The sequence below is a fragment of the Osmerus mordax genome, chromosome 18 (genome assembly GCF_038355195.1).
Source record: "Osmerus mordax isolate fOsmMor3 chromosome 18, fOsmMor3.pri, whole genome shotgun sequence".
Taxonomy (NCBI): domain Eukaryota; kingdom Metazoa; phylum Chordata; class Actinopteri; order Osmeriformes; family Osmeridae; genus Osmerus; species Osmerus mordax.
The window spans coordinates 9,223,560-9,294,744 of NC_090067.1; the positions used below are offsets into that span (position 1 = coordinate 9,223,560).

The 71,185-nt window shown below is 46.4% G+C and overlaps 4 protein-coding genes across 6 annotated transcripts in view; 1 reads left to right on the forward strand and 3 right to left on the reverse strand.

Annotated features, from left to right (window-relative positions):
* Window positions 1-4,983: 4,983 nt before the first annotated feature.
* Window positions 4,984-22,618, reverse strand: trim71 (tripartite motif containing 71, E3 ubiquitin protein ligase). Its single transcript, XM_067256427.1, has 7 exons — window positions 21,899-22,618; window positions 12,007-12,174; window positions 9,357-9,491; window positions 6,966-7,208; window positions 6,215-6,712; window positions 5,771-5,911; window positions 4,984-5,556 (listed from the first exon to the last, which is right to left on the reverse strand). The coding sequence occupies exons 1-7, from the start codon at window positions 22,616-22,618 to the stop codon at window positions 4,984-4,986; spliced, it is 2,478 nt and encodes an 825-aa protein (XP_067112528.1).
* A 28,090-nt stretch (window positions 22,619-50,708) lies between these two features.
* Window positions 50,709-53,331, forward strand: LOC136962093 (1-acylglycerol-3-phosphate O-acyltransferase ABHD5-like). Its single transcript, XM_067255726.1, has 7 exons — window positions 50,709-50,749; window positions 51,237-51,322; window positions 51,476-51,890; window positions 52,004-52,158; window positions 52,251-52,362; window positions 52,639-52,819; window positions 53,042-53,331. Exons 1-7 carry the CDS (start codon window positions 50,709-50,711, stop codon window positions 53,129-53,131), a joined length of 1,080 nt encoding a protein of 359 aa, XP_067111827.1. The 3' UTR covers window positions 53,132-53,331.
* A 4,446-nt stretch (window positions 53,332-57,777) lies between these two features.
* On the reverse strand, window positions 57,778-68,867 carry LOC136962666 (SNF-related serine/threonine-protein kinase-like). 3 transcript variants are annotated; one of them, XM_067256524.1, is made up of 9 exons: window positions 68,761-68,864; window positions 68,294-68,387; window positions 66,625-66,965; window positions 66,303-66,521; window positions 65,939-66,185; window positions 62,198-62,339; window positions 61,434-61,646; window positions 60,815-60,949; window positions 57,778-60,535 (listed from the first exon to the last, which is right to left on the reverse strand). In XM_067256524.1, exons 3-9 carry the CDS (start codon window positions 66,745-66,747, stop codon window positions 59,107-59,109), a joined length of 2,508 nt encoding a protein of 835 aa, XP_067112625.1. In that variant the 5' UTR covers window positions 66,748-66,965; window positions 68,294-68,387; window positions 68,761-68,864; the 3' UTR covers window positions 57,778-59,106. The 3 variants fall into 3 exon arrangements, with proteins under 3 accessions (XP_067112625.1, XP_067112624.1, XP_067112626.1); XM_067256523.1 differs by having other exon boundaries at window positions 68,290-68,387; XM_067256525.1 differs by lacking the exon at window positions 68,294-68,387 and having other exon boundaries at window positions 68,761-68,867.
* A 1,279-nt stretch (window positions 68,868-70,146) lies between these two features.
* The window catches only part of rpl14 (ribosomal protein L14), a 2,011-nt gene continuing 972 nt past the window's right edge, over window positions 70,147-71,185 (reverse strand). The window contains exons 3-6 of the mRNA XM_067256526.1: window positions 70,988-71,082; window positions 70,748-70,847; window positions 70,411-70,464; window positions 70,147-70,243 (exon numbers count right to left, since the gene is read on the reverse strand). Of these exons, the coding sequence (XP_067112627.1) occupies window positions 70,181-70,243; window positions 70,411-70,464; window positions 70,748-70,847; window positions 70,988-71,082 (312 nt within the window). The 3' untranslated portion in view covers window positions 70,147-70,180. The remainder of the gene's footprint in view (window positions 70,244-70,410; window positions 70,465-70,747; window positions 70,848-70,987; window positions 71,083-71,185) is intronic.

Genomic DNA, 71,185 nt, shown 5'->3' on the forward strand with positions numbered 1-71,185 from the left:
CGCTTTCGCCTTATCTAGACTGAAGACCTGACATGTGCACCTCCAGTCATCCCTGTGTGTGTGGGGAGAGGGGGGGGGGGGGCTGGGAGGGGGGGCTGGGAGGGGGGCTCGGGGCTGGGAGGGGGGGGGTAGCTGGGAGGGGGTAGCTGGGAGGGGGGGGGGGGGGGTGTAATGAGGATCAGGAGGTGGGGGATGGGGGACAATCATACTTTCATACACACAACTTTCTTGTCAAACATGAGCGCATGGCAACACACACTCTTTCTTTTGAGCGCATGTACACAAGTGCATGTATACACACACACACACACACACACACACACACACACAGGCATGGAAGCACTAGCAGCACCCATCTAAACTCAGCTGGCCACCCTGCTGCCCCCTGCCTCTTGGACTGTGAGGAGTATACATTCAGTGGATTTCTGTTCGATAACAATAAAGATGCTGTGCACAAACACCCACACACACACACACAGCCGCCCACCCACAGGACACAGGACAGAACATGACTGAGTAGAAGAGGTAAAAGAACTGCTTATAACAACTTTAACATGGTAGCCATAGTGACATCCATGTTCCAAGACCGTTCGACAGAATATCAAAATTAAACTGTTGTATTAGTGTTGTTTGTGTTTAGTGTGTTTGTATTTAGTAAGGAGAATTGGCTGTACTGGTCCTTGGTAGGAATATGGGGTCTCTGTCCTGTCCCATGTTGTGGGGGTTATCGGTCACTGAGTGAGAATCAACACGAAACCTGACAACCCTTTTCTTCAAAAAAATACATTCCAAAAGGATTTACAAGAATCATGTGGTCGGGAGTATTTGAACTTTTGTGTTCATCAAATAATTATTTCAAGAAAAAAAAGGAAAGAGTAAGAATCAGAATCAGAAGAAATGTAAAGAAAATTATCCAAAAGCAACATTATCGTTTTGTTTTTCCAGATTGAGAAATAACGTATTTTTTTTATAATACGGGCATGGACACACACAGAGAAAAGACAGAGGTCAAAACAGAAAGAATACAACACCATTACTATGGGACACGTTTCATTGAGGGCACCCGCAAGGCAGACCCACAATAACTACCTGAGTTTTTTTTAAAGTTTTTTTTTATCTTTTTTGTTTGTTTAAAGATTATACAATCATTAAAAGAGGTCTAAAACCTTGCACACATCACGTGACACTGTTTCACATTTTCTCTTTTTGATAGGCCAAAAAACAATATGTTGAAAACCCACCCAATAGTACAGAAAACCAGTCACATGCTCGGCAGCCACAACTGTACTTCCTGGATGTTTTAAAGAGCGGGAAAAGATGCCAGCCACTCTGCATAACACTGCAGGCTGCTTGATCATATGTATTTGCTTGCTATGGTTTAACCATCTATAAGGCCATATTTTCAGCTCTAATCAACATATCAAGATTCCCAGGCATGGCTGGCCGAGCACAGATCGGGCTCTGCAGAATCTCTCCAGAACAGGAAATACAATCGCAAAGGTCAAAGGTTCAAATGTTCAATCCAACGCAATTCTAAACACACACACATCTTTGGGTAAATAATTGTGATAAAAACCATCCCAAAATTCCAATAAACTTTCCGTCTGAGTTTTCAACACCTGTCTGGGAGACGTTGGTACATTACAAGGACTTTTTAAAGCATGCAACTAAAGAAAAGGGGGGAAAATAATCTTAAAATACATGTTTTTTCTCTTTAAGAGCAAAGATCAAAAACAAGATTGATGCAGACTTGAATTAGCCATTTTTATAATAATACTGAGACAAAGACAGATCATATTGGTGAAGAAGCGAGGTGTTGGGTTTCCAAGAAGCAGTGGACTCAAACTCACTTGCCCTTTCATGTGCTAGCGTCTCTGCTTAATACCGGATCCTGAGCAGCTTGCTGGACACTTGACGGACAATATAATCACTAAGTGTTCCTATAAACCACAGATTGCATTGTCATAGAATTTGAGTTTAGACTCATCACAATAAGTTACATTACACCTCAACTAACACCTTACTTGCTCTACATCCACACTGCTAGGAGTCTAACTGAGAAGATCATGGTAAACTGTGCTGAACAAAATGAGGTCATCATTTTGTGCCCCAAACAGTCAACTGTCTCGAACTCTTGAAGACTAAAGCGTGACAGAGAAATGTTGGGTCTATGTGGTCATGTGCCTCTGACATCACTAAGACTCTTAGCCAACAGTGACATTGCAATCTCTCTCACTGTTGGCCAATCAGGTTACAGCCCTGCTTATCTGCATTATGAGGTAATGAAACAGGGGGCCAGCCCTCCTAAATGCATCCAATAGAGCACAGGGATTTATCTCTGGCTAAAGATTTGGATAACACTTATGCATATGTATTTGTATATATATTATATTATGGTCCAAATAACATTTTTCTTCTGTGACAATATGGTCCAAATGCCAACCCTGTTTGGCACAGAACCCTCACCGACCATTTTTGGCACAATGCTCAGATCTGCGGTATTTGGTTTCTCCATACATCAAAAAGGCATTGTTTTCCAAACAATTAACAGTAAGCTGAAAAGTGACCACTGCACCTAGTGGTCAAGAAGGCTGCATGCAATTGCAGTTTCAGCTGAAATAGAGCCACTATGATTGGAATCTTTGGTCCACCAGGTAAGGTACATATAACACAAAAGGTGTATTAAAAGCATGAGGTATATGTTAAATGAGGTATGTAAAAAGAAATCTATATATAATGTGTCAGACTTTGAGCTGCACAGTACATGTGTTGAGGTGTCTGAGAGTTCCTACTAGAGGTATTTAAAAATTCCATGAGATAAGTAGGTATCTGTCAGCTGAGGTAAATTAAGAGATATGAGGTATGCAACAGTCGAGGTACATGAAGAGATATGAGGTATGCAACAGTCGAGGTACATGAAGAGATATGAGGTATGCAACAGTTGAGGTACATGAGAAGTCCAGAGGATTTCAATCCTGATGATGAGCTGCCTAACTCCTTTCTTTGAGGTAAGATTCACAGTCAACACATGCCAAGGAGCTATAATAGTTGTTTGCTATGCTAAGGAAGTGGCTAATGAACCGTAATTATTCAGGACTCTGTTTTACTCTTAGTAACTAAATTAGCGGTTAACAGTAATTGGGTTGGGATGCTAATGAAAATTTGAGATGCAATTTCTGAGTCTCAAGGCAGTGTAACTGTCGTTAGCGCAAGGGAGGTAAATGTCATAATGTACTAGGCCAACATATTTCCCTAGACCACATACTGAAAGCTCTTCTTTCAAACCAAACTCAAGAGCTTCACATGGTTGGTGTTCTCGTCTTAAGTTGAGACACTGATATTGTCCCATGGAACCCCAATAGGTTTGTATTATATTCTCCTGGAAGTTACAGTGCTTTGAAGGTATGGTTCGGTTACATGCAAGTGTTTTTGACCTCCCAACACCAATGATTAATCAACAAAGTGTCGGTGTTCAATAGTCGCCAAACAAACGCTTAGCTGTTGTGCAGAAATTCTACCTTTGGTTGACTTCACTAGCTGGTCTACTAGACCTCCATCTTATGAGGACTGGTCTGCATGTACATATTTTGGAATTCCTTTCTGAACTCCGATCACACAACAATAAATAGGGCGGGGCTTTGTAGTGACATCACACCCGTTGCAAGGGACTGGATTAAATCCTGGGCCCCAAAAGTCAATCAGAGTGGCTTTCAATCACAATCCAAAACCAAAGGATTGGTACATCCTATTGACGAGATGGATGTCTGCTTTGAGGCTTTGTTTACGTTTTTCCTTGCTCCCAAAGACGTGTCTGTCAAACATGATTAAATCTCTGACGAAAACATCAATAATAGGCCAACTCACTCAACTCATCTGAAATCCTTTGGTGGGTCCCTGTATCCAAGAGGACCAATGCTTTTCCTTGCATATTAATATAAATCTTTAGATTGGGCTGGACTGTGAAGAACAAGCTCCTTTTACTTAATCAAGTTGCAAATCTGATTCTCAATTAATGAAGCCCAACATGGGAGGGTTGATAATTCAGGAATCAGATACTTTGGGTAAAGGAGGGCTTTCTACCCTACAATGCTTACCCCATGATTCCACTCCATCATCACATTTCTTTTGACCGTGGTCAAGCCACTTTAATCACAGGTCCAGTAAAGCTAAGACGATATCTTGGGTACGACTGATCAGGTTCATCTACATCAGTATCAAGTCTCTTCCTTCCTGGTCTGAGCAAACTCTGATTCAGTCTCATGTTTGGCATCACATAAAGCACTCAGTCTGTCCGAACACTCAACAGTCCAGTCCCAGAGTCTTAGAGAGACAGGGTCGCTGCACAAACAAAGAAGAGGTTGACTAACTAGCCTGCAAACATCAAATGACACCACTGAAGAGGGGTAAGCCTTCTGGTCAGAACTAATCACACAAGAGTCTACAGCGCTCTGAGTATTGTCTCAGCAACAACATTCAGGAGGTTCTCTTAACTCATACTCCGACTGCACAGCAAGAATTCAATTAATCCTGTGCAAATATGAAAACAAAAACTCTTAAATAAAATAAAAAAAGGATTGAGGTAGACTTTCTTTTCTTCTTAGTAAAACTTCACGGACTAAATCTCTGCTCAGAGAGTATGAGTACATTCAAAGGGAGCTAAATGAGGTAGGTATGGAGCAGAGGTTTTCAAGACAAGTGAGAAATTCCCTGAGATGGCGACTTGAGGAGAGTTGATGGAGAGAGTTCAGAGCAGCCGAGACAAAAGAAAACAATGGCTCTTAGTCGTAATCTATTGATATCAATCTTCTTAGTGGTCCCCATAGTCATACACCACATGATTCAAATAATAATCCAAAAAATTGAAAGGAAACTGAAAAAGTACATTTGGCAAAACGGTTTTCCTTTCATCATGTTCCTCTGCTCTGAATCCTCCCTTCCATCTCTCCTCCTGTTTGTGTCTGTTGATTCACTGATTGAGACTTTTCAGAACTTAAGGATGCGGTTGTTCCCAAAGTCGACAACCACAATGACTCCGTCGGGTGCCACGCCAACGCCAGATGGACGGTCCATCTGTCCAAAGCCACTGCCTTGCGTGCCGAATTTGCATAAGAAGTTCCCATTGGGCTCGAACACCTGGACGCGGTGGTTGCGGGAGTCGGCCACGATGATGCGATTCTCCTGGTCCACTACCACACCCTGGGGGCGGAGGAACTGCCCATTCCCCGTGCCCTCGGAGCCCAGGAAACGGGCGGACTGGCAGTCAGGGCGGATAACCAGGAGACGATGGTTGTTGAAGTCCGTCACCACCAGGTGGTCCTCATGGTTGAAGGCCACGCCCCTGGGGGAATCAAAGTGTTTCCAGAGGGCTCCCTCAAAGCCGTATTTGTTGAGGAAGGAGCCGTCAGGGCCGAAGAGCTGCACGCGGTGGTTCCTTGTGTCCGACACCAGGATCTTTCCCTCGGAATTGACTGCGACATCCCAGGGGTAATTAAATTGGCCATTTTTGGTGCCCTTCTCCCCAAACTTGAGCAGGTACTGACCCTCAAATGTGAACACCTGTCGTGGAAAACACATTGTTGACTGGTAAGAAACCTTACACACACCTATACTGACTTAGTATTAAATGTCCAGAACTTTGATTTACTACTAATAAGCAGTTTGTAATGCTCCCGTTATTTAATAATGAATGATATTTCTTTACAAAACCGCTATGGAGGTTTGGATAACATCTGGTATGTTCCAAACCGTTCCTTGGCTGGTGCCAATGTACCTGCACACGGTGATTGTCCTTGTCAGCTACGATGATGCGTCGCTGGCTGTCACATGCCACGCCAGCTGGCCGGTCAAACTGACCAGGCCTAGAACCTAGAGAGCCAAACTTGTGATGGTAGGCACCGCAGGGTTTGAAGATCTGGCCAAGAAAGGAGGAGATGACCGGGTAAATAAACACAACTATCCAGTCTTTGGCCATAATTAGCTTGGCTTGTAGTTAAGAGAAAAGAGTTTGGGGTGGCAGACGTCAGAGCGAAGATGACACAGAAAGGATGTAGACAAAAAGGAAAAAGAGAGAAGATGGATAGATGGAGCAGAAAGAGAGAGAGATATAGAATATACAGTACCAGTCAAAAGTTTGGACACATTTTCGGGAAAATGTGTCCAAACTTTTAAGGGGGGGGAACAAACCTAAATAGGTTGACTTGGTCGAGGTTCTTACCTGAATGCGGTTGTTGCTGCGGTCAGCCACGACCACGTAGCCCTCCTTGTCTACGCTGATGCCCCAGGGTCGGCACAGCTGCCCGTCTCCTTCCCCCTCGCCCCCAAACGCAGACACCATTGCCCCCAGGGCACCGTAGCTTCTGCCAGACTTAACCATCACCTTGAAGGGGCTGCCCTGGATGTGTTGGTTGCATACCAGCACCGACACCAGGTGTTCACCCTCGCTCTTGGGCAGGTAGCTGATGGTGTACGAACCGTTCTGGTGGTCAGTCACCTCGGCCGCCGACAGGGTCCCGCCGGACGTCGCCATGACGACCGCCGACACGGCGTCTCCTCCCGACAGGCGCGGCTCACCGTCGTGGTCGTAGCCGTTCACGGTGAAGGAGGCGGGCTTGCTGCGCAGGGCGCTTTTGAGGCCCTCGCCGTGTGCTTTTGTGACGGGAGCGAACGCACCACTGCTGATCAGGCCCATGGACTGGATGGCTATGTACAGAGCCTGAGAGGGGGGGGGAATTCACATAGAGAACGTCAATAGAGCACTCAGACAAACATGAAATCTTATGTACTCTTCATAGATTAGATTGAATCTAATCTAATCATAGGGTCTTACCAATACACAGTCTACATGTAATAAATGAATTCAAAGTATACATTTTCCATGCCTCCTCTATGCATTATGTAGTCTACTGTGCTCTTTGGGTAGCCCGACATACTCTCTAAGAAGCCTGCAAAGCTGCAGGAGGTCCTACCTGGTCCGGGGGCGTGAACATGAAGCGGTCGTCCTCCTGCGGCTGCAGAAGGCCCCGGAGCGACTTGAGCTCCTGGATCTGGGTGAGCATGCGCTCGCGGGCCAGCAGCACGTCCAGCTGCCGGCCCTCGTCCAGCACCTGGCCCACGGCTGCGATGGTGCTGTCCAGCTTGGTCAGGTTCTGGTGCAGCTTCTCCACCTGCAGGTACAGGGACTTGGCCTTCAACTGGCGGATCTTCTCCACCTGGGAAAGAGACAGGTGTGTATGGGTGAAGGGGGAGGGGGGAGGGATGAGGGAGGGGGAGAGAAAGGTGAGCCAACTATAAAAGGCCGGAAACCTCTGTTTGTCTGTCCGTGGTATTTTCCAGAGAACCGTACACTGAATGAAGTTTCCCAGGTGCGTTGCTACGGACCCATGGATGTGCTGTGTCAAACTAGTGTGAAGTCGTTTGGATGAGCGGTTCACCACAAATAAATATACCAGCATTTGCCGCCATGTAGAGGTGCACCACATGATGGAGCCCTGGATCTTTAGAGGAATACATTTAAACGCGTTAGCTGCACTAAGCAATGGAGCCCTGAATAAATACACATACGTTCACCGCCAACTGGCTTTGAACTAGCGTGCCCGCTGAAGGCCACTGCACTAGTGTAAGTCAAATGACATACTGACAGCAGGAGCCCAGTTATAAACGGATCTGACATGATCCAAGGGAGGCCACAATGTGCTCCTCAATCTCAATTAGACTTATCAACAACAAATGTAAATACACACGCTTGATTGATTGGAATGCCTATCATGGGCACTGAATGGAAATCCAGTGGATCTCCAGTCCAGTTTAATGTGAGACGGCAGACAGACAGCTGCAGCAGCCGAAGAGGCGGGATCATTCACCCAGAGACAGGAAATGAGGAGAGGGAGTCAGCCTTACCAAACAAACAAGACAATAGCTCTCCCTCTCTATGTTACAGAAAGACCTTTTATGATGGGTAAAACGCCTAGTAAGAAACAATGGAAGCCCTTAAAAGAAGGGCTTTGTGTGCCCTGGGCACAAGGAGGACTGTAATTTGCATCTGTGGTAGTTGTGATACTCTTTATGGGCCACTGAGGACAAAGACAAGGAGATGCATTTCAAAGACAGGGTTGAGGGACGCAGAGCAGTGTGTGTGTGTGTCTGTTTGAGGGGGGTTGGGGTTTCTTGTAATGACTTTATCAGGCGAGTCAAGTCAAGCTGGGGATAAAGTGTGTTCTATACGAGGGCATTAGAGAGAAAACACGAGTAAGGGAAAACCTCCTGTGTGCCACCTTGACCTCTCCTTAATCTCTCTCTCTCTCTTACACACACCATTTTAACCTGTCAGGGGGGAAACCCATTAATTAAACCTGATCTTGGCCAGTCTACCATTAAGGAGAGGCCTTATTCCTAACTTTCCGCTCAGAACGGTCTCTGTAACATCGTAAAAACTGTGCCATGTCTACCTGCTTTCAGATCTGACAGCTGCAGGGTTGTGTGTGGGTGTGTGTGTTTAATGCCTATGTACACTCAAGCTTTGACTTGAGTCCCTGTAGAAGTCAAACATGGTAAAAGCACAATCTACCTCAACCTAACTCCAGGGTCTAGTGTCTTAGAAGCGTGGGTTCAGGTAAGTTCCACAGAGAGTTGTTGATATCCGGGGGGCCACAACAGGGGAGGTAAAAGCTCCTTCTCTGCCCCAAGAAAGGCTCTCTTTCTCTGGGTAACCCTAGACCCAGGGGGGGACTGGGAGTTAGTCTGATAGCGACACACTGCTTTCCCAATCTGGCTTTATTGGATTACTCCACTACAGGTTTGTATGGTGCTTTACGTTATGGGACACTTGCTCATTGTTGAATGCTTTTTCAGTTTGTTTTCACAGTGGGTGTAGTTTGTCACTCAACAAGCCTAGCTGGAGACACCAGTCTTGTGCTCAGAGTGTGTCCCTGCTCCTGTTCTTCCTGTGTGTGACTTGGTAAACACATACTAGTGTCGAGTGTGTGTCACTCAGTATGAAAAGACACACAGACAATGGCATGTACATGCATACACATGTTTATAGTAAACACGGGAGAGTAAACCGTCATAAAAAAGGAGGAGGCAACCAGGTCCTGGTTGGCCACACCTCTGACACACACACACACACACACTTTGAAACTGAGAACCTGAGTCATGCACACAGGACTGTGTGTGTGAATATGAGCATGTACTGTACATGTTAACAGAAGTCTCCTAGTAGGGGTTAGGGGGCAAAACAGACATGTTTTGCCCCCTAACCCCCTGTCTGTCATCACAACACTTCAGTTTGAGAGAGAGAGAGAGAGAGAGAGAGAGAGAGAGAGAGAGAGAGAGACAGTCAAGAGTCAGAGGAATCTCACCTTCCACAGTAGTTCACATTCTCTCTCCTCCAGGGCTTTCTTGTGCCTCAGTACGATTGCCTTCACTTCCGTCTGAACCACTTTGGCTTTGATCTCCACCTGCTCGGCCATGGCCTGGGCCTTCTCCATACTCAGCTAGAGGAGCGGAAGAAACCAGAGGTCACGAGACACCCGACACACCCAGAACATTCTCAGAAGAGCAAAGAAAACCAGCGGAGCATGTATACAGAGGGATCTGGAAGGGATGCAACATTTTCTTGACGTTCTCCACACTCAGTTACCATGACACATCAAACAGGAAACCCTTATGGAAGACAGGAAATGCAACCTACGGGTATTTCACATCACATCTCCTTTGTAAGATGACCGGACACCTGCACTTTAATGGCCTGCTTTTGTCCCAAGTCACAAATTAGCCAGGGGAGAGGAAACAGGAACTTCTGGATGAGTTCCATTGGATTACCTCACAAACCATCAAACGCTAGGGGCGAAGCGCAGTGGTGTCAGTTCTCTTTCTAACAAACCAATACTGGTGGTAACTTGAGAATTAGATTTTTTTCTGTCCTTTGTTTTTCCTCCAACCAGTGTTTTTTCCTCTCTCTTTCATCAGCCCTTTCCTCTCTGACGTCTCTGGAAGGTTGGGTGGGGGGAGTTGGACCTCACAGGCACATGGGCAAGATGGAAAGGGTCTCCTTTGTGACATCAACCACAGGGGACAGAGATCAGCCACACCCCCAAAGGTCATGCCCCCTGAACCCTGGCTAAAGACCCACCCCCCGATGGGAATAAAGTCAGGCAGCTTTTCTCTTTCCCACTGCCATTTGGTGCAGGCAGCTAAAGGGTCAGCTAAAACAAGCCCCCCAAATGGGAAGGAGCAGGGGTGAGGGGAAAGATGTTATGTATACAGTAATGTAATATGTAATGTAATACTGAGAGAGTAAGAGAGACATGGGGGAGTGGGGGGGGGGGGGGGGGGGGGGTATAAAATAATTGGTGGTGGAGAGAAAGAGCTGTCCCTTCTAGTAATTCACTTTCTTACTCCCCCCCCCCCATGTTCTCTCCATCTCTTCCCCTCTCTGCATGGTAAGGCCTTGCAGCATGCAGCAGCAGCTTGAAACACAAAGGAGGTCAAACAGTCCAACCGGGCTGCCGAGCAGGGCGACTCCTGCTAAGCAGCAGGTCACAAGTTCAGGGTCAGGGGTCGCCGAAGATAATGGGTGCGGGGTGGGCGGAAATTTCCTACCCCGGGGGATAGGAGAGTGTGTTTGTGTGTTACGTGCAAACTGGTGTCAGCAAGTTCTACTGAACTGACCTGGGATAGAATAGGTGGACACACATACACATGGAGATGCTGGGAAGACTACTGTAACACCTAAACATGCTCTCTACTCATTTCCTGACCTACTAGCACCACCAGTAGCTACTGCTTTGTATGTTAGTGCTCCACAGATGAACAACATTTTCTCTAACTTAATATTCCATTAATAATCTAAATTGGATGGTTTTAAAACACACACACACACACTACAGTCACACCACACAAATGTCAAGGGAGGAGGATGATAAAGAGAGTCAAGGTTGAGTCAAAGAGTGACTACGTGTGATGACGTAACCCTACCGTGGTTGGCTGGATTGTGTTACAAGGTTGTGTTGCGTCTTGACCAAGGTCACCACATTGCTCAACCTCCCAGAAAAGGTTACGCAACACGCCCTACCCTGCTAGCTCTGGTTAAACCTGGTTAAAGCACAAGCCATGTCATTCAGCAACACTTCAAACCAGTCCAAAACCTTTCGAGGTTTATGAACGTAACTCTGTCACTACCACATTAGTGGAGCTTAGACAGAGCAGATCTTGAGAGGAGGCTCCATGCTATTTTTGGTTCAAAGTTTAGTCAACAATGTTGGTAGGGTAGTAAAATAGCATGACTACATGTTTTATGTATTATTATTTTTGACATAGTTTACTTATTTGTTCCTGATTTTTCCCCTAAGAGAAGTGGACGTCAGTGCATCTGACCTGATCTGCGTCTACAAACAACACCCACGTGTCTCCACAGGAGAGGTGTCTCCACCCATCTGCCTTTGTAATTCAGACCCCCCCCCTCCCCCTTGTCTGTCTTCTGACTCTCTTTCTCTCTCCTCGTCTCTTCACATGCCTAGCTTCCTCCCCCAGGACACAGCTGGAGATGTGAGTGTGTCTTGTGTGCTGGTGTGGGGGCTTGGTCCCATCAACCAATTCTACAATCACATGAACAGAGGGATCTTACGGGTTTGTGTGGTGTTGGGGGAGGGGGAAAGGGAGGTCTTTTCCTTGGCCTGCAATCCTTAAATACCTTCTCAACCTTCCCCGATCCTCCGATCTGACCCCCAGCCCTGCCCCCTCACTCCAGCTTGCCAGCTGGCCACCTTTAACCCCGGTCCTCTGTAAAGCCCAATCACAGTGAATCAAGCTTCTGCCCCACCCCCACTGGTCACGTAGACACCTGAGATGGGAGACAGGGAGGGGAAGCAGTGTGTGTGTGTGTGTGTGTGTGTGTGTGTGTGCGTGTGAATGTGTTCAGGGAAAGAGGGTCTGTTGTAAGAATTTGTTCATTTCTGAAGAAGTAACGCCTCCAGATCCCCCCCCCTGCCACGCCCCTTCTCCCCACACCTGTACAGCCTGGCGCCCCTGCTGTGCGTCAGCCAGCAGTTGGATGGTGATGGTCCTGGAGTCCTGGACGGCGTCCTGGAGGTACACAAAGCTGTGGCCGATGTGGCGGCCCACGCTGCACTCTCTACAGATGGGCACCGAGCAGGTCTCACAGAAGAACAGGAACACCTGGGGGAGAGAGAGACGGGGAGGGTTGGATCTTATTGAGTCACCCTAATACTTAAGATGGGCGCATATGACTTTGATGAGTAAGCAACAATAATATTAATCAGGTGGCTTTGTGTCCTCTCACACACACACACACACACAAGCGTGTGCGCCTCATATATCTGCATAAAGGGTAGTGCAAATATTATTCGCTTCCGGAACACTATGGCAACAGAAAGATAACTGAGCCATCATCCAAAACAGATTGTCCTGTAAACCTCAATCCCTTCTAAGTGGTGATTGGTTGTAATGAAAGACTGTCCAAATGTGGGTTAACTTACCCCACTGAGACGTGAGATCAATTTCCTCCAATGGGAGGAAAGCTGAACAGAGGGGGAAGGGCCAGAAATCAATCTATCAATAAAGGCTGTTCCCCTGAGGGAAAAGAATGATCTAATGACACGGTCGCGCTCACACACACACACAAGCAATCTATGAATTCCCTTTTCTGGTCTTTTCTAGGCCCTTCTGTTTCCCCACAATCGTCTCCACTCCATATCTCCTGTTGCTCTTTCTCCATCATTCACCTCCTCCTCCTTCTCCCCCCCCTTCCCTTTCACATCTCCCAAATTCCAAGGACAGGGAAGAACAAATAGGCGGAATGAGGAAAGGATGAGGTGGAGGCTGGAGGGATGGACAGAGGAGGTGGAGGGAGAGGGACAGAGGGGGTGGATGAAGGTATAGATGGATGGATGAAAAAGCAAATCCATCCAACCTTCTTCTTGCACCCTTCTACCATGTTGTCAACATTGATTCTGACTCTAATTAAGGAACACGACAGGAAGGGTTATCAATATTGGTCAACATGGCAATCACTACTGAAAGACTTCTCTCCTCCTCTCGGGTATCAACAATCACCGTGTCAGTTCTTGGTCACACACACACACACACACACACACACTGGGTTGGGGGTTCTCCATGATTACGTAACACTCCGGCCTCCTGGAATAGTCAATATTATTGACTCACACAGGATGCTGTTCCTTTTCCTCTGAGAGGTCCCCATTCACAACCTCCAAGAATAGACTACACACACACACACACACACACATTCAGACTCAGGAAGATTGACTCCCCCTACAGAGCAACGTTCTCCATATATGCACGTACAGCACGGAGACCCACAACCCCCAACCTCCCTCACACACACACACACACACACACACGCTTTGAAGAATACACTCAGCATTCCATGACCCAGACCCGTCCAACACATGACGGTGAGAGTTCAAAGCAAGACACAGCACAGACAGAGTAGGTGTGCGTTCACGACAAAGTCATAAATTCTCCGCAGTACATTCTAGAACTACACCTAGACCTGCAGGGAAAATACTTTGCTCACATACACACCCAGCCATAGAAACTGCATAAACCAAGGCCAGCTCCCCTTCAATGCAAATATGCATGACCTAGGCTAGCACACACCGACAAACCCGCACGCAAACACACACACACACACAGTATTAGTAGTTGGTGGGGAGGGGGTGTGTCAGTGGCACCCATTAGCAGGCCTCTTTCACAGCCGAGGCAGGCTGGGGGATGTGACTTATTGTATTTCATTAGTGCACCGGATGTTACCACTCCCCCCAGCACCCGCTCACGCACACATAAGCCTCGTTCATATGGTTTTCACCACACAAACAGAACCCACGGAACGACCCAGAAGGACTGCACAACATCAAAATCATGATCTATATATCTTTTGGTGGGACAAGAGAAATGTTTAAATGACAGTCACACTGCGTGTGAAGGTTGGGGTGGGGGTGGGTAGGCAGGAGCTGTTTAATGCTCACACCCACCCCCATGCTGGGGGAGGGGTTCTGACCTGCAAGTAACATCACACCACGGTGCTAGAACCTTCTCTGTGAACTGCAAACAAGCAAACATGAATCGCAGACAGCTGGCATAGCTTTGTGTGGAAGGGTTTCTTTGAAGGCCACAGCCACATAGAAAGGTTCTGCAGGTTTTTTCCATGTATCCAGTATTCATTGCTGTTCCTAGGCTTGGAAAAGGTTCTACCGAATAATAGACTTTCTTTCTTTTACATATTTTTATTTATTTATGTTTTACGTAAAAATTAAAGCACAGCTTCTGCGGTGGAGTCTAATTTCACTGTTGCTGTTAAAAAACAGCAACAGTGAAATTATTATTTTGTCTGCAGATGTGGGAAATGTCAGTTGTGTAGTGTGTACACACACACTCTTGTGGACTGATGTCACTTTGTGAGGTTAGACGTCACAAGCAATAGTATTGTAAAAGTACAAATTTATGTATTATTATTTTGAGACATGAGACTTGTCTCTCCCCTTCAAGAAGACAAGACAAAAAAAAATTGTCTTCTTGAAGATTTTTTTTTTTTTAATTAAGTAACTGACTCTTTTAGTTTTTTTTTTTTTACTTGTCTCATTCTGTGTTCTTCTGTCTGTAACTATGTGTTCTCATGTTGCTGCCGGTCTTGGCCAGGTCTCCCTTGAAAAATAGATTTTTAATCTCAATGGAACCCCTCGGTTAAATAAAAAATAAAAGGAATCGGAGAGACCGGACAGAGAGGAGGGAGTAGAGATAAACACAGAAAAGGAGACAAGGATTACAGAAGAATATGGGAAGGACAGAACGCTTTTCTTCTGTCCATTCAGCACAGGCAGGCTAAACCCAGTCAGTTCCCTGTGTCAAAGTGGATCATCTATAGGATCCTCCAACCAAAAACACCCCAGCTCCGAAGCCAATCCCGGCTATACCATCTGCCCATCTAAGCTTCTTTTACAGAAGACATGGGTGTTTTTAACACTTCTAATCTCTTTCCTTCTCTGTCCGTCTCTGTCTCTCTCTTTATAATCCATTCTTGGTTTCCTACTCTCGTTTCTTTATGTACATTTTCACCCTTTGCTCGTTGCTTCTGGTTCTTTGACCGTCTTTATCGTCCATTCCCTCCTCTATCCTTCCTTTCCTTCCTTCCCCCACTGCCCCGCCCACGATTCCTAGCAACCCTGTTTGGCTTGTTGCCACGGGGACACACACAGACGGACGCGCCTGCTGATGTTTTGAAACACGGCCAGATACTACTGAAGGGGGGCGGTGGCCGCCAGCCAGCGATCTCATTGGCCAATCCTCTAGCGAGGGGAAGGCAAACAAAACAGAGTCAGCTGGCCTCCACAGGCAGGGAGCACGTGAGGGACTGTTACCATGTGTGGACACAGAACCCTCTGTCTGTGTCTGTGTGCGTGTCCGTGCGTGCAAGCGTGTGGGTTTTGCGGGAGGTTATTTGGAGTGCATGCAGCAGTGTTTGAAAAAGAGAGGTTGAGAAATGGGGAGAAGAGGGGGAAATTTGAGAAGGTATAGAGTGAAAGAAGATATAGGATAAAATAAAGTGCAAGGCAGCGATTACATAGAAAAGAAGGGATCAGAGGGAGGGGGAGAGAGAGAGAGAGAGAGAGAGAGAGAGAGAGAGAGAGAGAGAGAGAGAGAGAGGAAGAAAGAAAGAAGTCAAGAAGTTAAGAAAGAAAGAAAGAAAGAAAAGAAAATAAGAGAGTAGCATGGCATTTGAATGAGCAATGAGACGTATGATGTAACAAAGTGTGAGTGTGCGTTTGTGTAAGGTTAAGGTTCAGTTATCTTTGGTAACTGATGCCATCAGTTCTGCTGGAAGAGAAGCACATGCCCAGAGCTCTACAGTTACACTGGGCCACGACACGGCCAAGCCCTGCCATACCGTCACCCACATCCATTTTGTGGCTTCATGTATATGTCACCATGTCTATCAAGGACATTTAACTCCAGACACGTTTCAAATGTCAGGCCAGACCTTGCCATTTACAATCTACTACATTTAGCAAACATTATAAATAGGCTAAACAAGCAAAGAAAAGCATAACACATTGTCATCTGACAGACATTTTGTGTGGCAATGACAAAACGGAAAACATTTACATTTTACATTTAGTCATTTAGCAGACGCTCTTATCCAGAGCGACTTATAGTAAGTACAGGGACATTCCCCCGAGGCAAGTAGGGTGAAGTGCCTTGCCCAAGGACACAACGTCAGTTGGCATGACCGGGAATCGAACTGGCAACCTTCGGATTACTAGCCCGATTCCCTCACCGCTCAGCCACCTGAGTCCCAAGTATAAAAGTGTCTCCGTTTTTTTGGGCTCACCATCGGGCTTCTATGCATTTCCAAGCACAGCAGCTGCCGTGACGCTGACTACAGCCCTTAGTGGAGGAAGAATGTCCATGCCTTCCAGCTCCGGTTCCAGTAGTGACCCACACAATTCACTCCCCACTTGCCATCCCACACACACCACACCCACAACCCAAAGGACTAACATGCCAGTGTGGCATCCTAAACACGTTGACCCTTACAAGGCAATATCCCGCTTACACAAGCAAACTGAGACCTCAGCAGAAATGCACACCCGTGTTGTGGACGGTATCACACTGCATGTATGCACGCACAGACACACACAGACATACACACAGACATACACACACACACACACACGTGTCCAGGTGTTGCTTTTAGGAGTCACCCTATGATAGATAAGCGCTGTGGACCAGGGACAACATAACCAATGCCTTCCCCCTCCATCCATAAACCAAAGTTTACCTAAAAGATACTTACATCAAAGCAATATTAACTTCCTCTGAGCCACTCTCCCTCTCTCTTGCTTACACACACACACACACACACACACACACACACACACACACAAACACACTTCCCTTTCTTTAGAGGGGGGTGCACACACACAAGGCACAGGAAACATTGGGGCACTCTAATTATTGGGCACATGGTGTGCATTAAAACTTTGGAAGTCCAAATTCACATAATCTAACTCTGCTGGCTCCACGGAAACACACAAACACTCTCTCTGTCTCTCACACACCCTTAGAAGATAAGTACCTACAGATGGAAGATGCTCAACAAGAGTTGAATTCAGAAACGTCTATGCCTTCTGCACACACACACACACACACACACACAAAAAGAACAAAAATCGCATGTGTGTGGATGAATGAACAACCTAGAACAGTCTGAGAATTCTGCACAATATGAGTGTTGAAATGTAATAATTCAAGGCAACAGCTGCTTAATCCTGATCAGCTCTAGACAGTCCAACAGCCATTGTCTGGGATGGAGTGAGAGCAGAGAACGGATAAGGATGGAAACGACTGGGGAAATCCCAGATGTGTGTGTGCGTGAGAGTGTTTGAGGGAACCCGAGGAGGTATAAACTCAAGTTATGGGCATTCCTCTGAGCTTGTATCAGTCTCAGCTCTGGGTCGGGTTTCCTACGTGTGTGAGTGTAACAGTCTGTCCATCTGTGTCCAGCACATTATAATGGGATGACCTATCCGATCGATGTGTGTGTGGTTCTCTTAAGATTAAGAATGGGTTTGAAACAGGAAGTGCATCTCCAGTCGGTTACAATGGTAGGCTGATCTTAGTGCAGCCCCCTACTACACCAACACACACACACTGCTTTCTTCTTAGTAAAACAAAAGGTCCGTGTGTAAAATGTGTCCCCTGGGGGAGGTGTGTGTGGGGGGGAGGGGGGGAGGGGGGGAGTTGTGAAACCGATTAGTTCAGCTGGGCCTTTGGCCTCATCGTTACAGTGCTGTGTGTGTGTGTGTGTGTGTGTGTGCATGCTCAAAAATATTCTGCAACCTTTTCCCTAAACCTAAGCCTAAACCAATCTCCCCCTCACCTTTGCCCCCAGAAAAAAGCTGGAGTGTGTGTGTGAAGGGGAGGGGGGCGAGGGTTGTGCCTCTTCCCCCAAAAAGTTGTCATGGAGACATCAAGAGCTTAATCTGAGGCGACGAGTCAGATTCAAGGAGATTACCATATCATTAGCAAGGACCTCCCAACCCACAAGGCGTGCAACAAGAAGTGTGTGTGTGTGAGAGTGAGTGAGAGAGAACAAATGAGTGTGTGTGCACAGTGGAGGGTGACATCACAGTAAATGGAGGGCAATGTTTGATGTAATCCAATTTTCCATTTCCTATCTCCTGCCATCAGCGCATGGCAAGAGAGAACCTGAGAGAGACATCGGACATGGAGGACACACACGCTCTTATCACACTGGCTACTGATGTTTTCACCCCCAAAAGTGTCTTATCTTACAACTGAACCGTTCAGTCAGCAGCCATCTATCCAGAAGGAGAACTTTCCTCCCCAACCTCTCTCTGTCCTTATGGTCACCCATCAATTGCCTAATCTGATGCTTTAAAAAATTAGTACCTGTGAATTTTTTTGGTATTGTAATTTACAAAAGTGACACAAATGAAGTGTGATGTAGCGGTCAATTGGCAGAATGTTGTCAGATTAGGCACACTTAGTTTAAAAGGGAATTCATGCAAAACCAAAATACATGAAAATATAATCCCAATCCACCTTTTTCTTGCAAAACAATATGACCTCACCACATAGCTTTCACCAACACCAGTAGGAATAAACTGGAATCTGAGAACACCCCCCTCTCTTTGTTTCCTTCACCCCCCCCCCCCCCCCTCCTCCTGTCTGTGCTGCTGAGTGGTGGGTTGTACCTCGAGGGGTGTGTGTCTCATGGCTCCACAAGGAATGTGTCTGAGAGGAACTGGATCCAGTCGCTGAAATCACGAACACACACCCCCTCCCCCAAACACACACACCAGCCACTTCCCTCGCTACCATGTGTGTGCGCGCTGTGTGAGTCCCAGGCGCAACATCACCTCATTTAGTATGTGTAGTCTAGTTTTAGCTAGTCCACGTGCAGTGGGATACGGTTTAGAACCTTTTAGCGAGTGTCCGTTTGTCTCTGTGGATGTCATTCTGCCTTTCACTCCCACCGCTGAGAGCTGTCCCTTTGCAAACATTCCCACATTCCTTTTTAACAAGACCACCACCCCCACAAGCTTTCCTCCAGTACCCCTCCACAGACACATGCACGCACAAACTACCACCACAAGCTTCCCTCCAAGTTACCGTAATCTTTCCTCCAACACCCCCAAACAACACACAACAAACCTCCTCCAGCCTCCCTCCAGTCCCAGCCCCTCCCCTTCATATACTTTATATGGTCGAATAAACAGACAGGGAAAACTAAGATGGTCATCCAAATAGTCAAATGCCTTTTAAAGCACGTCAATATCCTTAAATGTACAACTATCTTCAGCAGAAGTAATGGAGAACCAATATTTATGGTTCATACAGCTGGCAGTTGGCAGGAGGCTGTCTCAAACTCCCAGGGCAGGAACAAGGCAGAGTTCCTCGAAAGAATTACATAACAGGTCGGAACCAATAGAAACTTTTGCCCCGGAAAGTCTACCTCTTAAACTTTGTGTGCGTGCGTCTACGTGTGCTCCCTCGGGTTGAATTGCAGACTATATAATTCAAGGTCCCTGCTTTATTTGGACTCTCCTTAAAGTGGATGAGCTGTTTTGTGTTATTTATGGTAGGGTGTGGCGGGTTTAGAGGAGGGGGGGGTCTGTCACGGTCACACAAGCTAAAACCCTACTAAGTGTTGCGTTTTCCCCCTCAAAAGGACCACCTTTTGTTTCCCCATGAGCTCTGGGTGGATCAAGCTCCATGAGGCCAGATCCTGATGCCGCCTAAACGCCCACCCCCCACCCCTCCCCCGCTGTATGGAGGGGGAGGGGTGGGGGGGACAGGGCCATCTGGGGAGGGCCTAGTGCTGGCCCTTAGTCTTTACAAATCTCCCACTCACATTTCCACATTATAATAGCCTGGGTCATTAGCATAGAGAAGACGTGACAACACACACACACACTCTTCACACACCCTGCCTCTTTGGGACAAAGGTGAGGGATCTGGGTCACACTGGAACCCCCCACCCCTGCCCCCCTTCAGGAAAGGGGGAGGTGCTATCCAATGCCTCACAATCATTCCCCACAGTGAAAGAGACATGGTTAAGGGTGGGGGGAGAGAGGGATGTGTGGGGTCTTTTACAGAGTGAGTCTTCAGGGCTGATGGATTTACAGGGCTCCTCTCACACCATCACAGAATCAGAATCAGAATCAGAAAAGGATTTATTCGCCATGAAAGTTTGCACAGACAAGGAATTTGCTTTGGCAGGAAGGTGCATACAATAAACATATACCTAAAATTTAAATATGTGGACTAACTATACTAAGGGTACATAAACTAGCAGTACTAAGTGGGATAAATATAAGTTGCCGTAAATTACAATATAAGTTGCCGTAAATTACAATGAGAGAGACTCTGCTGGCATCCAGGTGGAGATCGCCTGCCGTCTCCAGTGTCACTCCCTTCCCCCCAGGGTTACGTGGTGGTGGGGGGGGGGGGCTTACTGGAAAACAGCCCTTACTGGAAAAGTGAACCCTAGTTTTACTGGCATTGACCAAAGGAGGAGGTGGGGGGAGGGGGATGTGGAGGAGGACCACAGAGCTGCCATGGCAGTTCATATAATTAACCTTTCAGACCACTGTAATGACAAGTTGGTTCTTTGTAACAACCTTTAATAGGTTACCATGTAATTAGATTAAGATTAACTTTATTCAAGTTTAGTTCAGGGAACAAAGTATAGCTCTAGGTCTGCTGTCTTGAATCAGCCAGGCTGGGCAAAAAGCAGTGAGTCACTCCTTCCCACAGCAGCGGGGGCCATTTTGTCAGGTGACCCAGCAAAGCTATGCACACACTTCCGCTTGACCTAAATCTCAAACCCAAACAACCCATCAAAATGATATTGTATTGACACACATTCTCTCCTTATTCCAATTGGTCAACGGTTTAGTGGTTTTTCTGGTCAAGCCTCTGGCCGACAGCTCTTGTTGGTGAAACTATACCAGACCAGTACTGCGAGTTCCCCCTCTCTGCATGCTGCTGTAACAGACACAGAAACATGTGTGCAGTCAAACTGGAGGGGCCTCCCTCTCTCTGGAGCTGGAAGGGTACAGATTAACTAGACTCTCTGGGACTGTGTGTGTGTGTGTGTGTGTATGCGTGGAGCTAGTCCAACACACATGCCTAGAAGTCTCCAGGGAACTAGGTGAAGAGCCAATAGGCTCACTTTGAACTTCTGGCCATATGGCCTCCTGTAAGGTCCTGTACACACAATGCTATTACACGACAGAGTGTGTGTATGTTGCTACACACATAAGGCTATTATAAAGTCACCAAGGCGATAGGCAGGTATGGTTTGTCGCCACCGCCTAACGAGTCAGCATTACAGAGCACCACAAAAGCACTGCAGAACCCTGTGACAGTGGTGCCACATAAATGGTTTGGTTTGCATGATATTTTTATGTATGCACTTTGAGGTCCATACACAGGTGAAACATCACGTGCCACTGTGAACTTGTGCTTTTTCACATGTGCACGGTTTTATGTGTGCATATCTCATGTATACTTATATGGTACATCAGTACTTCGTCTCTGTGTGTGTGTGTGTGTGTTCACAGCGTGCTAACGTGAGAGAGCCCAAAACCCATGTTGTGCACACCAAGAATCATGTGAAGACCAGCTGTAGAGGTTCCACATGTTGACCAGAACGACAGTGGGTGTTTGCAGGGTGACAGTGCATTGGAACTCTGTATTTATCATCATGTGGTGAACTCTGTGTCCGTTGGCAAATAAAAAACATCTGCATTATGTGTGCATCCGCGGAAGACATAGATACTCGAATAACAGTTCTCCAGATCGAAAAAGAACATTCAAAAAGGAAGCTCACCTCGTTGTCATGGTGCTGGCAGAAGCTCATGCGGTCCTGGAAGAGGGAAAGCAGGGCGAAGTTGGACTGGAGGGACTGTGCCAGGGACACTCCCTGGTTGGGGCTGGCGTTGGTCGGGGGCCCGAGGTGGAGGCCGTCTCCCAGGAGCTCGATGAAGTGGTCCTTGGTCAGCCGGACCCTCTGGTGGGCCCTCACGCAGTTGTCGCACAGGTACTCTTGGCAGTCCAGGCAGTGGGAGCTGGCGGGGTTCTCCTCGTCACAGGAGCTGCACTGGGGGTTCCCCAGGCAGTGGGGCCTCAGCAGGCTCCCGTGGGAGTGGTGGAAGCCCGGGACGCCACTTCCGATCACTCCCCTGTGGTGGCCGTTCTTGTTGTGGAGCTGCTCCTCGGAGCTCACCACCACGTCCAGCAAGTTGCTGAACAAGAAGTTGGAGGAGGGCAGAGAGTCCATGCCGGCCTCAGAGATGGACACTTTCTGGTTGCAGGTGGGGCATCGGAGCTTCAGGGGGTCTCCAGGGCTTCTTTGGCCCTCCAGACACTGTCTGCAGAAGGCGTGGAGGCAGGGGAGGACTAGCAACCGCCTGGAGGTGATGGAGGAAGAGGAAGAGGTGTGGGAGGAAGAGGAGGAGGTGGAGGAGTTGGAGGAAATTGGAGCGTTGGAGCCGCAGAGCTCTTTACAGAGCGGGCACGTCTGCAGGTCCGAGTCGGGAAAGGAAGCCATCTGCAGCGCTACAGAAAACGGGCTCAACTTAAAACATGTGCTGCATTGAGACTGAGGTATTCATTTGGGAAGCGTCCGTTTCCCCGTTCTATGCTGTGTAAAATAAGCTGGTGTTTTGAGGTAGATAAGTGAAAAGTCTGTTCGATTCCGAAGAAATTCTACATGTCTTGAGGCAGAGGCAGACGCCTTCTCCAAGAAAAAAAGAGTTGACAGTAAATACAAAATGTAGTGAAGACAAACTAGTTACTCTTCAGTTTGCAGTTTCTCAGTCATTTTAGTTGGTTAAGGCTTGTGTCAAGAGGTAATGTCGGTCACTCTTTCAAATTAGACAAATTAGAGAAAATATTTATCACATTTGGGGCAGGGGGGGGGGGGGTATTAAAAAAATTGTATACCCAGTCGTGCCCCTGGAATAATGTTTGTTGGCGTTAGGATCATCAAGGTTTAAAAAATAATCCAGGAACTAGTGAGATACTGGATCCGTGGCGATTTGGAAGCTCCATCTTCCCTCCCTCATCGACTCAACATGGTTACGGGCCGGGCCACAGCGCATCCAATTCGGACAATACCAAGGAAATACCGAGTGTGCTATATTCTATCCGTGTTGCCGTTATTCTTTAGTCCACCATCGGGCCCCGTTCCGTGGCGTCAGGCGCAGCCAGTGGAAATTAGTAGCAGTTCTACACTCGGCCCAAAATACCTTAAATTATTCATCAAAGCATTTGCTCATAAGCGACGCGATCTCCTCGCGTATCGTTGGGTCAGTTTTCCGCAAACTAACCACGTCACCTTTGGCTCAAACTAATGCTCAATACACAGTCGATACACATCTACTGACAAGTATGCATTTCTGAGTGTGTATGTAGCCGATACCACTCCCCTGGCCACTTTCCTTCTCTCTCTCCCTCCCTCCCTCCCTCTCTGCGCGGAGGAATGCACTGGGCTGTTCCACGCGTCTCTGGAAGCCCCGGAGAAGGTACAAGCCTTCGAGCCCTCCAATCGCGTGAGAATGGCACCCTTGCACCGGAAACCCCGTAGTTGAACGATTGTATCGGTCTGCAAATCTTAGTGTATATCGTCTTTTTCTCTGCGTCAAAATGAAGGTATGCGCCGGTCCCGTTGTGCGCGTGTTGATCGTGCAGATCGTGCAGATCCTCCAGCCGCTCTAAGCCAACTGAGAAAAACTGACACACACTTCCGCTGGAGAGAACGGGGAGGGGAGAGCTTGGGGACAGTGTCCGGGTGAGAGGGGGAGGGATGGCCGAGCGCGTATAGACCGCCCTCAGTCCCGTAGGCTCCTTTTCACTCATTCACGGATGAGGTTAATTTAGGCATGATGACATTCAGCAGACCATCCATGGCGTTTCTCCACGAGTCAGTATGCTATGAGAAAACCATTGCTATTCTATGGTTGAATCAGTCTAGTGCCAACTCCAAATAAGCAGCAACCAAGCTCACTTGAGTCAAGAAGCTCAAAGATGAACCGACTGCTACATCCTTAACCCAGGCCAGGCCTAAGGGAAAGAACAGTTCATCAGATCATATGATAACTGATGAATTGTGGCTGTCCTTTTATCATAAAGACAGCTGAACAGACAAGAAAAGGATGATGAACCTTCACATTAACAAATGAAAGAAGGGATGAGAGAAGGGTGTGAGAACAGGGGAGGGTTAGTCTTTGACTGAACGCAGACATGAGTAGAACTTGTAAGCGTGGACCCAGTCAGACCAAGAACTCATAAGACCAGGTCACACATCTCGGTTTAAAAGAACCTTCCAGGCCCCTTAAAAAAAAAAGGGGGGGGGGGGGGGGAAGGGGTCTGTCCAGGATTAGCCAGTGAGATTCTCCCTAGAGAAGTCAACATAATTCATTTGATGTGACTGCAGTGAATTTTCTGCCAACATCTGACGTCCCTGATGTTCAGCCACACCATCAGTCCTCCCACCTCCGTCTCACTTCTACGGCCCGGTCCTGAGGCAAACCCGGTCTTGGGGCAAACCTCCACGCTCCGCCTGGTCCTGTCAGACCTGCCCAGATACATTTGCAGGATGATGACTACTGAGATACCCCCACCCTCTAGTGGATCCAGGGCAACATTGACTCTTTCCCCACATAGCAACATCCACCCTGAAGAGCTCAAAGATGACAAACAGGCCACAAGTTGTAGTTTTTTTTTACTTTTGTAAAGGAATACAAAACAGATTTAACTCTTGTTCAGGTAGAACAACGGTTTTACAGTAACGTTGTACACTTGTAAATGAAAATACGTAATTTTGTTGTTGTTGACAAACACACAAGCATAATAATACCATGTTCATGAGGATAAACATGTGGTCACTGAAAGAAAATACCTTTCAAAGCCTGTAATTCTGCACAGAATTTGTCATTTGAAAAATATGATCTGAAACTAATGTTGCAAATCAAGTTTGACGGGGGTGATCCAAAATAACTTTGCTTTTCAAAACACTAGAATCCAATTTCAAATCCAACTTCCTTAGATATAAACAAAGTGCTTTTAAAGATAAGCTGAAATTACAGAACTAACAACTCAAAACAAGAAAAGTAAATGCTTTTTTGGATCTTTTAACACCCCAACAACACACAGTTCTGGACATAAAAACACAAACAATTGTATACAAGTTCTGATGTCAGTCTTTCCATGGCATCGATCTCGATTCGAGTTCAACCGCTATTAGCTTCAGGCTACAATTAAGAGTAACTTGATTTTGGCTAGTGTCACATAAGAACACTCACATAAGTGCACACATACACACTTAGACCCCATTTTCCCCCTGATTTGAAACATTCCTGGTATTCCTGGAACACACTGGGGGGGGGGTCTGGAATCAGGTGTGCCCAGGACAGTAATCCAGCTGTTTGGATGGCCCTGGCTGTTCTGTAGCTGTTAGGTGGTTTGTGTCCACACTTCACTGGCCCAGGAGTGGTTTTGTTGGAGCCAGCGGCGGGCTGAGGGCGTGTCCAGCAGGAACATCTGCTCATTGGCAGAGTTGACCGCCCGGTAGCGGACCGTGAGCTTGGGGTTGGGGATGATGGCGGCAGAGAGGAGACGGCTACCCGCAGACAGATACCCGCTCTCACAGTCGAGTGTCCTTCAGAGAATCACACACACACACACACACACACACACATCAGAGAGTGCATATCTGACACCACACACACACCTCCAAGTATTCAGTGCCAACCTCCTACACACACACACTTGTCCGAAAGACAGGCACTCACGCACCCAAGCATGCAGTACCACACCCAAAGAAAAAATTCTCACCTTGTGAGACTTATGCTGAGACAGGCGGGAGTGTCTGGGGTGCTGAATATAGCGGCAGCGTTAAGGGTGATGAACATCTCGAAGGCCAGGGCCATCTCGATTTCTCCCAGAGAACAGGGGACAGTCAGGGCTAGGGAACCAGGCGGGGCTGACACGCCTGGGTAGTAACCTCCACACAGCGAACCTAAAAACACAGACACACAACCGTTAGGCAAATACATATACACATAGCATCTGAGGTCATGGAGAAAAACCTTGACCTCAAAAGGCCTGCCTAACTTGACCATTCATCTCAACCATCCAGTCTGGTGCATCAGCTGGTGATGACACCAGACCAGAGATGGGACAAGGGGGGGGGGGGGGGGGGGTCAGGGGTGGGACGCACATTTGAAGAGGCCCCGCGCCCGCAGCCAGACGTTCTGCTTGCCCAGCTTGTGCAGCAGCGTGTGCAGGAGAGGGGGCTCCACCGCCAGCCTCTTGGACAGCATGAAGTCCAGGGTGTCGGCCGCCACGGGCAGGGTCTGTCTCTCCACACACACGCTCAGGTGGGAGTTGAACAGGCTTTCGTACTGGGACATGCTCCCCATGTCTGAGAGCACAGAAGAGGGAGGGAGAGGGTCATACACACACACCTTACATGGGATTTTGTGTGGGAATCAGACAAGTGTGTGTGTGTCTGACCAGTGGGCTCCTTTAGGCCAGGCAGGTTGGTGAGGACCTCCAGGGTGTCTCTGTGGGAGGTCTTCTTGGCCAGACAGACTAAGACATTGGTCCTCTCGATGACATCAGTGGGCTCACAGGGCCACAGGCTGGAGCCCAGGAACCACTTGTTATCTACCACACACACGCACGCAGTGAACACCACTTATCCTGGTAAAAAAAAAAAAAAACGTAAATCGTTGACGTACGGAGGTCACGTGGTTCACCTCGAAGCGTGTTGAGAGCCCCCTCTACGCTCCCGCTCCGGAGGAAGAGCTCCGTTGCCATGGACACCAGGCGGCAGCGTGACGCCCCGTCCTCGTTCCCGAACAGGCCCTTGAGGGTGGAGTAGTTCACCTTCAGCCTGGTCAGCACCTCCACCAACCTCTGGCCCTACACACACACACACACACATCCTCCTTCAGCATCCCTCCATACCAACACCAGTTGGTTACCTCAGAATCAGAATATGGTTTTATACCAACCTTGGCCCACTGCTGGTTTTTGTGGTATCTGAACATCAGCGAGATGCCAATCCGTCCTAGGAAGCTCTTCACCAGACCATCTCCACTGTTCTCCTGACACACTAAGAAACAGGAAGTGACGCATCACCATGCTGTCTCTCCTCGACAGCGACAAACTCCAAGTACTCTCGATAACAAAACAACCTCTGGTTGGTTTCGACCTCCAGGGGGAGCTTTACCGGTGTAAGAAAAGGTGGCAAAGGGCAGCGCTAGTCTGTCTTTGGTCTCCGTCAGCAACGCTATGGCGACGCAGCCGCTGAAGTGCTGTAATTCAGACAGGCCTTTCAGGGTGAGGCACACCGACCTGAAGACTGCCCCCAAGCGGCACCAGTCCTCCTGCTGAGCACACAGCTGAGAGACAGAGAGAGAGACATACAGAGAGAGACACGGAGAGAGAGACACGGAGAGAGAGACACGGAGAGAGAGACACGGAGAGAGAGACAGACAGACAGAGAGAGAGAGACAGACAGACAGAGAGAGAGTGCAATGAGACAGTTCAATAGCAAATTCTCACACCTATCTGGCCTGAGGGATGAAGAAACAAAGAGAGAGACTGACCTCCACCTCTTGGATGGCGTTGGCCAGGTACTTGGTGTCGGAGATTGCCGTTTTACCGGTAGGAGACCTACAGACACAACAAGCAGAGGAAAAACTACAGCTGCTCATCATGGGTCTTTTGTGATCTGTATTCATGGGTTGCCCTGACCCTGCACCCTCGGTGCTGGGCCTGCTATTGCAGCAGAAGAGCCTGGAGTGATGGGCGGCAGGAGAGGTGGACACACCTGTGGAGGGCTGACGCAGGGATCTGGGTGTCCATCGGAGGTGAAAGCGGCTCATTGTTGCACAGAATGCGCTTACAGTCGCCCATATTGATAGCCAGGCCCGCGTCTACCATCTTTCCAGACACACACACACACACACACATAATAAAACCTGCCAGACACATTGGACAATCAAACTGCCTGTCTGCCCAGGATCCTGAGGGTACCTTGGTTGTGAGGTGCATGAGCTCAGGCACTAAGGATAGGACTGCATTCTCTCTCACATGGTTAAACAGAGCCAGGAGAAAGTCAGGGCTGGGCTGAGGACGAGGGAGAGAGAGTTCAGAATCAGAATTCTATTTATTCTGATTCTGAGTTCTTACCCAACAGCCAATAACATTCTCAATAGGCATCATATTCACACATGCATTAAGGGCTGATGGAAAACGTATACAGAAACTTTAAACGGTCAGTCATGGATGTTTTGTAGCAGGTGTCCAGGGGGGGTGTCCAGGGGGATCGGGGTCTCACCAGGATCTTGCGTGCGGCGCAGACGTTGAGGACGTGGACGATGTCGGAGACGAGACCGGCCTTGAGGAGGACCGACAACAAGGAGTTGACCACAGGTGGGGTCAGGTAGATCCCAGGGGCGCTGCTCTGGTAGTAGCCCGCAAACACAGCAGCTGCAGAGGACGGGGGGGAAGGGGGAGATTGGGAGGGAAAAGGTCGAGTAGTAGATGATTGGAGGACTGGGGTCATGGAAGAGGTACACTGCTGTATCGGACAGATGTGGTTCGATTCATTCATATAGAGAACTAAACAGAAGATGACAAGCAGTACCGTATACTTAAGCAACCATAATACCCAATTCAAATCAAGATTTATTGAGAGTATAGCAGGGTTTCCCGCAGCACTTTGCAGCTAAGGCGGTTGCCTAAGCAACACACGCCTGCTGCCTTAACTACGTCGTCAAACTTCACACCGTGACCAACGCCAGTCTCCCTTCTCTGCAAAACGCATTAAAATGAATAAAATAAAAAACAAGCCCCCCCCCCCAGGTCTGACGGCAAACCCCACCCTACCACCTTAACCAACACATTTTCTAAACCCTGTATAGTAGTACTTAATTCATTCATTCGTAAAAGAAACCTTGACGGACTGACCTGCTTTCTGGAGACACACTAAATTCATAGAGTTACTGAACCTCAGCACATTCTGCACACAGAACTGAGAAGGAAACACACAGAATGAATGAGCACCCTGCCACCAGGAGATGGCACTCTAACATCACATTGGGCCACAGTCAAACTTTGAGAATCAACAGAGAAACACACAGCCCTTGTTGCAGAAACACACAGCCCTAGTTGCAGAAAGGGAGCATCTCCAGTGAATATCCTTTGAACTTTGACTCGACATCTTAAAACTATATAGTCGGCCCAGATAGCTGACAGGGACACTTTGTACGTTTTCAGCTATGTAGAATAATAATGTGTTTAGGAATGTAACTTCTCAGCTATGTAGAATCCTAATGTGTTTTGGAATGTACCATCTCAGCTATGTAGAATCCTAATGTGTTTTGGAATGTACCATCTCAGCTATGTAGAATCCTAATGTGTTTTGGAATGTACCATCTCAGCTATGTAGAATCCTAATGTATTTTGGAATGTACCATCTCATCCCCTTCCATGGGCAGGTGCCGGTACCAGCAGGACTTGTAGGTACAGGTGGTGTCATCTTTGAAGTAGAACCTGCAGTACTACAGTAACACACATGTTATAAACAACTTGCCCATGATCAATATAAAGTTCACATGGTCAATAAATGGACTGCATTTATATAGGCCTAGATCAGCGGATTTAGCAGCACACTCAAAGCACTTTACATTTGCCTCTCATTCACCCATTCACTCAGTAATGGGGGTTTAGCTGCCATGCAAGGCTCTGACTCTCTCTACACCCTGAGCCACGGCCCCCCATGGGAGAAAACTGCCACTCGTGGTTGTGGTGAATAATAAACTTACCTTATCAGACTTCAGTGTTGTGTGTCGAAGGTCTCCACTGTCTATTTTGATCTGAGAGGCTTGCCCTATGACAGTGAGAAAGTGATTACTCATTAATGTCCTTGCTGGGGAGAGAATATTGTGTGTGTGCGCGCATGTTAGTTTGTGTGCCCTCACCATGCAGTGTTAGGGTTTTCTTCAGGGAGTTCAGAGTTGGATTCTGGATTCTACAACAAACACACACACCATCAGGCATCACATTTAGTCATTTAGCAGACGCTCTTATCCAGAGCGTCTAGATACCTGCAGAACAATGTTCGAGAACAGACAATGGCCTAGTGGCCGGGGAAAGTACCTCTCAGATGCCTGTTCCTTTATGCTGATGTTATTGCCATCTTTTTGACCCTGAGAGAACGCACATTTAGAAATGACCAACTTCACATATTGGATCCATGCCACATTCCCTTCCTTGTGACAGTGTAGCCAGGCTTACCTCTGGATGTGCACCAATGTGTCCAGGAGGCCAGCTGTTGCTGTGAATTAGAGATGGTTTGGAGCTCGACTGGGGTCTCCAGGACCGACCACTAGTCTCGTTGTCTGCAAAACATGAAACCATGGACTTCATAGCAGAGACGTCATTAACTGAAGATGGATTGACTATGGCTAGAAGCAATATTACAATGTCCACAATGACTAATACAAACCTTTAAAAGTAGCAAGTCTTTTAAAGATATTTGCACCATTGATCGCAATGGCACCAGAGGTCAATCTGCGATGGAGAAAAACACAAAACAATTATAAAAATACATTTAAAAATATGTTAATCACTTCTGCCTTTTTGTCAGAACCAGCACCAATATACCTTTTCTCAGAAGCCCATGAGGGTTCTCTGGACGGAGGAGTTATCAACACCCTGGTGGCCCTGGATCCAGAAGCACCTCCCTTCCTTGTGGGACCCAGATTCAGTAGGCTCTTCTCTGGCAGGTTTCCAAACAGATCTGGGTCATCCTGAATCACATCCACAACCAGGATATCCTGTTTATAGGCAGCAAGCTCGTCCAAAGGCTTGACCCTGGGCTCCCCATCTGACTTCTCTGACTCTGTCTCCTCTCCCTCTCCGGGTGATCCGAGGAGCTGGGCCCCTCCTTCCTCCTCTTCAGAACTCTGCCCCGCCAATTCCATTTCTCCATCGTCATCTTCATCACCACTGGGAGACAGGTGGGGATTTGTGTCAACAGCTGCACCAGCAAACGGCCTCATCTCATCTCCCGAGGAACCATGTCCTTCTTTATCCTCAACCCTCTCATTATCTGAGTAGTACCGAGTGTCAATAACAAGCCTTGGTGTGTGATCTCCAGTCGGTGAAGGTTGAGATTCGCCACACTCCTCCTCGTGATTCAGCATATCTCCTTCCTTCACCTCCTCATCGAGATCGCTCTGCGTTTGAAGGAGCAGGCTCGTTATGGAGAGAGTTGCAGGTGTTGAGACTCCTGGAGGCGTGTCGGGTGTACAGTCATCCGTTGCCACCTGGCTTCCGTCTCTGGAGTCGGGGGGCCATGAACTCCCTTGTTGACATTCAGCCGTTGGGTCACTAAGAAGTAGATGGTCATCATGTTGTTCCTTCAGTGGAGGGATGCTTAATATACAGTGTGAAAAGACGTCACTCCTTTTTTCTTCAGTCCCTCCCTGCTTCGGCTCTTTAATCTCCCCATCTTCTTGGGTTAAAAGAAAGGACGATTGTGACGAATGAAAGGAGTCGTTCAGTGACTGAAGGAAGGAATTGTGCGAACGAGAGCATAATTCATTTGAGGCCGTGCTTGTTTCACTGAAATCACCTGAGGTATTCAAATCAGGGACGGCAGCAATCTTATCCATATCTTTTGATGAAGGACACGAGGATGAGGCCGCTAGGCTGGAAGTTGCACGCACATTTCTGGCCCCATCTTCGGTGAAGGAGGCTGGATTAGAGGAGGCTGTGGGTGAGAAGCCGTATACGGAATCAGGGGTGGAGGGGAACAGCATGGGAAAGGAGACAGAGGCTGTGTCTGTGTCACTGAGGCCAATAGGAGAAGGAGTAGAGGCTAGGTCTGGGGAGAAGGTGGTGTCTGTCTCAGAACCGCCTTTGAGCATGAGGACTTTGGGGACTGTACAACTGAAGTCTTCCCAAGGAGAGACAGGGTTGTTTTTTTGGAGAGGAAGATGGTCCATAGGCTTGTTGAGCTCAGGGAGAAAAGTAGACACTGCCTTCATTAATCTTCCAGAAGATGAAAACTCTGGCTTCTCCCGACATTTCTCTATCCAATGAAGTTGTAGCTGTTCTCCACGCTCAGTTACTTCCCCCCCTCCTCTCATGTGCTGGTTTGTATTTGGAATATGATTTGTCATTCCATGAGAAGGGACAACGTTCTCTGTGGAAGCCTGTAAGTCTCCAGTCCTTGAGGCACAGCTGACAGCGGTGGCCGATGACTGAACAGTATCCATTGTGGGAGTTTCACCAGTGTCAAAGAGGTATGATGTCACAGCTGGCGGTTTACGCACGGGAAAGGGCCAGGTCAAGTCTGTGCGTGCACAGGAGAACTTTGGCCGTCTTACGTAGGGTATCACTCTCTGACAGCTGAACAAGGCTTGCTCGGAAGGCTCGCCATTTGCCTGACACGCCATCCTGGCTTCATCAGGGCTAAGGGAGAACAGGCCCTCCTCAGACGAGTCCTGGGAGATGTCACTTCCTCCAGAGTCTCTCCTCTGGATGCCATCTTGCCTTGCAGGGTCATGTCTTCTTACAGGGTTGTCTGAATCATCCGTGTCACGTATTGGAGAGTCTACAGGAGACTTGATGTCACTGGTAATTACAGGCTTCAAAGCTACCTCTCCGTTTGCCTTCATGGATCCTCCACAAGCCATTTCTAGCTTACTGACGTTAGAACCTTCTTGTTCTTGGCCCAAAAGCACAGTTGCAACGTAGCCACCATTACCCAACCGTATTCTTTTAGAACATTGCTTTTCTGCTGCTACCAGGTCATTTCCTACTTCAGGGTCTTCTTCCGTATGTTTGTCCAACATGTCAGCCCCACTTGCCCCGCTGCTCGCCTGCTTACCTAGTAAGAGAGAAACAGAGTGATTGGTTGGACCTTCACTCTTCCCACTCACTGAGGCAGCACAACGTTCTTTGAGTTCTTGCTGGTGAACCGTCAGTCTCTGAGGCTGGCAGGAAGGGTGTCCACACTCCTTCCCTCTGAGATTACCATCTTTTTCACTCCCATGTCCATCTCTGTCTTTAGAAAAAGGCCCTAACCACACTCCAGTCCCTAATTCATGTTTGAAACAGAACACCATCTTGCTTGTCAGTTTGTCAGGCAGTACACATCTAAAGTCCTGCACTGAGCCTTTAAATACTTTAGCTATGTCACAAAGCTTGACTTTGGGATAATTTCCTACCCATATAATCAATTTCTTAGGGGCCTGAATGTTTGTGTTTGTTTTCCTGGTCTTAAATCTAACTTTGGGCTCCTCTGGTGCAGCGTTTGCATCATTTGTCTGGACCTGAACCTGGTTCCTTCTTTTGGGAGGAGTATACTTTATGTCTCCACACAGTGCACAGCAAGATGGGGTGCTTGCTCTCCTTAGGGAAGTTCCTGATTGGACCCGCAAGTTGTGTTTGGGACAGTGTTGTGTAATGCTTGCCCTTTTGTCTGCAAGTGGAAATGGACAGATACATGATTATAATTTTGTGATCAGAAATTATTTTTTACTTACGATATAACATGAACTTTCAAGACAGTCCTTTCGAGAATCTAAACGTTTCCAGCCAAGACTGTTTATGATACAGTAAATACATGGCCACAAAACTAGTCAGTACAATAGCTACCTATACGAGGACTAAAGTTAGCTCGGTCTCCAATTTTAGAGTCCTTTTGACATGATTTGATAAACACCCTACAGAGGCTAGCTAACTTAACTGGCTAATTGGCTAGCTAACCAGCTACTGTGTAACTACCTAACCACTGTGAAACGGGCTGAGGATCTATCATAGAATTACATGTTGTTGTTAGGATTGTACAGTCAAACTGCGAATATGACAAAAATCCACCTTACTTGAAATCGCGGGATGTGACGACTTAGTCCGTTCAATGAAGAGGCCATCCCGTCCAGCGTGGTTCACTGGTAGGCAGCATGAGTCGATTAATGTGCCTATTCTATCTGTCCCTAGAGTTGGCACTGTTGATAAAACCTTACCAACTTCGTGTCCTCCCTCTGTTTTCGTAGCACTAACCCCATAAACTGAATCGACACGCTTTTTCAGTGACCGGAGTGGATATGTCTTAACTACCTTTCCTGGCAACAGTGATTGACTGATTCCTGTTGTATTTTTTGTGTTGGATGATGATCGTCTCAGTCTAGTTTCAGCATTACGTTGCACGTCGCGAGAATTTTTGGTTTTAGCCTTAAATGTCTGCTTACTTTGGATGTATGAAACTTTTGACTCTCTCGTTTGTGTCCGTTCAATCTTTTGCGTGTTTATTTGCTTGTTTCTGAAATCACCGCAGAAGCAAACTGCAAATTGTAGACTGCAAGAGAAACCTGTACGCCTCAGAGGTGGGCCCATGCTTCTAGTAAATCGTCTACACTTATAGTATTTGCTTCTAGTGTATGGGCCCTCTACTTTCACCTCAAACGTTTTCTCAGTGCAATTTTCCCTATTGCATTTCAAATGATTTCTTTTGGATTTCAATGTACCTTTACATTGGCTCACATGTGACGACCTTTGCCACTCATCTTTGTGTGAAGGTGGACTGGAACTTGGTGTAGTTCTTTCTATAAATGCTGGGGAAACCTCAGCGGCCAGAACTTGCAAAGTTTGACGTGGGGATTGTTTTTCCTCGTTCGAGGCCTCTGTGTCCTCCAAAACAGATTCAGTCTTCGCCACGCGGTCATTTTTACACTCCAGAGTTTCACCAAAAGTCACATCGGTTGAAGGATACGATGTAAAGGGCCGTCGTCGTTTTGGCACACTTGACAATCCATTGGCATCTTTGAACATATTTCGGTTTAATTTGACCTTCCTAGAGGAAGCGATCATCTTGATATCTAATTGAAATAAACTGCAAATACTTATATTCCTGGTGCATTCGTAGTTTACAGCAGATTTACATTTAGCTAACTGACTAGCGGTGGAAGACTGGAAAAGTGTGCAACAATACTAGCACAACAGAAGCATTTCTATTTTGTTATGGGGCGTAAAATAAAATGCGATTTTGAAGAAAATAAATGAAAATGGTCATTTGTCGTAAGCAGTTATAGATAAAACACCTCAGTAACAAGGGCTGACTTTGGTATTACTTTTAAGTAGGCTTATTGTAGTTAGCTTGATTAAGTGAGGCTAGCGAACGAGGGTGGACTAATTTTCTTCACCTGCTAGATTGTCTTGGAAGACAAACATAATTCGCCTACATTTATCGAATGCGTTGTCAAAAGAAAATATATCTGGCATCGTGTTGATACTCGTCGACTGAATTACTAGACGTTATGTTTGCCTATCTTGTCCTAACTGAGCCTCACACTTATTGAAAACCTTTTTTTTTATCACACCTGTTCCAGGCGCTGGAAACGGTACCAAACTAAGCGTGCGCAAGATCCGCCAATCAAGACGATGTATGGAGTGGAATTCAACTCTTCGACATAGTTTCTTTTCAAAGCATTCTTATGTTCCCAAACAGCATAACGAATTTAAATGTAATGAATTTATTGACCAGAATACAACGGCACCAGGATTTTAATATTGTTTTTATTAAACAATATATCAAGCTCGTTCAAATTAATCATTTTGAGAAAATAAGAAATGTATGTGAGTATATGTTTAGTTGTGACAAGATGTTAAGTTATTTTAACAGTTATTCATTAAATTCATTCAATAAATGTAATAAAGGTCAATTTTGTCAAGTGCATGTTTCAAAATAACATACATTAACATTAAAAATTAAATAATTATAAAACAAACCATGTTAAACATTTGATTTGTATTCAGTAAATAACTCACACAGAAGGAAAGATTGGACCGCATGGTGTTGTTGAGAGAAGTGGAGAACAAGTTCAGGATTTAGTCAGGGGTAAGGGTGAGAACCTGGTGTTGGGAAGTAGCCGGTCCTTGCACTGTGGCGGCCTGATTCACAACACCAGCTGTCTCGCCCTACCATGCCAGCAGATGGCGCTCTAACACCGCACTGTCCTCCGTCTATGTCTCTTCGGCAGTACCTTCTTCCAAGCTCTCTCTTCTCTCTCTCCTTCTTTGCAGATCAGGTCTGTGGGTGCTGTGGAAAGAGAACAAGTGAATGAAAACGAAAGAGAGAGCGCGAGAGAGAGACCTGAGCCTCTCTCCCCAGGTGGTCTGACACCTCATCCTACAGGCAGAGAGGAAGGCAGAGTGGATCCTGGGAGCTTCTGACCTACCTCTCTGACTGCCAGGCATTACAAACCCTCTAGTTCCTGCACCAACACAATCACAAAGAGGCCCCCCACTGCTCTTTATGCAGATTTTATAATCAGGCTATACCAGAAAGGAAGGTGTGTGTGTGTGTGTGTGTGTGTGTGTGTGTGTGTGTGTGTGTGTGTGTGTGTGTGTGTGTGTGTGTGTGTGTGTGTGTGTGTGTGTGTGTAAAGGTACGGTTAAAAGGAATATAATCTTGTCTTCTGCATATGAAATTACTTGGGATTAGTGTGAGATAAAGAGGTGAGCTAGGGGAGCCATATGAAGAGCACAGTAGGAGCATCAAGACAGAGGTCACTCGTATTCCCCTTTAACTGTAGTTTTATACACCATTTCTAATCCCAAAACTTCCATCAAAGGCATTTAAACTGTTAAACTGCATTTACATTTATTGGATGAGGTAAAAGAGATTAAGAAAAAAGGCATTCTTTGGTGACTGTCATTTCTACAGCTATCATCAGTCAGAAATCTGGTGCCAGTGGGATTGGGGTGAGCATTGCGGTGGGCAGCTTGGTTTTCCCGACTCAACTGCATCTGTGATTACCTCAGACACGAGAGACGGGGAAGGGTGCATGAACAGTATCATCTTGATGAAGACTGTTGTGCCGTTGGGTGTGTATTTCTAGAAAGGAAGTATCACATCTCAAACCCTGTGTGCCCTGAAACAGAATCGGGGAGGTTTCTTCCGGTTAACAATCTCCGCCATCCCTTCTGTCCCAAACAGAACCCGTATGATTTATCCATAAGGAAAGAAAGAGGAAGGTGATGAGGGGGGAGTTTTGCATCGACAGCTGCTATATATGTGTGCATATAAATATATATGTTATATCACTTTTATGGTGAAAGAGAACTATCTCTATACGGTGCATTTTAATGCAGTGTGCCCAAGATGAGCTGAGCTCAAAGCGAGGCCAGAACAGAGTGGAAGACATCATTAGCCATGTTAAGGGAGGCTACAGCCATAACAGGATGCCAGCTAACAATACTTCTCTCAGTAGGAAATTAACTGTCAAAACTCTCCTGCTTAACCTCCAACCATGTCCTCAAACCAACAAGAAGAGTTTGTTCTGTGTGCATGTCTGAGAGTGTGTACCGGTTCGATTCTGTATCTCGTATAATATATAAACTGTGATAGTGTTTGTATATTATGTGCAACGTTGCTCTGCGCTGGGTTGCATTCACCCGCTTTGGGGGCGCAGTGTGGAGCTGACAGGAATGCACATGAACAGCTGCTGTGGAATTCCTTTAAATAGTCCTGTCTTTCTCATCATATGGTTGCCATGGTATCCGGCCCCCAGCTTCGAGATAACATCCTCAAGGTTTGAGAAACGTACCTGAACACCGATTCACTGCACTACCGCTTACAAATGTAGACGGTGTTTAATGAATGTGATCATTTTACCAGTGTGTAGTTGTGTGAATCTGTCATGTATGATGTAGAATAGGATGAAAAATCTAAGAATGACAGTTAGGGAACAAAGAGAGAGATGGTCATTTAAACTAGAAACAGAGGTAAAAGACAGAAACATAAAAGATGGTGCCCTTCAGTAAGTGCAGCTAAATATCTCTGAATGTTTCCTTCCTTGTGTTCATCGAATAGCCCCCGTCTTCTCTTCTCCAGCCCTCCCTCCCTCTCTCACCATCTTCTCTTCTCCAGCCCTCCCTCCCTCTCACCATCTTCTCTTCTCCAGCCCTCCCTCCCTCTCTCACCATCTTCTCTTCTTCAGCCCTCCCTCCCTCTCACCATCTTCTCTTATCCGCTTTCCACTTTTTTCAGTCACATGTTTGTCCTCTGTTCAAGGAAAAGAAAGGTCAAAAAAAGCAATGAGCAATGTAAGCTTATAGGGATATGTATGGAGTTGAAGTTAATCAGGAGACTGTATGTGTGAGTGTGTGTGAGCGTGTGTATGTACTTATGCTATATCCACATTCTCAAAAAACGGGTATGAAACTTGTAGGTGTCAAATCTAATTAGAGAGAGAGGGAGAGTCTTGATCAGAAAACAAGCCTGCGGCCATTTTGTTTGTTAGAGCAGTTTTTCCTCTTTGAGTTAATGCCAAAATTCCCTTCAGAAAGTTTTATAAGATTAATTTCTTGTTCAGAGACTGAGTGAAGAGTGAGTTTTTGTAATAAAATATTGCCTCGTTTGGCACTGGAAGTGCATTGCCGAACAAGGCAAAATCACTAACCTTGGCTGGCTTTCTAAGGTCTCAGGAGGGCCAAAGCTTAAGCTGTCGTTCTAGGGCCAAACAGTCTAATCCAATCCCCTTTTCCTTTGATATAAACACTTGCTTGCTTTATCATCAGTACCCTTAATGAGAGGGCAAGGAAAGGCAACTACATAAGACTAAGCTTTCAATTTAATCCAGAATACACGCAGATTCAGTAACTGCATTTGAGAGAGCAGGGCACGCCTCAGTATCCACTAATGCACCTGTAAATTGAGTTGGAAAATTAGGATGCGTGTTGTCTGCACATGGGATTGGAGCCAGAGAGCTAAGAGGGCCTTTGGTGGGGGAGAAATCTCATGTGTTTTAAAACAGCCATATTAATCAACACAACAGACCTCTGCATGTCAGAAGCCCTTTTCCTTTACAGTGTTACCTCAAGCCAGACAGCTTTCTCCTGTCTTATTGTCTGCTTTCGTACACTCCCTTTATCTCTACTCAGTGTTAGGAATGTTATTGTCTGTGTGTTGTGGATTAGGGTGCTGTCTGAGCCTATGCAAAAGCTTCCCTTTCCTAAAACTGTTTTTTTTCTTCACTCTCAGCGAAAGTGTTCTCTGAGTTATGTGCGCGCATACACACACACACAGACATCTTGGATTGATAGTCTACCTCCAACCATGACTGTATCCCTGCTGTCCTCATGTCGCCTGTCAGACAACTGTCCATGAACCCGTTACCCTCTGTTAGATATTGAGAGAGAGAGAGAGAGAGAGGATAAAAGAAACAGAAATACTGCAGACAAGGAGAGATAGAGAGAAGAGAGAGAGCACAGAATTGAGACGTACCAAAAAAGACTACTCTTTTTCATCATCATTATTCCTCCTTCCTTCTGTTCCTGTCTCTGCCCCACCCCTATCTGTCCCGCTGTGGTCAGTGTGCCGAGGTCAGAGAGGGACGCACAGTGGCCTGTCTGCACAAGACGTACTCCCGTGTTTTCAGAGTGTCCTACTGCCTATTGGTGTACATCAGCCCTGTATGCCTATAAAACAACATTAGCTTTTTGTCTTTGACTTGGCTCATTATCTGGAGAGGAATGAAAGGAGGAATAGTTAGGATTCACGCCTTGGGCCCTGGGCTGCACGTATAAATAGACACTCAACTAATGGCTCCATTATAGTCAGGGACACAGAGTCATATCGGCAGAATCATGAGAGAGTGAAAGAGAGTGACAGAGAAACCTCTGGAAGGAAAAGGGTCTAATCAATAGCAAAAGCATCTCTTTTAGTTCTCAAAATAACATACAGTGACACACAGACCAACATAAACATATTATCTTGCAGTAAAAGTCCAATGAAGCACAACAGAGTTTACTGTTATCCTGCCTCAATGTGTCTTTTCTGTAGACCTACCATCTCATTTATTCATCCATTCCATCCCGGGCCAGCCTGAACAAAGCATTTTGACGTGGGAGAGAGATGTCGATGTGTAAATGGGAAACCCGTCTGTCGCAGTCGGTGCATACACACACATACATACATACACACACATACACACATACATACACACTTGCGTGGAAGATGTTTGTTTGCGAGGGGTGCTTTAGACAGTGGCAGTTGTGTTAAGAGCTGGGAAACACGCACAGACACACACACAGAAGGAAAAAAACACACACCCACTCACACTTTGATAAAGGCTATGCTAGAAGTCATTTTGTCGGCTTTGTCTCTAAACAGTGTTTTCCTGATGAACTGGTGTCTGAAAAGGCCCAGCTTGCTTTACTTGCGTTATTAGTGAGATGGCTCATCCCTGACTGCATTCAGCCATGCTTGAAATCTGGGCTGTGCATAGATGGTAGCCTAATGAGAATGGAACGAAAAAAACGTATACATAAATTAGACAACGGTCCTTATCTCGGGACGAAATGTACGTGTGAAAAAGCGTATATGTGTGTGCTCGTACATGTGTGTCTATTGGTCTATGCTCAGGAGCACGCCTTCACTTTCAAAGCTAATGATTAGCATAGTGACAGATTCTGATAATGAAAGCTAGGTTCTCCGTTTGAAATTCTTTAGGCTCTACAAATGGTACAGAGATGTAGCATAAATCAGACTTCACAGAAGCAGGCAGTCATCATCTCCTTCAGGAGTGCAGTAAAATATTGCTTGGTAGTGACAATGGAGCCGCCTTTTTACTGTTGAAAGCCCTTATACTTGTTTTATCAACTGTTGTAAATCAGAAATGGCAGCAATGTTTTATGGGTAGCAACCCCCTGTCCCAGACCCCGCCCCCCCTCAATGCCACACACACGCACTGGCGCACACACACACGTCTACATGAGTGTATTGGATGCAGAACATTTTTGTGTAAAAGTAGATATGTAGAAAAGGGCCGGGCATAAATTGCCGGTGTACCGATGCCGGGAGCTGGCAAGCAAGGCGTGCCAGTGGAGCACTAACTCTGATGACTCCCTTAGGTGCCAAGGCTTGTGGGGCGGTTATAGGGGAAGCGGGGGGGGGGGGGGGGGGGGGGGTTGGTCTGGAGGGCGCGGCACGGCACAGGCCCGGGGTGTGGAGAGCTGTCGAGAAAACGGCAAGGTCAGCTAGTTCGGCAGACACACTCAGCACACGGTTTCATCGAAACAGCAGCCCTCAGTCTGGAGGGTAGCTTGGACTAACGCAGGTGTCTGAGCACTTCCCATGGACCGACACGTATTCATATAAGCAATAACGGTTTCAGCATTTCGCACGCACCATATGAGAATATATATAAAGAATAGAATGTAGAATGTTGGCAGATCTAGAATCTTGATGCTTCAACATGCCAAATTCTAAAACTGCTTAAACTGCCCAGGCTAGTGTGGCCTACTGTATGTGCACCTGGATTAAAATAGTTCAACATTTCAGAGGGGGAAACACTCAGCAGACAGACAGAACCCCGGCAGTCTTACTCTGGCTATCAGACTTCCTTCATGTGAGTGCACGCATATATATGCACAGCGGCTCACACAGACATACGCACTCCTGTCCGCCATTACAGGCCGTGTGCCAGCGCGGCAGCCATTTTGTGTGGATGTTCTGGAATGTTCAATTAGGATAATTGTTGCTTACGAGGACAGTTCTCTGTGTTTCTAGCCTCGTGTACGCAAACAATGTATCAATTCAATCACGCCAGAATTACAGTCCACTTATGGGAGCTTCAGGAATATGTAAGAAGGTTCTTTTTGTTCAGCCTAGAGTCAGAGGAGCCTCCCAGAGAACGTGTGCTTAAACACGACATACGTGTGTGATCGTGCAATCACGAGCGTGTTGTTTAAGTGCACGTTTCGAAAATATGAGTGCGTCTGGCCGTGCACGAGGGCGTTCCCTCTTCATCCCACATGTGAAGAAGGAGATGGAGGGAGGGAGGACAGAGAAAGAGGAGGATGTGCAGGAAAAAGGGAGGAAGCAGAAAGGGCAAAATGGGAGCAAGGAAGGAAAGAAACGCATAGCTTGTTCTTTTTGGCCCTCCGTCTTCAGACAGAGACTGCGACTGCAGCGTAGCCCTTATCTCAGCTGGAGGGACCGCTAGACTCCCTGTAGAACATAGGACCCCCATCCCCCACCACCACCACCACCTGAATGTAGAACGTAGAACATGCCTCTCTTCCCCAACATAGGACAACGCCTGCCAGCTGAACATAGAATACAGCACGGCACCCCCCACCCCACCTAATTTATAGAACCCGCCCCTACTAAACCCCACCATCTGATTACAGAACCCCCCCCCCCCCCCCCCCCCCTCCCTTTCAAACATTGGACATCTCAACATAGAACATAGGACACACCCCCTCACAGAACAGAAAACCTCCCTGAATACCGTCTGAAAAGCGCTCCATCACACACTCCTATCAGAACATGCATGCACAATGCAAGGCATTAGGCACGCAAGCCTGTCGAATTGCACAAAAGTTCCTGATAACGTTTCGTGAGGACCAGGTTAAAATGAGGATCTAGACATGAGCAAGAATGGATGACATGTATTAACACACGGGTTTGTTTTAAGGTTGGTTTAAAGATCCATCACAGGAAGAACACAGGGTCACATGAATACATAAGTTGTGTAAGGATCTTGTGGCAAACATGGCTGAATAAGGCTCAATATGACTCCACAGTCATGTGGATGGGGTTAAGCAAGGCTTTACAGTAGCACAATGGGGTTAGGTTCCACTGCACATGGAAAGGGTTGAGCGGTGTCATAAGACTCAGGGGTTGAGTAAGGGCGTCGAGACTCGTGAGGGGAATATGGAGGACATCGTGGAGAGCAGTGCACATTTTGGAAACACACACACACACATTTAATGTCAGTACGCCTCGTCTGTCTTTCTAACCTCTTGTTCTGTGTCTTTCACTCTTACACACATGCACACACACACACACACACACACACACACACACACACACACACACACGGAGCCGATCAGCTGATATAAAACAGCTCTTTGTCTTTCTGAACTGCATGGCTACTAGCATTTCAATCAGACATGCAAAAGCCCCTCCGGAAAATCATGAGCCATGTGAGACCGACATGCTACATATAGGTCCCCCCCCTCTCTCTCCACCCAATGTCGAAACTGTTACACGTGCACCCCCCCCCCTCTCTCTGCCCCCTCCCTCCACTGTAGCCTCAGAAAGCCTTTACAGAGGGAGGAGACACGGTATTAGTAGAACATGATAAGGAGCAGAAATGTTGACGGTGAGCCCTTTTGACAGGGTAGTAAGCCCACCGTGGTGGAAACGTGTTCGACGAGCTACTGGGAAGGAGAGTGAGAGATAAAGAGGAGGGGTGTGTGTGTGTGTGTGTGCGGCGAGGGGGGGGGAGGAGGGGGGGTGAACTTTCCCACCCAGCCATGTCTAGAAGACCAGAGCTACAGTGGCAGACATAGGGGAGCCTTTGTCTCCCACCTCACCCAGGCAGGGGGGGGGGGGGGGGGGGGGGAGCATGCACACACACACACACGCACTTAACTCACATACACTTTACATGCCGGGTGAAACACACACACACACCCTATAATGGCATGCACTCCAGCTGAACATAGGATGTGACAACGCCTATACGAAAATAATGTGTGTCTGTGTGTGTGTTTGGATGTGCGTAGTGCGTACATATACCTTCCTTGATTGCTTATGGGAAATTCAATGAGTCCCCAACTATGTTGAATCTATGTTAGTAATCTATGTTGAATCTATAAATAGTAAGCAAATATTTGTTAACATTTGCACATTTGTGAGATCTGCAGACATATATGTGCTTGCTCGGGTGTGCATGTGTGTAAGTGTGTATGCATGTGTGTGTTTGCATGTGTGTGTGTGAGAGAGAAAGTGTGTATCCTCAGACTCACCTGGCGGTCCCCTGGAGCTGGTTGTCGTGGTGATGCAGCTTCCTCTGGGGTTTGCAGTGCGCTGGCACCTGATGTCCCCTTTATTCTCTCTCTCTTTCACCCTCTTTCTCTCCCTCTCTCTTTCTCTCTCTCTATCTCTCTCTCTCTGTCTCTCTCTCTGCTCTTCCTCTTTCACTCTCTTCTACCTCTCACTTTCTCTCCCTCTCTCTTTCTTTCTTTCTTTCTTTCATTCTCTTCCTTTCTTTCTCTCTTTCTCCTCCATCCCTCTCTATCTCTTCCTTGCTTCACTCCCTTCTCTCTCTCTCTTGTCTCTTTTTACCACTCTCTCTCTCTCTCTCCATCCCTTTTTCTCTTTCTTCCTCTCCCTGCCCTAGTGTGGGATCAGTAGCTGCACCCTGTAGTACCACTCTGCTGTACCACTGACAGAACAGTGGGAGTCATAGAGGAGGAGCCTTATGGAGAAGGCAGATCGTACCATTCTCTCTCCATAGATGAGGAGGATTTGAAGGGAAAACCTTATCTTCTACCACTCATACTCTCTGGAGGAATTATATTTCACCCCTCCGTCTGCACAGACATGGTTTCTCCCAGCTCCATGATTCTCTGATTGGAGGATGTGCTTCTTACTTCACTAAAATGTCAAATGTAAAATTCCAAGACAACTGATAGTACAACTATGAGTTTACATGTGTGTGTGTGTGTTTGTGTGTGTGTGTGCGTGTGCGAGAGAGCAAGAGATCGAAAGAGAGAAAGAGTACAAGCATCATGCATGTGTGAGCAGTGCACCACCGGCGACAGTGTATTGTTCCATTTCTGCTGGTGCAGCACATATGGTAGCGGCTTTTTAGAACAGTGTGTTAGAGACAGTATAGAGACTCTCATTGTGTGTGTGTATGTGTGTGTCTGTGTGGGAGAGATATCATCATGGTCAGGGCGCCTTCATCATGTCTTATGGGATATCTGGGAGGGACAAGTTTCTGTCAGTGACACACTCACACATGTAACATGTCACAAGATGTTGTGCTGGGTTCCACAGGGAAAGCGTGTCAAGATGTCCCAATTGACTGACATCCACCCACCCACCCACCCCCAACCCCCACTCCCCCATTCACCACCCCCTCCCCCCATTCACCCCCACAAACACATGTTCTTGTATTTAAACATATGCAGGACTGATGTTCTCGGGTCTCTCTTCGCTGTATTGGATTGATTAAACTTGATCTTAAGAACTGAGCTTAAGAATAGGCACAGACCCGCCATTGACAACTGCTGTACAAGAGACACTGAAGAGAGAGAGGAAGATGGGAGTTCTGCCTGGAGTTGAGGACACACACACATGCATACACACACACACCCACACACAAAGAGAGTGGCACGAGGCAGGCGACAGGGAAAGCTCACACCCTGGTGTCTCAAGGGAACACAAAAGAAATCCTGCTGACTCACTCTGCCACTGGCAGTACGGACAAACAAACTCACTTGCAGCGTGTGTGTGTGTGTGCGTGTGTAAGCAGAGATGTGTCCATATCTCTCGCATCCTACTTTCGTTCTGTCTCCCTCATCTTCTGGAAAATTCAAACCTCCTCAAAATCTTCTGCGTTTGCCTCCAACATCAATACAATACTGTACTTCTACCCTGCGGTTAGAAATAGGTCAATGCGTTACATTCTATTTTATAGTCAGCTGGACCAATGAGTGCCTGCTAGCACATTGAAAGCACTCGTGGAATCTTTCTCTGCATCTACATTCAAAGCTGATAACTGGCGCATGTGCTCATATCAAAAAAGCTGTGTGTTTCGTACCAACGCATTAAATAGATCCCCCTCTTTCATGGTGCTCTCTCTCTCCTGCTCTCGATTTAATTACCTTCTATATTTAACAGAGCTGGAGGTGCTATTTTAAGGCTCCATGCTCTTGTCACTGATATCAGAAAGAGACATTATTCAGAGGGGGAGATTACTGTCATGGACTGATATCAAAGCAAAGACAGGTATCTGGTGTCTTTTTAAGTAAGTGGTCTTCTTTCCTGAGCCTAGAGAGCTAGCGCTGTTGCTAACCCAGCGAGTGTGTCTCTCTAAGGTGTGGTCTCTCGTCCCTGTTGCTAACCCAGCGAGTGTGTCTCTCTAAGGTGTGGTCTCTCGTCCCTGGCGCTTCCCCAAGTCTTCTGTCTCTGTCACCACATGGACAATGATAGGAGCGTGACAAATATGACTTTGTCAGGAAGAAACATGGACACTGAATACACACACACACCCACACAAACCTCCTCAAAGCCAGTATAGATCTTTGTGCTCCATATTGGTTGTGATTTATGATTGTTCTTCAGTGGCGGCCACAGTCATCTGGGAGATGATGGCCATATTGATCCTACAAACAGTTTCATTTACTACCAAAGCCAGCTATTCATACTCTCTCTCTCTCACACACACACACACACACACACACACAGCAAGATAAAGCATGCATTCACATTTAAGATGCACATAGACACATAAATACGCATAGGCAGACATACACACAAACACACACAGCAGGAATAACCCAGCTTTCTGCTTCATCAATTCCCTACATCCTCCACGTCTGCTATTCTTCCCATCCTCTTTCTCTCAACCCCCCCTCTCTCCACCCCCCCTCTCTCTCCCCCCCCCCCCCTCTCTCTCACTCTATCTCTTATCTCCCCCAGGCCATCTCATCCTTTCAGCTCTCCTCTCATTTTAACTCGTTCCTCTACCATTCTGTATCTTCTCCTTTTCGCTCTACTTCTCCTCTCTTTGTCTTATCTCCTCCCTCTTGTATTCTCATCCTCTCCCGTTTGTGTGTGTGTTTGTGTGTGTGTTTGTGTGTGTGTGTGTGTGCGTGCGTGTGAATGCAAGAGAATAGAGCTTGAAGACACTGTAGCAGAGGATGTTCAGGCGGGCGGCCATCACTCTGACTCTCAGTTTCTAAATCAATCCCACATCCGCAGCTAATGCAAAACTGGGTCCACCTCAGGAAGCATTAGGTCTATTAGTCAAAGTGTGTGTTTGTGTGTGCGCGCTTTTGTGTGTGTGTGTGTGTGTGTGTGTGTGTAGAAGCCGCATACTCAGCAGTGACAGACCTCAGTGCTGTAGATCCTGTGAGGTCAGCAGGTGCTACAGTGAGAGAGGAGCCATCTTAGTGTGTGTGAATGTGTGTGTGTATGTGTGAATGTGTGTGTGTGTGTATGTGTGTGTGCGTGTGTGTGTGTATGTGTGTGTGTATGTGTCTGTGCTCTCCTTGCTTCCTGTGGGTTTGTTATGGCTCTAAAATTAACCTCAATTTACCAGAAGACACTTGACCGGGAGAAAGCTGCCAATACTGCATCCGTGTGCAAGGAGAGAGAGAGAGAGAGAACGCGGAGGAAGAAATAGAGAGATATGAAGAAATAGAGTGGTAACTATACGTTTAACCATTTAACCTGCTGCAAATCTGAGTATTGGTTGGTTGCCTTCATGCAAATGGGTATGTTTACACATTTAAGAAGTGAAATAGAAGTAGAATTTGGGACTAAACACAATACATTCACATTGCTTGTCATGTAGTAGGAGACAAATATCATCCTCTGTCCTCTTCCTCTCTGCTTCATTGAAATGAATATATATACACATCACCTCTCTGTTTATCCTGTACACTTTGTCCTTCCTCTCTCTGTTTCGGTCTTTCTCCCTCTCATTCCCTCTCTCTTTCTCTCTCACTCTGTCCTTTTCTTTTCTCTCTTTGTCCCTCTATACCTTTCTCTCTCTCCATCTCTCTTTCCTCCCCAACTCTCTTCCTGTCTCTCTCTCTTTCTCTGACATTTGTCCCTGAGGGTTTTTTGAATCCCGAGGTAGATTAAGTCTCTGCAGATCAATATCATCCATTCATCTGTGTGTAGATTAAACACTCTCTCCATCTCTCTCTCCGTCTTTCTCTCTCTCTCTCTCTCTCTCTCTCTCTCTCTCTCTCTCTCTCTCTCTCTCTCTCTCTCTCTCTCTCTCACACACACACACACACACACACACCCACACACACACACACAGGACACTAGTGGCAGCATCTCTGTTACCTTAGGTAGCATGGCCTCCCATTCACAAAATCGGAAAGAGAAACAGGAACAAGGGAACGGGCAATAAGGAAAAGAGTGAGCCAGTGGAAAAGAGAGGGAGGAAGGAGAGGAATGGAGGAGAGGAATCAGGACGAGGAACGGTGAAGGAGAGACAGAGAGACTGGCCTTTATAAATCATATCCAACACTGGCGCCAGCCATGTATCCTAGCAACCAGACAGTACCCCCCCCCCCCCCCCCCCCACGCCTGCCCTCCTCAAACCTCCCTCTCTCGAAAGTCTGGAAATTCTCGTCATTCATGCCACACGACGCTCTGTCACCATCAACCCCGGCAGCCAAGTCCTCTACAGTTGCTGAAAACCTGATTAAAGAGTCGTCCATTCTCATCCTCTTTGTAAACCGCTAGGCACTTTAGAATAATAGCAGCCTCTACAGCAGAGGCACAAAATGGCCGCTGTGTATGTTGAAGCTGACAGATATTCTGTAGGTGTTGAATGTGGTGAGTTAAGACTTGACCCCTTTTGGCCCTTTGAGAACATGTTGGCTCTATACATCACAGTAATAGTTTAAGCAACTTTGATTTGAGCATTTATAGACTAAAGCCATCCCCCAAAAAATACATTTCAAAGCACTACATCTAATTATGTGAATTAGCAGCGTGCTTCGAACTCAGACAACTTCCACCTGGTGGTTTATGACATTGGCCAACTCAATAATACCCAGTTATTTAGCGGTCTCCGGACTACTAAGGTTTTATCATTCCGACGTTTGTCTCTGCGTTCACCTACTGTTCAGTGGTCTGGCACTTGTGTGCTTGTGTGTGATTTGGGGCACTCAGCAGCAAAAGGAGTGGGGTGAGGGTTTGTGTGCACTTTGAGCTGGGTGACAAAGAGGGTGGCATGAGGCTTGTGGATGGAGGAGGATAGGAGAGTTGAGTTGTGTGTGTGTATTGTATGTGTGGGTGTCCGTCTGTGTGTCTGCTGTGCGTGTGTATAAATGTATATACTGTGTGTGTGTGTGGGTCTGTGAGTATGTGCCTTTGCTGCTGTGTGTGTGTGCGTGTATGTGTGGGTGTGTGTGTGTGTGGGGGGGGGGGGGGGTGGGTGGAAGGATTGGAGGATCTGAGTGAGAGTGGTCTAGGTGCATTTGTAACCACTCACATTGTCTGCTCAGAGTCTGAGAGCCACTAAGTGTGGGTGGCATTAGAGGGAGTCAGAGGGAAATTGTGTGTGAGATTGTGTGTGTGTGTCTGTGTGTGGAAGAGAGAGAGAAAGAGAGTTCATATAAAGAGGCAGCTAGAAAAAGAGAGAGAATGTGTGTGTATACTTCCAGTCAGTCTGATAAATTGATCAATCTCCCAGATATTAGCACTAGAACAACCTTATGGCATCCAGGGATGAGAGTGCCAACCAGAGATAAAACTGTGTTTTACGTTTATATTGCCAGTACTGATGGCATCATTATACCTAGAGCACGCTTCCAGTTAACACAGAATTTGTTTTGTCATTAAGTTAATGGAAAAGACCAACAACTCAGCATTCACTGGAACCATCACATCAATCACTTGGATATATAGTATGCTACATTCCACATAGAAGATTATTTGATAAACAAGAAGTCTACATTGCACAGTAGAGATTTTTAGATAATAGACCAATTTTACGCATTCCACAAAATATATTTTCAGATATAGACTAAAGTCTACATTCCCCAGCAGATTATTTGGCATTCGACAATACAATTGACAAATTGGTTCTCAACACAAGTGTGCCACCTTGTGGCCATAGAGAAACATGACTCTGTACACGTGTGGGTGATCCATGCTCCATCGTTTAGTGCAGCCAGCAATTTGTCAGCAAGCTAGCAAACGTTTACTGCTGAAATTTAAGCCAGAGGTAGCTAACGATGTGGGGAATGGATATAAACACAACCCATGATTTAAAGCGAAAGGTGAATATAACCCTGATATATGGTTTTTATCACAACAGTTTAGGATAGTAGGCCTGCAGGATCCTACCTATCTATCCATGATTCTCTGGTCCAACTGTTGCCAGAGACGGTTGCATAGTTAGTTTCTTGTCCGTTCCATATGCAATAACTTCTTTCTAGTCTCGTTGTTTTCATAGCTAGTACAATGTCTGTGAGCCGAACACTAGCTAGGTGACGAAAGCTTGGAACACAGCTGGCCTAGGACAGCTGGAACACATTTATATTTATTTGTCGTAAAGCATGCCTAAACCACTTCACAAGCACCACTTCACGTCCTTGGTTCTTGACCAATACACCTGCCACATTTCAACTTCATACAATGCTCAGTTATCGAGATAATCGAGCCACAGACACACACACACACGCATTCCTGGATTTACTTTGCCTCATTAGTAGGTTATTCTCCATTTAAACGCAGACCAGTATCCAAGCACTGTCACAAAGTTCACATTTACAACAAGAGAATCAAGAGAATATTCAAACAATGCAGCCCACAAGACTACAGGTGGTGAAAGGTCAAACTAATCATGCTGTTTACGATGTCATCGTGGCATCCTCAACTTCCCTGTTTTAAAGTGAAATTGTTCCTTTATAGCCGCAGTTATGTTGTTAATAGACCGATAAGAACATGCGTTACTAAATTTCAAGTTGGCGTTACTCAACTCCGACTTGTCATTACCATCACTGTGATGTAGAGATGATCAGATGGAGTCAAGGGAGAGGAGCCGTCACTGTTCACTATGCGGAGGATGGCGGAGGAAGTGCAACCCACGGAGCCGAGGTAAGTGCATATTAACCACTTTCTGTGAGGCATTACATAGACACTGACACCTGTTTTGATATGCCAACACCTTTTTAATCAAGTGTTTAACGTAGGCTACAAGTTTATATATCCCGGGCAACTTTCAACGTGTATTCTTGCTGTCGTTTACTACGCTAAACGGTCATCTTGATGTCACCTTGCACTAAATATACAATCATACGCCTTTGTCTTAATTTGTAGATTCAGTTATCCATTTGACCATAATTGAAGTGTGAAAATAATAAAGCCTTTAAATATTTTGTGGTGGTGAAAGAACGAATTCCTTCAAAACATCGTAAGCTATTTGACAGGCGTATTAGCAAAGATAAACGGTCTGATTATAGGTCAAAGTTCAGTGAGTCATGAGGTTTATGAGTTTTCTCAAAAGAACAGTTTACGCAATGTAAACACACAAACACGCAATGTGTTTGTGTGTATGTATGTGTGTGTGTGTGTGTGTTTGCAGTTCATGGTGGATTTCTAGTTGGCTTCCTTCTTGGTGTCCCACCTCCGTCTCAAAGCTCAAGGATGCAGAAGAAAAAATGCTTATGTGTAAGAAAGATTGAGTACAGTATCCCCTACTCTCCTCTAATGTGTGCACCCAGTCACATCTTTCTCATATCTTTCATCCTTCCTCCATCTCTCTCTTTCTCCCTCCATCTTTCTCCCCTTGAACCATCCTCCACCATCTCCCTCTATAATCAGGTGTAAGAAACCCATTTTCCAGGCAGCATGTGCGTATATCAGATGGAAACTACCTTTGGACCTTAGCCTTTACCTCTCAACAGCAATCTCTACACCGGGCCCAGCCCAAACACCAAGCCCAGCCTCGGCCCAAGCCTCCCCTGGTCCTACTCCATGGTTTTGGGGGTGGCTTGGCGCTATGGGTCCATAACCTGGATGCTCTCTCAGACTTCGGAGCTGTCTATGCCGTGGATCTTCTGGGCTTCGGCCGGAGTAGCCGGCCCCAGTTTGGCAATGACCCCCAGCAGGTGGAGGAGCGGTTTGTGGCCTCCCTGGAGGAGTGGAGGGAGAAGGTGGCTCTGGAGCAGATTGTGTTGCTGGGACACAACCTGGGGGGATACCTATCTGCAGCCTACACACTGGCATACCCACACAGGTAGCGGAGCCTGAGAGAGAGAGAGAAAAGGTGTTTGTGCGTGTGGGTATATACCGTAGATAAGAAAGGTTGTCATAATGTGTGTGTCTCTGTGTGTTTGTGTGTTTATGCAGGGTGAAGCACCTGATCTTGGTGGAGCCGTGGGGTTTCCCCCCCCGTCCAGAGAAGACCGATCACGAGAGCAGCATCCCGGTGTGGATCAGAGCCATGGGGGCCGTGTGGAGCCCCTTCAACCCCCTGGCTGGCCTCCGACTGGCTGGACCACTGGGTTAGCCAGCGCCCGACACCCAGTACCTCTCTAACAGGACCAAACTGGGGTTTTTTTTAAGGTGCTGATTTGGTTTATTTATTCTCCTCTAGGGCCATCGCTTGTCCAGATGATCAGATCGGATTTTAAACAGAAGTATTTGTCCATGTTTGATGACAACACTGTGTCTGACTACATCTATCATCTGAATGTACAGACTCCTAGGTTTGTACACACACACACACATACGTTTACATTTGTACATTTTATTAATTTAGCAGATGCTGTTATCCACAACGACGTACACATAGTGAATATAAAAGGAAAATGGAGATGATCAAGGATCAGAAGTGCCGTCAGAGTCAAGGAATAATCTTTTCACCCTACACACATGTACACACACACACACACACACACAATTAAACTCCCTACACACAAGTACACAGACACACTCAAACTCCCTACACACACAGAGTGCTAAGCTTCTCCTCCACTCTGCAGTGGAGAGACTGGATTTAGAAATATGACCATTCCTTATGGTTGGGCCAAGAGACCCATGCTGGAGAGAATCGGACATATCAGAGCTGACATTCCCATGTCCTTCATCTATGGATCCCGCTCCAGCATCGACAGTAACTCCGGATACACCATCCGGAAAACCAGGCCAGATGTGGAAATCTATGTGAGAATTATCTGCCAATAGATAGCAGTTGTGTCAGCGAGGAGTAATAGATTTAGAAATTCACTTTCTCTCCATCTTGTTTTTATTTTGCTCTCACTCATTTCTTTCTGTCTTTATTTTTCTCACTTGCCTTCTCTCACACTTTTACCTCATTTCTCTCTCTCTCTCTCTCTCTCTCTCTCTCTCTCTCTCTCTCTCTATCTCTCTCTCTCTATCTCCCAGGTGATTAGGGGAGCAGGTCACTATGTCTTCGCGGATCAGCCAGGTGACTTTAACCAGACCCTCCTCAAGATCCTAGCAGACATGGATTAGAGGAAGGAACTGGATGAGAGAGACTAGCAGGAAGAGAGGCGGGGGGTCAAGACGGAAGGAATCAGGAAGAAGAAGGACCCAGATGACCACCACCACTGACAGCATTTAACTCACACACATGTACAGACCGAGTACAGAGTTGACTATCTGTGATTCCATCATGAGGATGATGAGGGCAGTAAAGATGGCAGTTATGCAAATTAATTGTGTCCTTCACAAAAGTCTTATGTGTCTCCACACTATACTCAGTGAGTCATGCTAATATTATTTAATCTTTCTTTTGAAGAATTTGCGAAATTAGTAGGGATAAAAAGAACTTGTAGTAACATGTACAGTTGTTGTCAAAGGATGGTCCGGTACAGGTGTGTCAAATGGGATGTAAATAACAGTTGTAAATAAACATACAGTACAGGATGTTCCCTGCAGTTTTAGGTTTTGCTTGTTCATTAGCAGGCTTTGCTGTATACAGGTCAGTGTGCCCTAAAGATCCTGATAACATAACTTCTAAAATGGAACAGAATGTTCTCAGAAATAATTGAGCAAGTTTCTGCCAGATGTTTAAAGGAGTAGTAGTTTGTCCCAAAGGGGAATATGGGACTCTGTCTAACTAGACCAAAAGCTATCATGTTGGTTTTACCTTTCACCTTCAATGAGTTTTGAAATTTAGTTGTTTTCCTTTTCCAAAACACTTTTTTGTTTACTCTTGAGTAAACTTCTGACAAACAAGACCAGCAGAGGGCGATAGTGTCATCACATCATGTCTGGCTGCTATGGGAAGTGACACACATACACACACTTGTGCATCTACTTAGGAGACTAGGGCAGTGATGCAGTGGAACACCCTGCAGTCTGTGTGAACTCTCAGCTACAGCACCATGACAGAATAGGGGTCAAAGGTCAGTTCATGTGTGTTCGCGCGTGGGAGTTTTATTTAATAGTGACATCCTCTTTCAAAATACTTCTGTCCTTATCTCCTGCAACCCCGCCAACCCCTCCACTTCCCTCGATGCACCCCACCCCCCAGCCCCAATCTGGGGATCACAAACTTCAGTTTCAGACACTGGAGTACAGTCTTATGCTTTTAGATAGAAAAGCATAAGAGTGAAGTGAAGTTTTCTTCTATCGAAACCTCAGTAGGTGCTACCTGACAGGCCATGAGAGCAGTGGGAATGTGTTAATAACACGAAGAATAGCTTTTTCCAACCACTTTGAATAGTCGTCATCAAAGGCATCTTAAGAATGAGCTCCACCTAGGGCAGAAAGACTGCATCATCTGCATCTTCTGCACAGCCTGACATTCTGTTACTTTTACGTTTTAAAGTTTGCTTGGTACGTTTGAGGTCTGGAGGCCACCGAAGACGGCTTGTGCTCTCTCTTCCAGTGAGAGGGAGAGTAGTTTAAGTTCTGTGGATCCATGTCTGCTCAGCACCTGGTATTTAAAAGTGCCACTTCACAAACACTTCTTATCTGTCACCTTGTTTTTAGCAGTGACATCTTTGCCAAGTCCTCCTCCCAACCCTCGCCCCCGAAGCTGTTTCCTGGCAACAGGGTAGCCACGGAGACCAAAGACTTCTTTGGAACCAGCAAAAATATAGGAAGTGATGCATGTATGTCCTGACAGGGGAATCATGGGTTGTTTATTTACTTAAGGATGGACACCATACACAGACACCATACACAGACACCATACACAGACACCATACACAGACACCATACACAGACACCATACACAGACACCATACACAGCCACCATACACAGACACCATACACAGACACCATACACAGACACCATACACAGCCACCATACACAGACACCATACACAGACACCATACACAGACACCATACACAGACACCATACACAGACACCATACACAGATATATATGAACACAGCTTTGGATGTGGCTTATGTCTACAGAACCTACTACGGTGTCTGTACATGAAAGATAGCAAACACCCCCTCCCCCTCCCCTCCGTATGAATGCACACACACGTACTGAGACACACACAGACACACCAATCTCATTTCATCACAAGCTGAAACTCAGTGACAGGCGAGTGACAGGAGCTGAGGTTGGCCATAATTGAATTTCTGAAACACAGGGAATTGGTCTGCAGTGCCAGCGATACACACGCACAAACAAACGTGGACACACATACACACAGATGCACACACCCCTAATTCACATATAGTGTGTGTAAGCTCTGGAAATGGCAGCCCACCTAGCCGCTTTCTTATCAGAGGCGAGAGCTCAAAACAAGGTCCTGGGGCCTTGCTGTCTTATCAATAGTCAACAGCAACGCCACATATAGTGACTGTCTCCTCTGTGCAAGGTATTATACAACCTAACAATTCTAAACCTCTTGCACAACCCAACACAGTTGCAGCTTTAAAGGTTAAGTTGACGGCCCTGGCAGACAACTTTCTCTGCATCAGCAGGAAGCCGGCTGAAGTGATCCTCTCTCCAATCAGATTATATTTAAGTAACCACAAACATGAAGCTTCTCTCTAACTTTGCATAATCGCATCCCTCCTCAGTCCATTTGTGCAGAAAGGCTACGTGGTTACGAGTGCAGAGCTGCAACCAACCAAACTAGACAGGCAAAGGAACAAAGTGTCTTTTGTATCGAACGACAAGAGCAGAGTGTGTTCATTTGCAGGGCGGACAAAGACTAGCATAATGAGTCTCATTCATCACTCAAGCAACCCTGGCCTTTATTGTCAAGTCCTGCAAATTTAACCTGGGTTTGGATGAAATGGTTGTGATGGATGAGGCATGGTGTTCCCTGGAGATGAGCAACCAGGCAGGTTGTTCAGTTAAATCGGTTGTTTAGTGTTAATTCGATAGTAATAATCATAGTTTGGGTAATTTGCCAGTGCTTGCCAGTCCTGACCTTATAAGGTTTAACCGATCTGTCTGAACTACATCTCATTGATCTCATAGATCGCTTCCAGTAAGAACGAATGTTACGCATCGACATTTCCATAGTTACTCCACAGTTCCATAGTTGTATAATCAATCATTGATAGACAGTGGACCCACATGCAGATGGCATCCATGGTATATTTCTAACAACTGACATTATGATGTCACAAAAGTATCTGGTCATTTTGTAAACCCATGATGGTGTCACAATAGTGTCTGTTCATTCGGACACCTTTTGTGACATCATTAAAGCAGCAGTTTAGATTAGAGTTTAATGTCATAAAAGGGTTTAGATCTCTACCCTTTGTGAGGTCATATTTAAATGATTGTTTTCTTAGGATTCAGCATAATGCACTCTATTTTTCTTTTCCAAAATTGGATGAAAATGCAATGCATGAAATTCTTTTTCATGAATTGAACTGCTTGCAAAGCCTAAAGAGAATTATAACTGAGATTTGCAATAAGCTCCTCACTTCTCATTCAATCAAAATGGCTCGCTCGCTCTCTCCTTCCTCTTGCTTCTCATGGAGTGACAGGTCCTAATGATTGCAGCTTTTAATTCTGACGGTGTTGGGCTGACGCGTTGCATTTGGGAAAGCATACAGCAGTAAGGCTTTGCCAACTTCAGAAAACATGCCTGACACTTATTTTTTCTCTTCAAAACTGAAGAGACAGAATAGAGGAGACACAATAGATCAGGACTTACATTTAGCAGTCATTTAGCAGACGCTCTTATCCAGAGAGACTTACAGTAAGTACAGGGACATTCCCCCCGAGGCAAGTAGTGAAGTGCCTTGCCCAAGGACACAACGTCATTTGGCACAGCTGGGAATCGAACTGGAAACCTTCAGATTACTAGCCCGACTCCCTCACCGCTCAGCCATCTGGCTCCCTTGTTTTTCTTCTACAGACTCAGGGCTGAAGTTTCAGATGGCATAGTCTCTGAGACATGTACAAACACACACGCATACTGTACATGAAAGTAAGCTGAATCAAATCAGACACTGCCGTTTCCTTGGCGTCACAGTGAGTGGAAAACGGGTAAACAGACCATTTTAGCAGCAAAACTGAACAAACACGAGCCTCCCTCGCTTTCGCTTACATTACTAAGCATACACACCGCTCACACACAACCGCACACAAACATGCACACGAGCAAACACATACACACATACACGTTTAGACACACAAAACCACATCTACCCTCAAATGCACACACAGCTACTTTTTAATAGCTGTTGGGCTCATCACTTCTCTGAATAGTCAGGGACCATGTACCTTGCTCGGCGGTGTGTGTGAGAGGGACCATAGGGATAATCACTCTGTAATTGGGTTTTCCCATTGTAGCTCTGCTCTGTCTGTAAGCTGCGTTTATGAATAGAGGTGTGTGGGTTCAGTCAGGTTTTTTGTAAGAATTTCTGTCAACTGTTTGCCTCTCGGTGTGTGTGTCTGAGTGTTGTTATATGTGTGCGATGCTAAAGGCTGTAGGTTAATAGAGTTCACTAGCCTAAAAATGACAACATTATTTGTGCCCTGATCTGTTGTAGGACGTCCAGATGTTAAGTCGGATTAGAATGCTCCAGAACTTGCTGATGTGAAGATTAGAGGCCTTTCAGTAAAGCTCATAGATCATTCCCTCTCCCACACAAACACGACTAATGTATAACTGGTGTGCAACCTTAAACATTCACTTCCTGTTCAAAACAAATGGTCCCAGACCACACTTTATTCACAACTTTTTAATTATTTTTGTACACTTTTATATCATATACATACAGTATGTTATGCTCAAGACAAGAATTTTATGGCACATCCATTTTGTTGTACATTTTGTTTGCAGTCGTTGGTATTGCTGTGAGGCTACAGAAAGTTACTTAGCTGGGAGCTAGGACCCAGAAGTCCGATGGACAGGTGCTGTTCTCTGGCTGAAAGGCCTTGATGGGGAGTAAAGTAGCGACAGCAAAAACACATGCACTGTCAGGTATATATCCTACCACCATCAACACACACCAACACATGAAATAGGAGGGCTGGCTAAAGGAGGCTGGGGAACACGTGGTTTTTGCCCCCTCTGTTGCTTTTGTATTGGTACACGCTACAGTTGTGGTCAACAGCCATGGTCCTCGAGAGATACAGTGCATGTGTGTGTTACATAACCCTCTACCATTAGTACATCTCCAGGACCAGGGAAAGGCTTTAAATAGAGCTAAACATACTTTATTAAATACTTACAAGTTCTCTAAATACTACAGTTTATTTCCACATATGTACAAGTCAGTGAGTTATCAGTGACTGAGAAGTATGTGTATGATCCGTCCATGACAGTCCATAGAAGTACAAAACTAAGTGTGAGAAACTATCAGATAACACTTTGTACCCCCAATATGTAGCATTTATAATGCCTTCTTCTCTATTCAAACGTCAGTCAAATCATGGTCCCATCTCAATCCATTTCAGTCAGCATAAAAAAAGTTTGACATGATTGTCTAAAAACATGGGTTAAAAAAGAACTGGCCTTTAAAAAAAAAGCATAAAACAATATAAACAACAGGGCAAATTAAAACATATTCTGAAACATTTTAGAGAGACAAGGGAGAGAGGAGGGACATGGAAGTGATTAACAAACAAAAGATTGTCATTGTGCAACATCAAGTAACAATGCAGTAGCATCTAGAAATCTCAGAGTGCACATAACCCCACCCTGACTATTCAGCCAGCTGCTGTCTCCTCTACTTCAATTTGTGCCCACTCTGAACTTGCCAGACCAGACTCTGTGTGTGGAGAGTGACACAGCGTTTTCCCAAAGTGCTTCAAGAGGTAGAAAATAAATAAATAAACCAGTTGTCCACACACACACACACACACACACAGACAAAGTCACATGACAGTGGAGTGAAAACTTAAAGCCAAAAAATGATTTCTGGCATCACATGGGATGGTTAGAGGAGGGGAGGAGAGAAAGAGTTAGGAGGAGAGGAGTGAAAGAGAAGGGGGAGAACATAGAGGATAATGGTGATGGTGGTGGTGGTGAGGGAGGGGGGGGGGGGTTCTAGATGACCTGGCAGCAGCTGTGTGGGGTGGGGGTGCAGAGGAGACCCTCTTTGGGGCTCCTGTGGATGTTGACCGAGAGAGTTTTGTCGGTCAGAGGCATCTGCATCACGCGGTTCTTCAGATTGTGGTGGTTCTCCCTGGCCAGGTCCAGCTCTCCCAACCTCAGGGTGCCCGAACAAGGGCCCTCCAGTAGGGGGTCGGCCAGGGGGTCCAGGGGGGTTTGGTGGTGGAGGTTCCCTCTGGGCGACGGACCACCCAGTAGGGAGACCTTATCCAGGCTGCCGGTGGAGCCCCCCATGCACATCCGCCACATGGGCCGGTCCTGGGGCTCCCCTACGCCGCCGCCACCCCCTCCTCCACCCCCTCCTCCTCCACTCGTCAGGCTGTGGAACTGGGAGCTCAGACATAGGCTCATGAGCTTCAGGCTTTCCACCAATCCACTGCTGGGCTTGGCCGAGCCCATACTTTGACCTGCGCCTCCCCCTGGACTAGCACAGCTGGGGGGGCTGCCCTGTCCCGTTACCACCCTGTCTAACCCTTTGTCTCCTCCCCCGTCTCCCCCTTTCTCAAGCCCCTTCTCATCCCCGTCTCCCCCACTGGAGGGACTACCATGCCCTGCATCCCTCCTCCCTCCTGCTCCCCCTTCCCCCTCCCCCCCTTCCGAGGGACTCCTGCCACGTCTGTTGCCGTCGGCGACACGTACCATGCCCTTCTCCAGCTGTCTCTTCCAGTGGCTTTCCGAGTCGTCGCCGTCGTCGCCGCTTGTCTCCGAGCCAGGAGATGTCATGGCAACGGTGGCTGCCGGGGGCGACTCCAGCAAAGACGACATCCTGTTGTTCATGTTGGTACAGAGGAGCAGGGTGGGTTTGGTTGGGGGGGCAGGCGCCCGCTTCGAACCACACTCCTCCTTTCTCTCCTCCTCCTCCTCCCTCTCCTCTTCGTGTATCTGATTGAGGATCGGTGCACTCTTCCGGGACGCCAGGCGGTTGTTGGGAGAGGAGGATAAGGAGGGGGCTTTGCATCGAAGTACCACCTGAGCAGGGAGGGCCGAGGGGGAACAGGAGTCCTCCTCCTCATCCTCCTCCACGCTGAACAGGCTGGGGCTCCGTGGCTTGGAGGGGGCGGAGGGTGCCAAAGAGCCCAGCCGGAGGTGGTTGGTGTGGGGCTTGCCCTGGGGCCGGAGCCCCCTCCCCTGGTTCTGTATGCCAGGCTGCAGTGGCAGAGAGGGCTCTGCTGAGGGAGGTGCGTTTGAGTCGTTCTGTCGTCGCTGGTTCAGGTCCAGTAGAGCCGTTTTTGGACGAGGGCCGTTGTGGAGGCTCTCGGCACTGCGGGCAGGGGACTGGGGGCCTCCGGGGTGGGAGATGGAGGACCCTCCAAGACTGTCCCCAATGTCTTGATGCACGTCCACCCTGGTGGGCCACGACTGCCTGTAAGCGGCCACACCGGGAGGGTGAGGCGGAGAGGTTAGGAACTAAGCAGAAAAAAACATTTTCTCTGACCACTGCAATGCTGTCTTTCTCTCTCCATTCTTTATCTGTCCTCATATACTTGCTGCCACATATTCTCCCACATAGTACGTCTGTTTGTGTGTGTTTTTTGCACAGTGTGCATGTGAATATGCACGTGTGTGTGTGTGGGGAGGGGGGGGTTGTGTGTGCTTGCACATGTGTGTGTGTGTGTACCTGAACATGTGTGTGTGTGTGTACCTGAACTGGGCTTTGCTGGGGCTGGCTGAGCGTATCTGGCTGTGCTGCTCTCTCTCCTGCCTCTCCCTCAGTGTCCTCTCTGCCAGCAGGAAGTAGGTGGCTGTGATGTGGTTGTACTTGTCAGACTCCAGGGCCCTAGGGGAGAGAAAGAGAGAGAAAATAAGTGCCATAATTAAGAAAATGCTGGTACATGGTGTCCTGTTATTATCGGCGCGTTTCTATACTACACTGTGAGAATAATACTTAACATTCAAATGATGAATGTCTACCCTACAAAACACAAGCTCATGAACATGTAAATACATGAACAAGCTGATCAAAGCCCTGACGGCAAAGTCCAACTGCGGCTCAAGATTAGGAGAGAAGGGTTGGGAATCCATTTAGCGTGACACCAGCTGAGGACCAGGCCCTTGTGGCCAGGGTGCTAATGACAAATAAATGGATGATGGGGGGAAGGGGGGGGCAATTAAGTGTGGCACCAGCTGTCCTGATGCATAGTGACAGATATCCAAAGATGTGGCAAAAAGACAGTTATTAAGACTGATGAAGCGGATTCATTACATACTAATGACAGGTTCTTATTGGTGTGTGAGTGTGTGTGTGTGTTCACATGTCTCACTCTGTGACGGTGTCGCGGTCCGCAATGCCGCCCAGAACCATGCGTTGGATGATGCTACCGTGCTCCTCCTCTGATAGGCTGCGGTAGGACACGAGGGGCGTGGTCAGCTTGGTGGCAGGGGAGGGGTCAATGCCTTGAAGCCAATCGTGCGCCTCAATCAGCCCCAGAGAGGCGCGCTTCTTGGGGTCCCTCTGGAGCATATGACCTATCAAGCTGGTGAGAAAGAGAGAGACCACATGACGACAAGGTGCAACATGAAATCCAACCATGGACACAAACATGCCTTGGGCATTCAGCAGATACAAGATACAGACACATACACACTCTGTAGCATACTGTATGTTCTCTATACAAGAGCATTTGGTTTGACAGGAGCCTGGTTAAGTGGTTTATCCTACAGAGAGTTATGCTCCAGTGTAAGCTCACAACAGCACCTAGTTATAAATAGAGGCTAGAGTTTAATGGATGCATTAGATCCACTCAACACGGTGCCACAGCGCTGGTAGTACAGGGGGCTGCAGCAGAGTGGGAAGCTGGACAGAGCGAGAGAGAGAGAGGGGGGGGGGGAGAGATAGAGAGATAGAGACTGAGAGCACAAGTTAAAGAGATGCTGTATGAGGCCTCTCTCTCTCTCTCTCTCTCCATCCCTCCTTCGCTGTCCCTACCACTCTCCCTCTTCACACGTCTACAACCATGAAATATGCAGCACCTGCAGAGTACCTTCCAACTGTGTGTGTGTGTGTGTGTCTGTCTGTATTACTCACTCTCTGCAAGCGTGGGAGATGTGTTGCGGCACTGTGTATTTGCAGTCCATGATCATAGTGAGGGTCTCGCTGTCGTTGGTCTCCTGGAAGGGGGGCTGGCCGCACACCAGCATGAAGAGAATCACACCCAGACTCCAGATATCTACACACACAGAGAGAGAGAGAGAGAGAGAAATTGGCTTACATGTACTGTGTATACAGTGTTCATCACAGCACAAAATGTCATCTCAAACAACACCTCAAAGTCATTTTGACTAAACAGATTGTGTAAAACCCTCGTTAGGAAAGGATGGCAGCAGGCAGACAGATGGGAGAAAGACAAGGAGAGAAAAGGTTGAGGGTTTTTTTACACATCATGAGCATCCTCAGTGACCTACATAACGTATGCGTGTTCCCATTCAAATGAAGCATGAATCAGATTTGACCAGGACATCTGCATAAATACGCGAGCGTGGCCGGGACTGCTCCTGGGTGTTTGCACTCACAAATACCCAAACACACTCACTGTCACACGCCTGTGAAGAGGCACATGCTCGCAGGGACGAGCGTTCACATACGCATGCACACGCATCAGCACGCAAAATTTTACATGTACTGATCAGGGTCAGGGAGTCAGGTGGCTGAGCGGTGAGGGAATCGGGCTAGTAATCCGAAGGTTGCCAGTTCGATTCCCGGTCATGCCAACTGACGTTGTGTCCTTGGGCAAGGCACTTCACCCTGCTTGCCTCGGGGGAATGTCCCTGTATTCACTGTAAGTCGCTCTGGATAAGAGCGTCTGCTAAATGGCTAAATGTAAATGATCACACACGACCATGGGTGATTGCAAATGTGCTCACAGGAAATTGGGTCAGTGTGTTCACCCATCCTTCACAGCCCCTCACATGTTTGAAGAAATGGGAAGAACAGTCTGTCTAAGTAGGAGTTCAGCTGAGCATCCATGCCCTCCTCCCACCCATGCCTCCCCTGGTCCAATGACACACATTCTGCAGAGGCAAAAAAAATACAGCTACTGTAAAACACTTCAACAAACCCCGGTCTCGGTTTTCACTGTCCTCTGCTTTTGGTCAAGACCATGAAACTTAAATGTGAGTTAATCTATCTTGTCTCGATGCCACTGGTATGAAACACTAGGTGAACGGATGGCATTAGTATTGGATGTTTTAGATTTCACGTCAAGTTTGTCATAGTACTGTCAAACTTGCTGTCAGTGGTATGGTTTATGGATATATATGGCTGAATTCAAATCACACTTTTAATCCTGAAGGATAGTCAAGGCCATTTTCTACGGAGACCATACTGGTGGATAAAACTAGCCTTGTTATCGGCACGCTTTGGGGTCCTACGTATCCTAGCAACAGTGACCCCAGGTCTGTCATTACCCTGCCGGAGGTCCACCAACTTCCTGGATAACTTTATTTATAAACCAGCAGGCTGACAGCTCACTGGATAACTTTATTTATAAACCAGCAGGCTGACAGCTCACTGGATCACTTTATTTATAAACTATCAGATGGAAAGCTTTCTAGAGAACTTCTTTGAAGTACAGAACATGTCACAGTAACTCGGTCATTAACGTACACAGCATGGTTATTAGCAGTGACAGCTAGTTATGTGTTTAAACACCCCCCGAACCTCTCTTTCAACAACCCGGTGCTAAGATACAATCTTCTCTCTATAACAGCCAGCACCCCTTCATTTCCTATTTCCTTATCCCTGGGCCAATCTTGGCTTCATTCAATATCCCATTGCCAGTCAACATTATGCAATATTCTAGACAATGGTACATTCAACACAACTAAAATAGTTACGCAAGACATCAGAATTGCATTGGTACTATTACTGTAGAAAGCCAATGCTAATCTTGTCAAATAGACTGTTCCAATTCATGACATTTTCTTGACTCAGTTCCAAGTGAACACATTCGAGAAAAACCTGATAAGCATCCTTATCATCCAATCAGAGCTCAGATCTCTGCTTATCAGCTCTCAGAGGCCGCTGTGAAGACAATCCCTTTGAATCTTCAGCAAACCGGCACGTGAGCTCAGAACCAACTGCCACATGCCCGCCAGGCTCCCTCACACCTGACCGGCAGATGTCACCTTGGTAACGGCTACCGTTTGCCCTTTTCGCTCCAGGTCTCAACATGCTGTGTCCACGTGTCAAACTTTTTACACCAAAACATACATGTTACATTACCAACTGAGATACTACGACACGTTATACGACTAAATCAACAGTTTACAAACAAGCACACACTCACACACACCAGGGCCAAAGGTTTGTTTTCAAATGTGGGTGCAACAGAATTGCAATTAAACCTAAGCCCATGACACACACTGTAAAAACACTTGCATGCTGATCCACGCACACACCACATCTGAAATCTGGGTCAAACACTCAGACAAGATGTTAAGGGACAAATGACCGATACAGAGCCAACCAATGACTGCAGGCCTTAGCAGCCTACCACTAGTTTAAATCTAGTGACACACACAGTACACACACAGTACACACACAGTACACACACCCATGCAAGTGTGAGCATGTGCAAACAGCCACATGCCGTTTCTTAGACTTGAGTGTTTGTGTCAGTATGGGCACTCGGATCATCTGCTCAGCACAAAAGAGGAGGACCACAAAAGAGAGAGAAAGAGAAAGAGAGAGAGAGAGAGAGAGAGAGAGAGAGAGAGAGAGAGAGAGAGAGAGAGAGAGAGAGAGAGAGAGAGAGAGAGGAGAAAAATAGGAGAAGATTGCCGCTGTTTCTCCACTCAGTCAGAAAAATGGAAACAATTTTTTGTTGCCCTCTATCTTTTGGTCGGACACACAGGCCTCTGGGTGGAGGGGGTGAATACTGATGCCTGTTCTCTTTCTCTCATACTTTCTCTTTCTTTTTCATTTCATTTCATTTCAATTACTTTTTCATTTACTCCTTTTGATACCGGGCTCCGGGATGATCAGAAGCTTTGACGGGGGGATTGGGAGATGGGTGCACAAGAACAACTGAAAAATGAATTAAGGTGCGGAGAGACCAATTTCAATCTGAATTGATATTCAATTTCTTATTAGGCTGAGATGGTTTATGTTTCACTGATGCCAGGGGTGTGAAAGTAACCTGACAATCCTCTAAATTGGCCAGGAGAGAGAGAAGCACTGAAGCTTTAAAAGTGTGCACACACTTAGTCAGGTGATGGGGCGAGCAAAAACGTTGTTTCTATAAATGTACTGACCCATGGTCGGTCAGTGGGTTATCAACGTGATTATCTATACAGGTAACATTATAATATAATCCTATGTGAGTTGTTAGAAAGGTGCAGAACAACAATAAACGCCATAACTATTGTAAGGGTAAAGGTGTCAGGATATTTGGCAGTTAGCATTCTAGACCAAACTTGGCCTGAACTTAACCACCTCTACCATTGCTAGTGGCTAGCAAAACAAGGTGCCATGGTGCTGCTGGACCTGTAGGTCATTAGCATAGGCAGCCTTAAGACATATCAGATATAGGACATGAGATAAAAGGACGTAATGTTCCAGAAAAAGAACTACACACACTGTGGACTATGGCCTCTGTTAGAATAAACCCAGCACACAATGCAAATCCACACAGACACATTAAAAACACTTTGTATACTCACAGCAAAGGCATCGTGTCACAATCTATTTGCGCTAAAGATAGAATGAGTATGTGCCATATCTCAAGAAAAAATACACACACACACACACACACACACACCTACCCACCTACAGCGGGAGCATCGTATTCGTCGCCTAGCAGTATCTCAGGAGCAGAATATGCCAGGGAGCCACAGGAGGTGTTGAGGGTCTTCCCGGGCTGGAACTTGTTACTGAAGCCAAAGTCAGTGAGTTTGACCAGGCCCTGCTTTTCAAAGAACACCACATTCTCCGGCTTCAGGTCCCGGTGCACCACATGCAGTCGATGGCAATAGGAGATGGCGTGAACGATCTGGGCAAAGTAACACTTGGCCACCTTCCAGAGGGGAAAATTAGGTATCATTGATCACATACAATTAGGTATTGATTCAATACAATTTGTTAGTTTTTCTTCCAGCAGGAAAAAGACACACAAGCGAGCACACACACACACCTCTTCACTCAGGCCTCCCTCGTGCTTCATGATGCAGTCGTACATGTCTCCGCCATCACCGAGCTCCAGGATGAGGTAGAGTTTGGTTGCTGTGTCGATGACCTCGTACAGGCGCACCACGTTGGGGTGCTGCACCAGCTTCATACAGCGCACTTCCTGGAATAGGTGTCCCCTGGCAACGGGATCCAGCTTGGTCTTATCGATCACCTTCACAGCCACCTGTGACGGACACACATGACACAGCACCAATCAAGAAATGTTGACGATGACATTATTATTGTTGTCGTCTTCATCGACATAGTGGAGAAATGATTAACAGCACCTTCTCCCCCGTGAAGACATGGCGTGCCAGCTTGACCACGGCAAAGTGGCCACGCCCCAGCGTCTTGTCCAGGTCATACAGGCCGGCAATCTTGCCATCGTGACCTCGTTTGAACCCCGCCATGGTCCCTGGGAAGTAAGAGGACAGTGCTGCTGTGCCCTGATCTGAGGTCAGCCGTCCATCATCCTGGTCACTGGTCCAGGACGGGAACAGAGGCGAAATTCAGTTTGTTCTAGATCACTTCCTGTGGACACCTTCTAACCAGGGGCAGGTTGGTGGACAAGATGTTAAGACCCCTGGAGGTTGGGAGGGTAAATGCACTCAGATATACTTCTCAGATCCTGTAGGAGAAGATGGAGAGAAAGACAGACAGAGATAATAGTATTTGATCAGATATCAAGCATTATTCTCGTATAGGCGTGCAGCAGAGAAGGTTATTTATTCACGTGTCCACACACCTTACACACACCTCATTGTGAATTGCCAACTATGCATGACATTCCAGTACCACTGAGCCAAGCACGCACAGTCTGTGTTTAGGAACATTCCTGACAGGTGATTCTCACAAAGGTGTGTCATTTTCTCTAGGATACAGGTCATCATAGTTACGCTGATTGTATCTAACATGACTTATACGAAACAATAATACAACATTACTATGAACAAGACATCCTGTTTCTAGGACAAACATCAACAAATGCGCTTCTCTCAGTCTCTGGTTTCTTTCTTTTCTCTTTCTCTTTCAGTAGATGTGGACAATCCCATTTTGGTTTAATTAATTCTCTCTTGTAAACAAACTTTTTACCTTCTTGACAACAGCCGCCGTGGGCGCATTAGACCAACCACAGCACTTACCCCCCTCCACCTTCCCACCCAACAACACAGAGCAGAAGGATCAAAACAAGCCACACTGAGCTGTCCTAGTCCAACCAGGCCACATCAGAACCCAGACCAGGCTAATAGGATTATGTTATTCAGGGTGGAGGGTTGAGTGATCTGATAAGCCTCGTACTGACAATCACCTTCAGAAATCCCACCAGCTGGCAACAACTGTAGGTGTGTGTACGTGAGTGTATGTGTGTGTGCCTGTGTGATTGTGAGCTCTAAGCTCTGCAGATAAATGAGATGGAGAGAGTCAGCCACAGACTGCATGCTGGGCCACAAACCAGACAGAAAATGTACCCGGAGTGGACACCGATAAAATGGGTGCAAATTCAAATCAGACGTATAAAGACATGTTGTGTAACTGTACCATTTGCAAGTACTCTATTGATTTTCTTGTTAATGGACACTGTACATGGTTCACTGTAAAGGCTGGGTCAAGGTCTAATAACCGTAGACATTTCATTCAGCAATCTTCACAACAGGAATTTGACAGCATGACAGCACTGAGGAGGCCCAAAGCTGTCAATCAAAATGACTGTCACATGAATCCCAGAAATGCAAACTCCTTTTAGAAATGAATACATATAATTATTTACTATTATTATTATTGGTGTTGCTATTATTATTATTATTTGTATTATTGTTATTATTAGTAGTAGTATCTCTACTTTTCAATATATTTGTATTATTATATAAACGTTTGGGCCTAGTGCCTGAAAATGAACAACAACGATATCAAAATGATGACTGAAAAAGCTGCATCAAAAAAACATAGCCTACCTACTCCTGCTCTTTGGAGACCTTTCTGTGTTGTCCGTGTCAATATACCCAGGACTGCATCCAAGTTCTCACTGATTCAAAATATGACGGGATACATGCTGACGAAGCCAATAAGAAACGCTCTATTATTGCATTAAGCAAAGCAGCGACCACAATGGAAACAGCTCAAATTCAACCTGCATGCGCATATATAATCAAACATGCATGGCTCAATATTTGGCTTACACCTCGAGGCATACAGTGAAAAAAGACATGGCACAAACTGGACAAAGCTCGAAGAAACCGTGTACATGTGCTGTGAAGCGCTGCACATTACCTGCCTGGTCAATAGTCGCTCAGGTGAAAGCTCCTATTCTAGAGCGTCTAATGTTGGCTATACGTCCTTTCGGTTATTTACGGTTGTTATATCACCATTTGCAGATTACAATCATAAATATCAGGCTGACAAGATTAGTCGGTTATGGAACTTACCACTGCAGCAAATAACAGCACCTCACGATAAAAAACGTCCAACATCAGTGAATCTGCCAACTCTATCAAGCGCTCGAAGCCACACTGCGCATACTTGCTCGGTCCCATTCATCTCTGACGTCAGATGTACGCACACCACAAAGCATGTTTATTTCTGTATCAAAAAAAAATGTTTATTCATATCTTACTGCTACATGAGTCAACTGCCAGCTTTTTTTATAATCTCAATAAACAAGAATACATTTAAAAATATATTATCTTACATGTACCTCATCATGGTCTTGGCCAACCCTACAACAATGTGATTGTGTAATTTAACTGTTTGCATTGCAGTGTGGGGGAGAGGTGTCATGTCAGCTGGAGATCTATGAGAAAGACAGCGACATGCCATCCTCAACCATGATTCCACTTGAGATCCTCATTATCCATGATAATAGAATACATTTCTACAGAACACGCATGGATGGATCTTTCATCTTTGTTCCCCATTCTCACGTTGACACAACCAATCTGTGTGTAGGCTAGATGTTCTCATCTAACTAATAAAGTAGTTTGTATCTGACATCCACATAAGTTGATAGCGATTACAACTCAGTGGTTACCCATTATCTGTTCTCATCACTGAACCAAGGCAAGGGCAATGTTCAGTTCAGTAATATAAGCACTTCATAGTGTGGAACCTGTTTGTCAAGGGAGGCCCATCGAGACCCATACAATGAAGTCCTACCCAGTTAAGGTGAACCTAAACCAAAGACGTGCTTTACAGAAGTAGTTTTCAGTGCAACTTCTCCAGTATTCAATGTCAAACATATATACAACTTAAGCCTTTGTGCTTTAATAAAAAGATAATCACGTACTGTCATGAATACCCATGACATTGTGATTGCAGTTGTAAAATCACATACTTTCTGGTAGTCTTTAATTCTGTCATTTCCAATCTGTACAACAATTGACATCAAAGCTGTCATAGCACGAATATTAACCTTTTGCTGCCTTCTAGTGTTTTTGGGGGAGACTGACAGGTACTACCAATCCTAATCCGTCTGGCTAATGCTTGCCATTTGATATTCCAATTAATTTTCCATAAAACATCAGGTTGTAACATCCTGCGTACAGATTTGAATTGGCATGATGAATGTAGTGTAGGGGTATAACCCTGGGAATATATCGTTTTGCGACAGATGTCCACAGATCCCATATCTTTATAGTTTTTCCAATAATGAGCCAATAAAGAACAAAGTGTCTATTTAACACATTTTTACCTTTTTTTCCACACTGGTACTTGTTCACATGAGCCATCCACCATTGCATGAGCGGTGTACCATAAGCATACAAGTTTTCTAAAACAAGACTGGAGATGTAAACAGACTTGGAGATACACAGGAGAACAATTGAACAAGATGGTTTATTTGGGGACAGATTATGCCTTCTTTGTGGTCTCCTTCTGCAGCTTCTTCACCTCGTGCTTGATGATCTTGTTCCTCTGAGGACAGAAGGCAAGGGTAAAGGTCAGGCAAACAGCAGAAACACATGCTTCCAGAAAAAAGGTTTTAAAGGTACAGAAGACCAACACATTAGTTAATTGTCTTGTATAGGTCCTTTGATCTGGACCTGCTTAAGTACACAAATCACATTATTTTTTTTACTCACCATCTTCTTGGCCTTCATCACCTTGTAACGGTCAAAGTCAGTCATTTGGGACCTCTGCAAAGAGAAAGAACACAGAACTAAATGAGTGACCACACCAACTGGATTCTAATAAAAAAAATTCTCAATGTAAAACAAATCAAACCAATGAAAATATCAAGAATGACATTTTATAATGTCATCACAGAACTGTGTGTGGAGCTCCAATTCCATACTTTAAATTTGGTTTTACCCTCATGTTCAAACAAAATCTAGGTCACAATAACATTTACAGACAATAATACTGAAGTACATCAGGTTCTTGGCATTGTTGCCATTAGCAACAGCTGCATCTTCACACCTTTTGTCTGGCCTCGATCTTCTTGGCCCAGCTGCTTTCTGCCCACTTCTTGTTTACCTCGGCCTTTTCCCAGGCGCGCTTCACAAACTTCATGCGGGCGCTTGGAATAAAAAAACACCTCAGGGATTAAACACTGGAGTGAGCATGACAATGTCTGAGTTCAACTGTGCCAACTGTCAAATGGAAAGAGTCAAGGGAGTTGAGGCACAGGGCTTAGTTAGGGAAGGGGGCAAAATTTACCTGTGTGGTACTTTGATCACGTAGTCAGTAAGCTGCATGCACTTGAAGGGCATAGACTGCCTCTTCACCCCTGTGCAAGGTCCATCCACCAAGGCCTGAGAAAACCAAAATCAGTCAGCCAGAGTATTCAGCACATTGGAGGTATTGCCTTTTGGTTTTACCATCAGACATCAGGTGCATTTGGAGCTCTGGATGAAA

Bases quoted from the DNA above. Each gene is read 5' to 3' on its own strand.
- LOC136962666 (XM_067256525.1), bottom strand. From the start codon at position 66,747: ATGGCGGGGTTCAAACGAGGTCACGATGGCAAGATTGCCGGCCTGTAT. The intron at 62,340-65,938 runs GTGGGTAGGTGT...CTGTGTGTGTAG, and splicing joins ATACGATGCTCCCGCTGTAG to ATATCTGGAGTCTGGGTGTG. The intron at 60,950-61,433 runs GTGAGACATGTG...TCTCTCCCCTAG, and splicing joins GACCGCGACACCGTCACAGA to GGCCCTGGAGTCTGACAAGT.
- LOC136962093 (XM_067255726.1), top strand. From the start codon at position 50,709: ATGCGGAGGATGGCGGAGGAAGTGCAACCCACGGAGCCGAG. The intron at 51,323-51,475 runs GTAAGAAAGATT...CTCTATAATCAG, and splicing joins AGAAGAAAAAATGCTTATGT to GTGTAAGAAACCCATTTTCC. The intron at 52,820-53,041 runs GTGAGAATTATC...TCTATCTCCCAG, and splicing joins GGCCAGATGTGGAAATCTAT to GTGATTAGGGGAGCAGGTCA.
- trim71 (XM_067256427.1), bottom strand. From the start codon at position 22,618: ATGGCTTCCTTTCCCGACTCGGACCTGCAGACGTGCCCGCTCTGTAAA. The intron at 12,175-21,898 runs GTGAGCTTCCTT...TCTCTCCCCCAG, and splicing joins GCCAGCACCATGACAACGAG to GTGTTCCTGTTCTTCTGTGA. The intron at 5,912-6,214 runs GTAAGAACCTCG...TTTCTTGGCCAG, and splicing joins GCAGCAACAACCGCATTCAG to ATCTTCAAACCCTGCGGTGC.